Genomic DNA, 51435 nt, shown 5'->3' with positions numbered 1-51435 from the left:
ATTTCACGTTTCCTACTTCCATTCAACCTAATTAACTCTTGATATGATTTCAATAATCATGCATGCATATCATAATACTAGTTGAAAATACATACAATCTGCGATTGAGAAATATCAAATATTAAAAAAAAAAAAAAACACACACACACACACACACACAAAAGGTAAAATCACATGATTGAAATGAATTTTGAAAAGCACACAAATCTTATAACTATTACAAAATAAAAATTTTCTTTTTGATAATTAGAAAGATTATTATCTCGCATAATTTTTTTAAATGCATTAAACTTAGTAGATATTGTATTTCAAAATGATTACATTTTTAGCAAATGCAAATAGTTTTGCTTTGATAGTTTTTTTTTATGTTTTGATTAGAGTTTTAAAATTGATACAATAATAAATTAAAAAAATTTAAATTTTAAAAAGTTAAAATAAATAAAAGTTAAATATTCAAATGAGAAATTGTATTAAAAAATATGTGTATTATTTATTGATTCAAATTATAATTAACTTAAACTATAAAAAATTGCATACATATATGTATGTGCATGCTTGCATTTTACATGTTTACCCCCCCAAAAAAATTGCATTTTACATAGGAAGGGTGAAATTGACAAAAACGGAAAAATTGAAGTTATAATTGGTAATAAATTAATAATATAAATGTACAACATGAAAAACACTAAAGAAAAGTATTTAATGGCACCATACCGCAAACTTTAAAAAAAAAAAAAAAAAAATTCTAGTCAAGGACTAAAGTTAAATAAAAGGTCAAATGAGAAAATGTGAAGGATAAAATTGAAAAAAAAAATATGACTATACAACACAAATAACACTAAAAACAAATATTTAATGCAACTTAGAATTTATATTATCAACACAATTTTTATTCCAATTAAGAACTAACATTATTGACTTTTATTATATTTTATTATTATTAGTTTTACACGTGTATTGCGCGAGTGAGTTAATGCTCAATTTTTATAATTAAATAAATATTTGAAAGTATATCAAATGCAAGATTATATATCAGAAGTTCATACATAAGTAATTAATGTTAAATTTCTTTATTTAAAAATGCAACTCATAGTATATAAATACAATGTAATATAGGAGATTCATTATAATTGTTACTGAACTTTTTTTTAAATACTAATCAAGTATTTTTGTTGCAAAGGGTTCTAATATATTTAATGAATGCACATATATACAAGATCAATGAATGAATAAACGATACCGGTCCTTTAGGGTGTTTTGCTCAATTTTCATTTAGTTCAACCATTATTGTTGAGTTAATTATTATGGATAAAAAAATTCATAATTTAAGTGATTTAAATGAAGTAATAAAAATTTAAAATTTTTAATTATAATCAGTGTTGCAAATATCGTGCCTAAGCGCTAGGCGCCACCCGGCCGCGGACGATTCGGCCGGAATCGGCCTCTTCCGCGGCCGGGCGGCAAGGCAGCCGCCTAGCCGGCTGAACCAGCCGAACAATTTCTTTTTTTTTTTTTTTTTGTGTTGAAAAATGTAAAAACTTTGGCAAGGCATAACTTTTGACTCGGTTGTCCGTTTTGGACAAAAAAAATTTCAAATGGCGTATTTTTTCGAGATCTATACACTGCCAAAGGCGGTTTAGCTCTCTAATTTCTCCAAAAAAAATGCTTCTTTTGCTCTTAATTTTAATTTTTTATGTATTTAGATGGTTTCAACAATATTTAAAACGATTTTACAACCACTTACGTAAATAATTTGTAAGAAAAAACTAGAGAAACCTTATGTTTTACTATTGAATTTTAAAATTTTTAGTTTAATTTTTTTAAAAATAAAATAAAATAAAATAAAATAAAATAAAATAAAAATCGACGCCTAGAGGACGCCTAACGTTTTTTTGCAACCTTGATTATAATGTAACCCAAAGATATTGAACGATTGGTAAATATGATGTAACCTAAAGATCAAAATGCTAAAGAAAATGTTTGGTTATTCAACAGTTTGAAGCAACAATTTGTTCCACGCCACTGAAAATAGTCAAAATACAAACATTACAATTTACAATATTTTCACTTAGCATTTTTTAGATTGATTTTCCCAAAACACCTCTATATTAAAAAAGAAATATTAAAACTGTAGAGTCATTTCGACTCCTTGACTAACAAGAGAGTCAGTTTCACTGGCTCACTAATGGGCAAGCTTATTCTTAAATTGGAGTCTTAAGGCTCCTTGAGCCTCAAGGCTCCCATGCCAGTGGGAAAAGTGGCAAAACTAAGGGGAGCCGAACGTTTGGCTCCCCATATGTTTTTTTTTTTTTTTAAATTTTATTTCTTTTATTAAATTACTATTATTTTTATTTTTATTTTTTAAAACAATTATTATTATTATTATTATGAAATATATGTATACTCTTAGGTCATTTTACAAGTTAATTTAAATAGCTAATTTTTTTCAAATATTTTTTTGCCAACCGTTGATATAATTCGCTGATCAAATCCGCTAACGCTAACCGCTAGCTGTTGATTGTCAAACAAGGACATTGCGAGATAGTTTCCCACTTCAATTTGTTTTGTAATTTGAATACTTTCTTTGTCAACAAATCTCTCAAGTAGTTAATATAATTGACTTAATTATATATTTTTAATTTTTTCATGGTATTAATAAAATACTTGGTAAATAAATATATAGCATTATTTTGTATTATAACTTTGATATTTAGTTCACAAAAAAAAAAAAAAAAAAAAAAGATAATAGACAATGTAGTGAATATAATCAATTGATGAATTTGAATGTAAAGAATATTTACATTGGAGAAAAATAAAGATAATATACCTAATGAAATTATTTCTCTTAATTAATCTATTGATAATGAATATTTTTTTTTGAATAAAGACATTGTAGGGACAATGTAGCGAATATAATCAAATTGATGAATTTGAATGTAAAGAATTTTTATATTGGAAAAAAATAAAGACAATATAACTAATGAAATTATTTCTCTTATTTAATTTATTGATAATGAATAAAATTTTCTTTTTGAATAAAGGCATTGTAGACACATAATTCTAAATTAAAGAAATGCATATTTATATATTATTTAATAAGAGTAAAATAGAGTACTAATTATGCCAACTTTGATTAGGATGAAGTTTGAACCTAAGACCTTTCTTATTGAAATCAATGAGTAAGTTAACTGTGAACTAATTAACGACAACGATAATATTTAACAGAAAAGTTAACGGATAATCTTATAATTAAAGATAAATTAGAAAATCTCAATGAACAATTAAAATCTGATCAATCTGAGTCATTCATTAGATTAAAAAATTTGTCCATTTTTTCTATCCATTATAGGTCGAACTCTCTTTGGCTCTTATTAGTATAGTAGATAGATAGATAGATATTTATTTATTTATTAGATATTTTGATAGGCCGGCTAATGTACTAATGTGATAGCTAATTAATTAGTTCATCAATTTCATGTTTCTTGCTTCTGTTCAACCTAATTAATTCCTGATATCACAAATCATGCATGCATATCATAATATATTTTGCCAAGCACTTGGTACTCAAATGACATGTAGTAGTGTATATTTGAACAGATACTACAATGTAATATAGTTACTAGTATTCAAAAAAAAAATCATAATATACTTTGATAGACAACTGGCTATATAATGTGATAGCTAATTAATTAGATCATCAATTCCTTATTTTCGTTCAACCTAATTATTTCCTGTTTCCATTCAACTTAGCTTCCAATGTTACAATTCGTGCATATTATAATACTAGCGCGAAGCACAAAAATTTATGTCTAATATTAAAACATTGATAAATATAAATAATTAAAAATTACAATTCAATTTATATACATGTGAATAATATATGTATTATATATACACATACATATGATTTATCATTCATAAAAATTTAATTAAAATATAATTAATAATTAAATTAATTATATAATGATTTTAATAAAGTGATAATAATTAAATAATAGGAAAATGATATGATAGATATAAGTGTATGGTAATAATGATGGAGACATCAATGTTAGAATTAAATAGTAACGAAGTTATAACTGTGTAAGGGTAGTTTTGTCTAACGACAATATAGTAGAGACAATTATGTCCAATAAAATTGAAGTGTACAAGATTTAAAGTAAAATGTATATCTTTATTTATTAGCATACAAAAAAAATAAAAAATAAAAAACACGGACATAAATCAAAGATATAACTTGAATTGAGACTTAATATATTTTTAAATATTTTAATAGACTGACTAACTAATATGATAGTTAATTATTTGGATTATCAATTCCTCGTTTCCTGCTTATGTTCAACCTAATTAATGCATGATCATTCTTCCAAGGTTGAACTCCAATCCTAATGACTTCCCATATCCCGGCCCGACAGACCATACGGTGACTGCATATAGTATTGTAATATATTTTGATACGGTGACTGCTAATTAATTAGGTCATCAATTCCCTGTTTCATGTTTCCGCTCAATCTAATTAACTCATGATATCACAAATCATACATGCGTATCATAATATATTTTGATAGAACAACTAACTAATTAACGTGACACTAATTAATTAGACCGCCAATTCCTTATTTTTCATTTTCATTCGACCTAACTCCCGGCATCACAAATCATGCCTATATCATCAATCTCAAAAAAAAAAAAAAAAAAAAAAAAAAAAAAAGGTAGGGTTGTAGCATATCGCGTAGATTTACAAATTGCAACGTGGGAATTGACTGATTGACTGCGCCCCTCAACTTTGTTTAGCAGACATGAATATGTTCCAAACTTGGAGGTTTCTCCCTACTTTCTACAATTAAGGATGTCGGAGTGAAAGTGATGCGCCATTATAAATTATATAAATGGGATAATACTATATTAATCTCAGTTGGGATGTTAGGAAAGAGGTCTTGTCAAGGCAGAATCAGGGCCAAGATTTGTTGGTGCGAGTTTAATATTAATTTGAGAGAGAATAATGATAAATTGAGAATAATTACACTTCATAACTTAATGGTAAAATTTTTCTACCAACTTGCAAACGTCATTAATTCTGAATGATATACGCATCTCTTTTGGATCTAACGATGAACTGAGAATAATTAACTCCATTATTTTATCATCAAACACATTACTCAACTCTTGTAACTAAGAATTAATCACAGCATTAAAAATATCAAATTTGTAATGATGTTCAATTGTTAATTCATCTTGTTGATCGATGCCTAGACCTTCTCTTCTTGCGATATATTGAGTATCAAAATTCGGGACAATTATGTTGACAATTTCACAAAAAGACTTCACAGTTGCAACTAATTTATCCTATCCACTATCTCTTAAATTTTGAATAAGCAACTTAGTAGATGACACAAGATGCATTGCAATCAATAATAAAATTGTTCATTATTATGAATATATAGTTCAAAAATTTTGAACATATAATTGTGAACATAATTATGAACATATAATTTTGTAATTATGAATATATAGATTCAATAATTGTGAATATGAAGTTCAAAAATTATGAAATATAGCTTTATAATTATGAACATATAATTCAGTAATTATGAACATAGAGTTCTGTAATTGTGAATATAGAGTTCAATAGTTATGAATATAAAGTTCAAAAATTATGAATATATAGTTTTATAATTATGAACATATAGTTCAGTAATTATGAACATAGAACTGTGTCTACCTTACAAAATGGACACGGTTCTACAGCATAACGATTGATACTTTGGTAAAGGGGGCCAAAAAAATAATAATATACTATTAATATTTTGTTGGGGAAGGGGGGCCAAGGGCCCAAGACGCCCAGTTAATAAATCCGGCAAATTATATCGTGCACCGTGCATCAAAATGACGTCGTTTTATTTAATGAAAAGAAACAGAATCTGTTTTGCGCCGTTTCGTAAAAAATTACTCTGTTCTTCAGTTTCATTTTGTATACACTACAGTTTCAGTTCAACACAACTACAGGTTCATTTCAATATAACTACAGTTTCATTCAATATTTATACACTCAAATATGTCAAAATGTTATTTTATTTTATTTTACTAGTTTTTTACGCGCATTGCGCGATTGGGATAATGCCCAATGTTTTTTTTTAAATAAGTACTTTAAAGTATATTAAGACAGGATTATATTGAAATTGTTCATGCATAGATAATTGAAGGTTGAATTTGCGTATTTAAATAGGTAATTCTTCTCCTAGAGGTTGAGTCCCCAACCCCAAGGGCCCCCCACACTCAGACCTGACAGAGCATTGTGGGAAGTTGTAAATCACGGTGACTCAATGGTTCAGCAGACAGGGCCAAATGCTGATACGCACAAGGAATCTGCCCACTTTGGACATAATTCCCGCACTGCCGCCGCCGAGGTTCAAACCTTCGTCTCTTTTCCCAAATACTACCCACTAAACCATTGAGCTAAGCCCGTGCGGGTTAAATAGGTAATTCTAAGTTTACAAATGCAAGATAATATAGTTAAAATTGATTATAATTGTCAATAAAATAATTGTATAGGTATCGTTAGAAACCAAATACGGGACATAAGGGAGAACAAATAAAAATTATGACATAAAATATTAAATATATACTAATATTGTCTGAGGAGATTCCGACATTAGGATTTGTGGTTAAGTTCTATTAAGACTTTAATATTAGAATTAGATTAATGATGTAGTTATAATTCTATATTAGACTTTAATATTAGAATTAGACTAACGGTGAATTAACGGAAAAGTTAAATGGATAATCATATAATTAAGGATAAATTAGAAAATCTTAAAAGAAAAAATTAAAACCTGAACAATATGAACCATTCATTTGATTTAATAATTTGGCGGTCATTTTTTCTATCCAATGTTAATAATTAAATAAATTCGCTGGTCAAATCCGCTAGTATAATCCGCTAACGTTAACCGCTAACTGCTGATTGTCAAACAAGGACATTGCGAGGTAGTTCTCACTTCAATTTGTTGTGTGATTTGAATACTCTCGTTGTCACAAAATCTCTCAAGTAGTTAATATGGTTGACTTTATTAATTATATTTTTTTAATTTTTTCATGGTATTAATAAAATACTTGGTAAATAAATATATATAACATTATTTTGTATTATAACTTTGATATTTAATTAGAAAAATAGTGCACAAAAAAGATAATAGATAATGTAGTGAATATAATCAATTGATGAATTTGAATGTAAAAATTTTTACATTTGAGAAAAATAAAGACAATATAACTAATGAAAATATTTCTTTTAATTAATTTATTGATAATTTAAATTTTTTTCACTGAATAAAGACATTGTAAGGATAATGTAGCGAATATAATCAATTAATAAATTTGAATATAAAGAATTTTTATATTGAAGAAAAATAAAGACAATATAACTAATAAAATTATTTCTCTTATTTAATTGATTGATAATGAATAATTTTTTTTTTTTTTGAATAAAGGCATTGTGGACACATAATTCTAAATTAAAGAAATGCATATGTATTATTTTTTGTTGTAACTACTAAATTATTATTTATATAATTTAATAAGAGTAAAATAGAGTACTAATTATGCCAACTTTGATTGGGATGAGGTTCGAACCTAAGACCATTTTTTATTGAAATCAATGAGTAAGTTAACGGTGAACTAACGACAATTCTTAAAATTTTAACGGAATTAGTAACGGTTGTGGGTATTTTAGGAAATTTTAGTGTAAAATTTAAATTTGATCAATCTTTTAGTGTAAAAGTATAAAATTTAGTATCGTAGATATACACTATAGTTTCATTAAAACGCAACTACATGATCATTTCAATATAATTACGGCTTCATTGTACAATATACACTCAAATATTTGAAATGTTATTCAGTTTCATTTTATATATATTGCAATTTCATTTCACCACAACTACAGTATCATTTTGATATAACTGCAGTTTCATTTGATAATATAAAAATAATACGTGAGGCAGTGTCGGTTTAGATACACTGTCACTCCGTTAACACTAACAGCGCGCTGTTTCTTTACTTAAAGAAACGACGTCGTTTTGATGCGCGGTGCATAATCGATTATGCACCGCGCATCAAAACGACGCCGTTTCTTTAAGTAAAGAGACGGAGCGCTGTTAGTCAATTATGCACCGCGCATCAAAACGATGCAGTTTCTTTAAGTAAAGAGGCGTTGTTAGTCGATTATGCACCGCGCATCAAAACGACACCGTTTCTATAAGTAAAGAGACCGCGCGTCGTTAGTGTTAACGGAGTGACACTACAGTATATGTATATCTAATTCGACACTGCCACACGACTGATAAATCCTCTAATAAATCCTCCACGGCTCCACCCATATTAGTATTATTAATTTATTTTTTGGGGGGGAGGGTGGAGGGGCAAGGCCCCTGCAGTAACAATGTGCCGCCCCTGGGCAGAATAATCAAAGGTTGAAAACCAGAAGCGAAGCAGACTGCACAGTATCACAGAAGCGTTAGATTTCGGAACATTCCAAGTGCAACTGGATCTTAGCTTGCTGGCATAATTGTCGTTTTTAATCACTTTGATTCTGGTAAGAATTAATTACAGTTGTAGATATTTAGTATGGATAGCTACGTTAAACGAGGAATATTGTTTGCCTTGTGAATCTAGGATTCCCCGAAGGTTATTATGAGGCCTGCAAAAACTTATCCAAACTAAACCAGGCATTTACTCATTAGTACCAACAATAAAATTGACAAATATATAACATCAAATAATTATTATTTTTTATAGTCAAATAGAGTATCAACTCAAAAGTGAAAATCAAAAATCATTTTCTAAATTTTTAAACACACCATTAAATTGATCGAGGAGCAGGATCACAGCCAGTATATCTCTTGTGAATAGATACGCGAATAACCCAAGATTGCATACTGTACATAATTATGTTTCGACAGGCTTATAAGCTACTCCTCCCATGCCTCTCATGTTTGATTCTTCAAATAAAATAAGATTATTTATTTATTCAAGAATCAAGATAACACTAAACTATAGTTATCCAGTAGTACTAGATGACACTAGCAGCAGATCGCCTTTGATTTTTCTTTATTTGCAAATTGCAACGTGGGAGTTGATCGATCGACCGCGTGCACGCCCCTCAACTTTGTTCAGCAGAGATGAATATGTTCCAAATTAAATTTGGAGGTTTCTACCTACTTTCTAGTATTAAGGATGTCTGAATGAAAGTGATGCGCCATTAAATTATATAAATGGTATAATACTATATTACTCGCAATTGGAGTGGTAGGAAAAAGGTCTTGTCATGGTAGAATCAAAGGTTGAAAACCAGAATTGAAGCAGACTGCACAGTATCACAGAAGCGTTATATTTCGGAACATTCCAAGTGCAGCTGGATCTTAGCTTGCTGGGATCATGAAATGACTCTCCCAAATGAGCCCTAGTGGAGACGGTATTAACTCTTTGTGTTTCAGTAGGTTGAGAAAGTAACTATAAACAGATACTACATTGTAACAGAGTCGGTAGTATTCAAAAACAAAGCATGTATAATGCTTAATATTTAAAATAAAAAGATCTTGATAAGATTTATGTGATTGTAAAATAATAATGAATCATAAGGGCCAAGTGGGGACCTTGAAAAGTGACCCATTCTTGATCCCTACTTTGGCATTATAGCAATAAGGTGCAATCAGTGGACTAGTAGATTGTTTTGGGCCTGTTGGATTGAAAATCGAATAGTGACAGAACTCTTCTGTAGCATATGAAACAGGCTGGAAACATGAAAACAAACAATATAGGCATATAACATAGGCAGAGAACTTGTTTTTATTGATTCCAAGATTGTATAAAACAGAAACTGGCGAGAGCAGATGCAAGGTGCCAAGTTAGATGCAGAACTGTACATAACATAAGGAAAATTTAGAACACTAAATGGAAGAGAAAACCTGAGAACCTTGGTGAGAACCCAAGTGCCTCTACAGGTATCTTTCGACGCAGGCAGTTAGAGTGGTCTTAGGTACAGCGCCAATTATTGCATCCTTCTTTTTACCGTCGAGGAAGATCATTACCGTTGGGATGCTTCTGATTCCATATTGGCTTGCAACTGAAGGACTATCGTCTGTGTTCAGTTTGAAGCACTTCACCCTTCCGGAATATTGCTTTGACAGTTCATTCATTACCGGATGGAACATGCGACAAGGTCCACACCATGATGCCCAAAACTCAACCACCACGGGTCCACTTGATTGGAGAACAAGTGATTCCCATGTGTCCTTTGTTACAGAAGGAACTGAAAACAAGAAGAGTGAAGCAAAGGAAGGATCAGGATCGGAGGAGTTCCAAAGAGAAACTAGGAAATATGAGCATAACCATTAGAGATGCACATTAGAAATTTGTGAAGATGCCCTTCCATTTGCAATGATTAAGTCCTTTTTTCCTGCTTAATCATTGCATCCTTTCCTCACTAGTCTACATAACACTTGTGAAGTAATGGGGTTGAGATTGAAAGGTGAAGAGTTGAAGCTTTGTTTGTAATGGAGCCGCATAACAGTGCAAAAAGGAAGAACTAGAACTTTGATTCTTGACTGATACTTAATTAAGGAAAATAGAAACACACAACATGACACGTTTTACTTTATATTAGCAAAATAAACAGCATGAGTGACCAATAATTATCCAAATATATACTAGTGCAACATAATAGTGGGTGTTGTAATTGTAAAACAAGTTACTTTTTAAAAAATCACAAACAAGTGATTAAAGTTGACAAGCTGGCCCATACTCTTATCATGGAAAAAGTTTGCTGGAGAAATTATTCTGGGCATTGAAAAGATTCATCTAATAGAAGGGCATCCCATATTCTGATAGTGACATGACACCAAGAACCTAAGTAAACATCTTAGCAACCAAATCTTTAGTTACCAAGTTCCTTATCAAACCTCCTTTCCATCTTTCTGTTCAATTTTGCATTTTACATTTCCTAGCATCTCTCTTCTACCTCTTTTTGTCTAAACTAGTTACTGACCCCTCATATCATGTTTTGACAAACTTCAGGTGATCTGCAGCTAAATCAAAAATACAAACAAGATAGATAATCAAAGTGAAAAAAAAAAATCCTAAATTTTGGATTTTGAAGTGACCAAAAATTGAAACTCTTATGTCTCTTCTTTAATAAATTTGAATATTTCATCATCTTTGGTATCAGCTATAGCATTAGCTAATGAACTTTGAAAATAAATTCTGGCATGCACATATCTCAGAAAGAAACAATTTTACAAATAATGAACTCGACTCTGTTGCTAATAATGAAGACACTTGATCAAATTAGACTGAAAGGTTTCGGTTTCCTTGACATATTTTCTCATCTCAGTATGATGAAGTATAATGAAGCCATCAAATAACTTCTCAAACTTATGCACATAAATTCTTTACCCTAATACAATACCCCCCCTGGAAACCAATAAATAATCATGTAATGAAATCACACAGAAAATGTACAAAATGCTTAAACTTCAGATTAATCATAGTCTTTCTTATTCATGTCTACTTACCTCCTTGAAAGTTCAGACTCCCTTGGACTCAATGAAGAACATCAGGATGCTATTAAAAGGCTTAAACTCGCCATGATAAATTAAAATATGTCCAAACTCTTTAGCCAGCTCATAAGAAATCTATATATTTTCTCATTCATATAGGTTCATCACTGACACTGATACATTATTTACAAATTTTTCTACAAGTACAGCCAACAAAAATTTTTTTAAAAAAAATCTATTATTATTATTATTATTTCAAAATCGAGTATTTGGTAGTATAACATAATAAACCTGACCGGAAAAGAACGCATCACAAATTACCTCCGCTTTGAAGCATTAAATTTACATTTTCATTTAGAAATAAGAAAATCCAGATTTTATTGTGGTTACGATTGTAAATAAGCCTAAAAATGAGGGAAGGGGGTTATGTAACCTTCGAAGGCGATATCGGAAGCTTCGCAAACAATACTTCCTGCGCGGCGAGAAATTTTTGAGTTGGCGGAAAGCTTGAAAGCGGATACGTTTGGTAGAGAACGGCGGTGCAATAGAGCTGACGACGGCGGCGAGAGGCGGAGAGCAGCACGAGGTTTAGTTGAAAAACAAGTGGCAAAGGCGGTGGAATCGATAGCTGTCGCCATTAAAGAAAGAAACTGAAGCTTACCTAGTACGGGCTGTCGGGCTGACTACTCACTTTTTCCTGATTTAGTAGGGAAATGAAAATGAAAATATATGTATATTGCAGTATTGCACTAACTTCACCATAATAAGTCATAATTACAAAATGAGACCTCTAAATTTATGTTTATTACAAAGGAAGGGAGATCTTGAAACCTAGACCTCTCACATAAGAGCATCCACATTTGTTGGGGAGAATTGGGGGATAATGTAAGAGTGATTAGGAAAGAGAAGATGGGTGGGGAGAGAAAAAAAAAGAAAAAAAAAGGGAAATTAAATTTTTAAAATAAAAAAAAAAAAAAAATAAGAATGTCAGGCGCGCTATGGTGACAGCCACGCGTGGCGCGTGGCTGTTACCTGTGATGGTTTATTTTAATTTTTTGGTGGGACTCACCATTGTCTGAAATCTCCCTTCATTTGCATGAGAATTATCTCTCAAATAATTCTTCCCCACATTAGCTATTATCTTGAGTGGGGAGAATTAATGTCTAAAATATCTCCAAATAATCCACAAATGTGGATGCTCTAAGGGAGCAATCCGATACCAGTGGACTATAAACCACTTGGTTATTTATTTATTTATTATTATTTGGGTTAGTAAGAGAATAATTGAACTTGGGGACTTTATTCGTGACAATGGATCGATCAATATGAAAATGTAATTTTTATGTTGAAAAATTATTTGTTACTTATAAGAAAAATTGTAATATTTTTAAAGAAAAATGTAATACTTTTAAATTAAAATAAAATATTTAGAGATTAAATAATTATTTATAAAAAAAAATTGTAATACTAACCCAGATCAATTGATTGATTACTACTTATGAAGAAAAATATGACTTTTGATGAAAATGTACCCCGAAATAATTTTAAATCAAAATGTAATCTTATGGGCTGAAGAATTAATTATCTTTAAAATTATAGTACTTATGAATGGAAGTGTAATACTTATGAAAAAAATCGTGAAAATTTGTTAGATGATTTCACAAAAAATTTTGGCCCTATTTGGTAGATGGTTGTTAGCAGATAACTGTTAGCTGTTAGTTGATTAGATTGATTAAAGGGTATAACTAGTTGATAACATTAGCTGATTGTAAAAATGTGTTTGGTAAATTAGCTATTAGCGGTTAGCTGATAGTTGTTTGACATAATTTATTTTCTCAAAAAAACTAATTGAAGTTGCTTTGAGTAGATTTTTGAATTTTAGCATTTTGGAGTACAAAAAACTAATTAACCAAATACTTATATTAATTTTTAAACAATGTCAAACAACTAATAATGATCAAATAAGCCAAAATTGACTTATAAACTAACTATTTTATTAACCATATCCTTTACCTTAAAGTTAAGCCAAACAAAATGTGATTATACTACTCAGTATCATCCGATGTTATGATGGTCACACGTTCATGGGAATGAATTTTTGTGTCAAGCACCTTGTGTTCATATAACATGTAGTGACTTTTCTCATGTGGGGGTCATGAGATCAAGCCTCATATGACATGTAGTGACTTTTCTCATGTGGGAGGTCATGAGATCAAGTCTCAATGGAGGCGTAAGAATGTGTTGTGCTTCATTAGATTGAGAAAATATGTTTTAATAGGTACTACAATGTAATAAAGCATTACAAAAAAAAAGAGATTTATGAGACGATCTCACAAGAAACCACTAATTTTAAAAATTGAAATTATTTATAGCTCTCAAATTTAATTTTTTTTTGGATATAAAGAAAATCCTACAACCCTTTTAAGTATAGACAAATTTCACTCTGTGATCTAGTCAGTAAATATAAAATCATAATTTTGAAATTGAACCGTGTTCATTTCCACGAGGAATATTGAATTAACAATATACATAATTTAGTTTTCAAAAAAAAAAACAAAAAACAATATGCATATTTTACTTGATATTGGAAGAAAAAGGAAAAATAAAAAAGAAAAAAGAAGAAGAGGTCAAGTATTACAAATTCTTAGATGGCACTTTTCTCCCGAAAATTAGATATTCACCCACACAAGAATGCTCATCTTTACCTCTAAAGCCCTCTTCAGCTTCGAGGGCTCTGTCCTCTTTCACCTGCGTCCCCGGAACGCTAGATTCATGGAGGCGACGCGCTTGTCCACCGCCTCTCTTTCCCCTTTCGCGACAGGAGCTCACAGGGTGAGCGGTAGTGAAGCCTCCGTTAGCCTTGAGGAATGGCAGGGTTGGGGAAGCACCTCCCCTGTACCCGCGATGGTTGTAGAGGTCATTGAAGACTTGAAGTTACTGGAGAAAAACATTGATGCCCACATGGATTTCGGAGGCAATCATGGAAAACTTGTGGTAAAAATAACATTTTTCCTTTCTCCCACCATTCTTTTTGTATGAATATTCTAGGTAATTGTTTTCCAACTGTAAACGAATGCGAAATGAGATGATTTTGTTTTTTTACATTTATTTCTTTGAATGTTATCTTTGGACTGTGCTTCCTGGTTAAAGTGTTCGTTTTTAAAGAAATTTGTATATTTTGGGTGCAATGGTGGTAGATTGTATTTACTATGGACTTGTATAAACCCATGTTTTAAGGAATTTGTGGTCATATTGATGGTTAAATTAAGATTGGATGTAGGTTCTGTCGTTCTATTCTTGGCTGCTAAGGTATTGACTTAAAAATATCCATTTTTGAGAAGATTCTATTTAAGTCTAGTGTGCTGAAACTCAAATGCCTCTTGAAGGGAATTATGTATAGCAATTCTAAGGATTTGATAATTTCCTAAATAAGCATTATACATACACATGTCCCCCTCCCCCACTCTCAAAGAAAGAAAAAAACAATCTTTTCTATAATCAGTTCTCTGAATCATTGTTCAGTTATCTGTTCTGATCATCAGGGAGACTTCAAGGTGCATGAAGATAAGAAACATAGAGAAAAGTTCAAGTCCTTAGGAGATTCTGAAAAGAAGCTTCAGTTCTTTTCAGCTCGACAAATTGCATGCCGCGTACTTGGAAGTAGAGATTACCTTTGTCAGAAGGTATATGCATTATCTATATTTATGATGATAGCTTCAATTCTGTTGTTCTATGTTAGTAGTCTGTACAATCTGTTTGATTCTTAGTCCTTAACTGTAGAAAACGCCCATGCGACATTGCTTTTCTTTTATGGAGCCATGTGTTTATTGGTTTTAAAACTCTATTTCCTCACTTTAAAATTCTGCAGTGCTGGCTTTCCAAGGAAGACTGCATGTGTTCAAGAGTCATACCCTATCATCCTTGGCACCATATAAGGTTTTGGTTGTATATGCATCCCAAGGTCTGTCCTTTTATTGTTCTTTTCTTTAGATTGTAACATATTAAATGGATCTATTAAAGACAATGATCCTTTTTTTTGCAGGATTTCTTGCGCCAAAATAATACAGGAAAACTATTATGGCAAGTATTTGGTGTTCAGGCTGCTACTTTGTGCTTATTTGGCATTTCGGAACACGAAGAAATGTTGTGGAATGCATTAAAACTTGCAGGTTCTCATCAGTTTTTTTTTTTTTTTTTAACATGTTAGTAAAGCTTGTCCCGGTTGATCTAATGTTATTCTTTTCTTATTGGATTTTGTATATTGTCAGGGAAGGATAAGGTTTGGTGTCTTTATCCTAATAAGAATGCTGCACCAAGTTCTGTTAAGGATATCTTTTACCAAAATCCTTTGGAAGATCGAGATTGCCAACCAAAAATGGTATATGTTTTTATTTATCTACTCATATACATATAGGGGATATGAGTATATGATGCTATATTAAGAGGACCAGTATATAGCTACCGACTATTCAGTAATATCTAACATGTCTATCAGCAAATCTTATGCACCAAAAAATCAGCATTTGTTGCTTACGCTCTCATAATAACTGAATTTGAAATCATGAGGTCGTGCTTGCTGACAATAATAATGCTTCTACTGGCCCGCATGGGCAGCTCAGTTGGTTTCTAGGTGGTAGATTTTGGGCAAGGACACAGGATCGAACCCTGGCAGCCACAATGTAGGAGTTACATCCAATGTGGTGGGCTCCTTGTGGCCTCAAGCACTGGTCCTCCCACCTAATGGGCTGTTGAGTCACTGTGATTTACCCCTCCACTATCCTGTCAGGCCGGGGTGTGGGGCCCTGAGGGCGATGGAATTTCACCTTTTGTGGGCAATAATAATGCCCCTATTAGAATATTTAGTTTATTCAATCTTTATTCTCCTACAGAATTGGGTTGTTTGAAAATCTTACTCCTGTCAGTGACAGTCATGAATGTAATAGTTAGAAAGCATCCATTTGCCACCAATGAAAATGTTCTTGTAAATCTCTCTGTTTGCTGGAGCGGCTATATGAGTTGATTTGACCTTGATATATCTTAGTTTTTATTTTATGGGGTAATTATGTTCTATACTGCTGTATTGTAGGCAAATTATGATGATGTGTTGAACTTTATTCTGCTGGATGGCACTTGGAGCAATTCTAATGCAATGTTCAACCGTTTGAAGGTATTCCAGCAGAAAACTCAAATATCGTTTCATATTATTAATAGCTATGAAGTATCAATAGGTGAGAAAAACATAGTTGGAATTCTTTTTCTCGAAAAATAATAGTTATTGGTCTGAAACGGCTTGTGCACAGGAACGAGCCATGTCAATTTGGGGCGAGGAGCTTCCCTGTATATCACTAAACACAGGCGTATCCATGATGCATAGACTGAGGTAAGAGATACTAGTAAACCATCTTCTACCTAAACATGTTACGATATTCCTCGAGTATGTTATATCCAGTGTAGCAAAAATCGGGCCTAGGCTCCGATTAATCGGCGCTAGGCGATCGGCCACCTAGGTGCCCTAGGCGCTCTAGGTGCCGATTAATCGCCCTAGGCGGTCCCCAGGCGCCTAGCGATTTTTTCAACCTTGGTTATATCTTGATGTTGTGATTTAGCGCAGACCCCAACCATCCTGGGATCGTACGTGCACAGCGGCTGCAGCAATTGGGCTCCTGTATGAGCTCCACCTTCTCCCCGCGTTTAATTCATACAGGCTAGATAAGCAGGCTGATGCGATTGAAGATGCTTTGGAGGTCCTCTTAGAAGCTCTAACCACAAGGCGCCTTCGGATGGGAAGATCCATCACTCGTAAAGAAAGACACAATAGCAACATCATGACCCTTTAGATCAACAAGATTGTCCAACAACCATTTTCAATGATTCTTGCTGACATCTAACCAGCACGCCGTAATTTTCATGCCATATATATAGAGCCTAAAACCCGACGACTCCATACACTTCATAGATCTTTGAGGACAGATTTCAGGATTGCACATGTGCATCTCTTTTTAAGGATGCTCATCTTTATCCTTAGATAAATTTTGAGTGAACAAGGTGGTGAACATCTCAGTGATTATTATGAGAATCAAAGATCTTATGAACTCCATGTATGTTTGTTTTATGTGTTTTATATGAGATGAGCCGGATTTACCCATCCACTATTATGTCAGGCCAAATTACTTATTTTAAATGTAGACTACTTTTTTTTTTTTTTTAAATTTGTTTACTAATATGTTTTGCAGTTTCATTTATGAGTTATTAGTATTAAGAATAAAAGAATCCACTTAAATCTTGATTTTTTTTTTTTTTAAAGGGAAACTTGAATCCGTTTTCCAAGAAGGTGCAATGATATTTAATGAATGATTGTTTAATTAGTTATAATAATTTTTTTAACGTGTAAACTTAGCCATAATTTTATTACTGACGATTGTAAGTGTTAGAATTTTTTTTAGCAATTAAGATAGTGAAAAATATATTGTGTAATTGCAGGCATGATTTCTAATTTAATAAATGTATAAACATTTATTAAAAGAAATGTACTTGAAATTGTTTATAAAAAGAAATTATATGACATTTTCAAAGTATTAAAATGTGTCATTGACAAATGTAAATACATTTATCAATAAATATATTAATATTTATATTATTTTTGTTGTTTTAAAATATAATATTATTTCAAAAAGGCTGAACCCCAACCTTAAGGGTCCCCCACACCCCGGCCCGACAGAGCATTTTGGGAGGATGTAAATCATGGTGACTCAACTAAACATGAACCATAGAGGCTAGACCGGTGCTCAGTGTGCACAAGGAGCCCCCCTCACTTTGAGAGGTTGCTCCCACACTGCCGCTGGTGAGACTCGATCCCTGGTCATTATTCCAAAGTTTCACCTCTATGACCAGTTTTAAAATATAATATTAAGTTAGTATATTGTAGCGTTCGAGTCTCTTTCCTACGCATTTTCAATGTTAGCTATATCGTTCTAGAGGTTTTCTACAGTTGTACATTGTTTCTCCAAGTTTGTAGAATTTTCCAGAACCATGTAATGTAGAGATTCATAGAATCTTCTAGAATATTGTAGAACTCAAGATTTTAGAGGTAGAACCATAACCGTAGGTTCAAGTATATATCCACCGTCCATTGAGGGGTAGGATGTGTATAAATACCATTGAATAGAAAACATGAATGAAAAATTGATTTTAAATTTAAAAAAAAATAAAAATAACAGCAACAAAACTAGTACTGTAATTTGTAGCTGTATAAATTCTATAAAATATTATTTTTACCATTACACAAGTAATTGGTCATTTTTTTTTTGAAATAAGGAAATTCATTAATTATAAATAGGAACGATTACATCAAAGCTTGATAGAGAGGTACAATCAGACATAGAAGCAAATTTCCTAGCTAAGCTATAAAAAACTTGATTCGCAGAATGTTTTACAAATTGGAAGTTATGATCATTGAAGGAACATAAATTAAAGCTTCGATAGAATCATTAATGATCTGGCCAAACAATGACAAGACTAGTTGGGAGTCTTGCACACCACCTGGGTCTTCATTTTCATTCTTCTATTCATTGACAATGAACCCATCTGAAAATAAACACTCAGTCTTAAACCAGTGACTTTGATCGGTTTATCAAAGGGCCGCCTACCGAACAAGCTGAAGAGCATATCATGATTCGGAGAGGCATTTTTATTGTCATCTTCGATGCCCAGGATGAGTTTTGCATACACCAAAATCATTTTAAACATATCACGCTCCATTTAAACCTGGTCAGAAAAAGTAATTGGTCATAGTGCTTCTAGATACATTTAAATATATGGGTCAAATAAACTTTAAGCTTTAAGCTAATTTTAGGGTAGCCCTCCAATGGATGTAAAAAATATATGGGTCAGAAAAATGTCAAAAATAATTTTGGTATATAAATATAATTAGGAGGTTGAAATTGCTTAATTTTTCTCAGCTACAATTTCTCCTTGTCTTCCTCATATCTTTATGGAGTCTACCCTATTAATTTGAGATTGAATAAATAAGAGGGGCCTTGCCATTTTGGAATGAGAAAGGGCCACCCAAGAAAGCATTTCATTTTTGGGATAAAAGAAAGAAAAGAGTAATAAAGAAGGAAGGAAATGGGGTTGAGAATATGTTTCATTTTGCTTCTCTTCTTCCTTCTTCTTGGCATTGCCACTCCCTCATTCATGGATTGTATGTAATATCTCTCTTATTCATTAATTTGCATTTATGTTTAACAACCGGCCTTTGAAACATTTTTCTCTATTTTTTATGCATGAATGTACAGATGATAGGGTGGAGAAAGGGCGTTCCCTTCTATCTCGCGCTCCTAGTAAGTAGCTTTCAATTCGTTTCAAACCCAAAAAAAAAAATGTAAAATGCAAATCAATCAATCCATTACTATTTCTGCAAGGATAATTTTGATCATTTTCGGCCTACAGATAATACAGATTGTCCATTTGACGTGTCGAAGATGAACTACACAATAGTTACGAGCCAGTGTAAAGGAGAACCCGAATACACCGTCAAGCTATGCTGCCCACCATTTAAGGAATTAACTTGCAAATACAGAGATGATCTTAATGCAGTAGATAAGAACACCTGCGCCGTCCAAATGTGGAACCATCTTCATAACCATGGCTATCCTTCTGGCCTTTTCGAAGGCCTCTGTAAGGAAGGCAAGCAAGGCCTTGACTGCCTTGGATATTAATACATATATAAGAAAGTAAGGCCCGGAAAAAGCAGGCGTTGAATACTCTTCAGGGGAAGCGTTAGGTTATTCCGTTCCTAGAGGCCTATACAAAATTGGGAATGTATAGATGTCTGCCCAAGATTTGGATTGCATGCTCATAATGAATAAAATATATGTTATTCAAGAATTAAGATTACAGTTTTGTTTTTTTTTTTTTTAAATAGAATTAAGATAATATTAATGGATGATACTTGTTCACAGTATAGTAACTTAGTAAGTCATATCAATAAGTCTAGTCTAGATATATAAAATCATAAAGTCATATCCATAACTTTATTGTTGGAACTATATAAATTAATAATCAAGTTTTTAAGAAAAAAAAAATGTAATACTCAATTTTTTTTTAATGTCACATATTTTCTTTGCACTCACCCATTACAAAATATTTTGTAACTTTTTAATAATAATAATAATAATAATAATAATAATAATAACAACAACAACATAGAACATATATTTACCTTATAAAAAATCATGAGTATTTCAAAATAATAAGGGGAAAAAAAAGATCAAATTGACCCTTGAACTTTACTCGAACTGTAATTAGGTTAATGAACTTTTAAAAAATGCAATTAAACACTCAAACTCGTCATTTTGATGCATCTAACCCCAGTTCCGGTGACAATTCCGACAACTAGAAAATTTCGGCAACTGTGGCCAATCGTCTTCTTCACTGGATAAAGCGACCAGATTGGTCGCCTTATACAAGACAACCAGATCGATTGTCTTCTGTCACTTTCTCAAGAGAAGATGATCAAATCTAGTCGCCGACCGCCGCCTTCTCTCTAGTGGAGAAAGCGAAAGCCACTTGTAATTTAATTGCGGTTTGTTAACTAGTAAACTTGACTTATTTAACTTATTTTGACAAATTCGAGTATTTAATCACATGTTTTTAAAATTCAGGGTCTAATTACACTTTTGAGTAATATTCAAGGGCCTATTTGACTCTTTTTCTCTAATAACAACAACAACAATGTGCATTTCTTTTTTTTATATTATTATTATAACAATTAAATTAGGGTACACCAAATGAAACTTGTGTATTTTTTAAAAAAATTTCGAACTCACAACCTTCCAAATAGAAATCCAACCCGGATACCATTAAACCACATAGTTTTGGTTAATAAAATTTACTTAATTTGATTGTTTCTTTCAACTATATATATATTTTTTAAGTGAAATCTATTATATATTTTTTGAATCTCCACCCTAAAACAATATGAATGTCATATTATAATTATTGTAGAATATATTGTCTTCACTTTACTGAAATGAGACCTTATTTATTGTAGCAGAACTTTTAATTTTCTATTTCAAATCTATATTGTTTTAATTAAAATGTACATTTTATTACAAATCAGTCTACTATATATACGTGACAATTTCTCTATATTTTAAGAATTTAAATACAAAAAATTCATTATCTAGTCAACCATATAGGGAAACTAATAATAATAATAATAATAATAATAATAATAATAATAATAATAATAATAATTTAAAATATCAATAGAAATTTACAAGATGAATAGTTCACATATAACAATGATTGAGGTTTCAATCATATACACACAAAAAAACTTATAAATTCATATGCTATAACCTAATTACATCTCTTAAATTATTATTAAACAACACCAGTAAGCATATTATAATCATGTCACTTTTAACAAAAAATAAGTTAAGTTTTACCAACTAATCAATATAGTATTAAAAATTTTAATTTATTTTAGTATAAAAAGTGTCAGGACATCATTTTTATTTTCTTGATAATAACTATTTGAAGCAATACTCGATCATCTTTACAACTACTTTTATTACAAGTTAAACTAAATATTTGTTTAGTTTAATTTTTGCGTTGGATATTAATTTAATAATGCCAAGCACGGATTATAACTAATATTTTTATAAAACTATAGGATAAAAAATTCTCACCCACATCATAAAAAAATCAAATACAGATTTTATATATATATATATATATATATATATATATATATATATATATATATATATATATAACATATCAAATGCGGTAATAGGCTTCAGGTAAAAGATGTGGTTTAATCTCAACCCTTGATCTCAGCAATTTTATGTTAACTACTAGTCTTTTCTACACCGTGCATGAAAATAAATGTTTAATATTATTACTCAATAGTATAATCATACTTGTATTGAAATAATTTTTTAGAAAAGAATAGTATCTAAGTTAAAAAAAAAAAATCATAAAATTTAAATCATAATTGTAAAATTAGAGCTATCAAAACATGCATGTCAGTCCGTCACGAATTGATATAAATTGAGTTGTACATGACTCGGCTCATTTTTAAATACGGGCCGGGTAAAGAAATTGAGCTAGTCTAAATTCAACAATTATTATTTTATTTTATTTTTTTCCAATTTTGAATCGTTACTAGAATTGTTCCTACTGTTTTGGTTCGGTTGCTACAATGTGTGGTTAGGTTCGAACCGAACCATGGTCATCCATACATATAAGCAATAATTGGTTGGAGAAGAAAAATAAATGATATACTTATTTTTAAGGGTAAAAATACTCATCTAACATACAAGGGAAAAAAACCGTCACTTTTAATATAATTTAAAGGTCAAATGTGAATATATGAATAACTTAGAAAGAAAAATATTACAAGTATATACCTGAGGACGAAAAAAGTGTAATTTTTCCATTTATATAATGCCAAAATGAGTTTGGTATGTAAATATAATTATGGGGGGCCGGGGGATTAATTTTTCCCAACCATGTCTTTCTCCGTGTCTTTCTCATATGTTGATGGTAGTTTGAAACCTCCCCTGTCTCTCTCCAACAAAAGCAGAGAGAGGGTTCAGAGGAGGGCGGTTGCCATTGTTTGAATGAGAAAAGGCAACCCAAGAAATCATTTCATTTCCGGGATAAAAGAGATAAAAGAGTAATAAAAAGAGAAGAGAATGGGGTTGAGAATATGCTTCCTTTTGCTTCTCTTCTCCCTTCTTCTTGGCTTCGCCACCCCCACATACATTAAATGTAACATTTCATTTGCTTTACGTTTCTGCATATCTATCATGTTCAACAATCCAATCCATGCAAATTTGAAACTTTTTTTTTTTTGGTTACGTTTTTTTATGCACAGATGAGGTGCTACAGAATCCAGGACGAACAGGGCGTTCCCTTCTTCAGCAGAAACGTGGTAAGTATAGTAGCTTTTTTTTTTTCCCGGGAAAATTCTGAAAGTGATCTTAAATCAAGTCTTGTTCCGACCACTTTTGGTATCCGGAAAAACCCTTGTTGCTATTTTCGACCACTTTGTGCTTTCAACTTGATTTAAGATCACTTTCAAGTGGTCAGTAGTGAAATTAAACGAATAATGTAGTGTTTGTGCAGATTGTCCATTGGACATGGAGAACATGAACTATACAATAGTTACGAGCCAATGCAAAGGACCACATTACACGGCCAAGGTATGCTGCAGAGCCTTTAAGGAATTAAGCTGCCAATACAGGGATGTACTTAACACCGATACCAACAACTGCCCCGTCATCATGTTCAACTATCTCCATCTCTACGGCAAGTATCCTCCTGGTCTTTTCAGCAACCTCTGCAAGGAAGGCAAGCACGGCCTCGACTGTAAAGATATAGATGTTGCGCAACAATCGGTGGTTGACAAACCTGTTAATGCTACCGGAGAAGCCCTTCAACCCTGCCGCCCCGCCTTCCTCGTACCTCTTTTTCTGGGGTGGCTGTTGTTACTCCAAAATTGAAACTTTAAATGGATTAATTCATTTCATTCTTCTTGTGTGAATGCGTGCTTTAAGCTAAGGTTACATACATTAATTGTGTAATTAAGCCATTTAACACCTCTTTGCATTCCATATCAATATAAAACATTTATCAAATACTACATGTGTACGTATAAGATCAGAGAAATTAAAATCAAATAAGATGAATACTGGCTTGCACGTAACAAAAGCCTCTCCAATAATTTCTTTTTAGTTTTTTTTTTTTTTTTTTTTTTTTTTTTTTTTTTTTTTTTTTTGTTACAAGGAAACCACAACTACTGTCCCGAGGGCGTGCAAGGGTTGTGACCCTAATCGGATCACAAGAAAATAAATTAATTTAAATTGTCAATAACTAATCGACTCGAACTAAGAAAGACATACAATGAGTCTCTCCAATTTCTTTTTAGAGTAACAATCATAAAAATGTAAACTAATTTAGGATTGTTCATATATATCTAATCAGCTCAAAATAAGAAAATCAATAAATAACTCTAACTAAAAGTTGAATTTGTAACTTTGTGATTATTAAACAAACCGTCTTATCAACTTAAATTGGTTGTGTTGACTCTTTTTTTAGTTTTGTTTGATGCATATTCTGGGTCAGCTTTTTAATTTGTTCTCCAGTTATTGGAAATTTCAACTTTCAACTTTCAAAGGTACTTTTATTCATCCAAGCACTTGTAGCCACGAGTAATAGTTTAAGAGTTCTACTACATATTAAGCATTAAACTGACTATTTTAAGTACACAACACATGCACATTATATACATAAACAAAACACCTTAAGAATACAAACTCACGCACAAGTACAAAACTCATGCACCTTAAGCACAAAATTCACGCACCTTAAACACAAAACACACGCACCTTAAGTTTCAACAACTACACACATTAAGTACAAAACTCACGCACACGCACCTTAAACACAAGACTCACGCACACGCACCTTAAGTATAAAACTCACACACCTTAAACACATACTCTGTCTAAATTTGTACTAAAATGTGTTGCATCATTAATTTAATTCTTTTAGGTTTTTTGTTCACCTGGCTCTTCCCTCTAATTGATACCATTCATTCTTTTCCGATTTAATTATCGTCAGTTTCCAGATCAAAGTTTCTGCTATTTTTCATCCTTGCATTTGGTGGTGTTGTCTCATGGGAGGGAGGAGAGAGGCAGATGTTCTACCGCAGTGGGTTTATAGTTCGTAATGGACCATTGTATATAAGTTTCAACAACTACTCACATTAAGTACATAGTCACGTACCTTAAGCACAAAATTCGCGTACCTTAAATACAAAACTCATGCACATTGCTCGCACGGAAGTAGGAGTGTAAACAAATCGAATCGAGTCAAATATCTCACTATTCGATTCGAATTCGACTATATATTCAAATATTCGTATTCGTTTAATATTCGAATCTCAAATTTGATTCATATTCGATTCGACCAGTTTATTCGAATATATTCGATTCGACTCGAATATTCGAATCTCAAATTTGATTAATATCCGATTCGACTCGAATATTCGAATTCAAAATGCCTAACTTAATTTTTTACAAAATTCTCTGATTAATTAAGATAAAATGTAATAAAAATTTATATTTAAATAGCATAAAATATTTGAATACTATTTGAATCGAATACACTATAATTTGTAATCGTATTCGGAAAATATTCGAATCGAAAAAAAGTATTCGAATCGAATTCGTATTCGAAATATTCGAATTCAAATCAACATATTCGAATTCGAATTAGAATATAAATTTTTTTAGGAAAAATTGTAAAAAATGCCCCTCTATAATATGTCCCTGAGTAGTATAAATGTTGCCCCTCAAGGTGCACATATAGCTCCTCCCGTAACGGACCTATAGTTCCCTACCGCTGTCTTCGAATCGAGGGAGGGAATTCCAACTTAACGGTGTCGTACACTAACGGCGAACCACATGTGGAGGAGTTATATGTGCACAGTTTTAATAATTAATGGGCAACATTTACACCACTCATAATTCAAAGGTGACATTGATAATTGACATATTACAATTTTTTTTTTTGATTTGTTTACACCCCTACACATAGGCAACCGCACGGTAACTTAATTTTATATATATATATATATATATATATATATATATATATATATATATATATATATGTGTGTGTGTGTGTGTGTGTGTGTGTTTGGTCAACCCTATGCCGTAGTAAGGATTTTGGCGAATGAGGCGATGGTCAAAAAGGTTTAGCCCACTGCACCCTAACACAGTGGCATAGGCTAATATTCTTTTAATCTTTTTTTAATTTTTTTTATCTAAATAAAAAAAATTAAAAAGTGGTGTCAACATCAACGACACGGGTGCCATAGCAGAGAGCTGAGGACTCATCATAAATATAAATTTTATATGATTATAAACAAATTTTCCCACAAGAAAAATGCTTATTATACTATACGAAAAATGTTACTAATCTGGAATGATCAAAGATGAATACAAAGAAACAATATCACGCCCAGTATATGGAGTTACATACTGGAAATTGACTACTACACGCTAAAATTAAGAGAACATGCCTCTGATCTGAATATATGGAGGCACAGTTTCAGCTGACGCAATTAAAAAAAAAAAAAACCAACAATAAACAAACAAAAAAAAAAAAAGAAGATGTGGATGTTATCAATCTTCTATTCAAAACTAGTTTGCTCTCAACTGAATTACGTACGGCTTTAATCATCGGTGAGCGGTTACCAGCGTCTCTATGAACCTCAATCCATCAAACTTTGGTGCGAATTTCTCGGAAGATGATGGCGCCGCCGTCGCCGCCGATGACTTCCTCGAGAACGGCGACTTCGCGGAGTGCTTCCCGGAGCTATCATCCTATATAATTGCAAACCGGAAGAAATTATTCATCAAAAAAATCAAACAAACGGAGAAAATAAAATACGCGCGGAATAATTTTTATTTTTTATTTTTAGGTTTCGTACCTGATGATTCGCAACAATGTTGCTACTTCATTATGAGATACTAGATCATGATTATGCTAATAGTTTTATTTCAAAACGTTAATTTTTTTTAAAGACAAAATGTTAAATTTTAATATGTAAACAAACTAACTTAAATTTTATGAAGATGTCCTTTTTAGTCTTTTTACATTTATCAGCTTGTCAAAAAGCTAATTTTATCAAACACTTTCAATCATAACAGCTAGCTTAACAGCTCTTAAGTTTTCAGCTCCGAGCTTATAGCTTTTCAGTTTTCAGCTCATTTTCAGCTTTCAGCTTCTAGCTTATAGCTTTTCAGCTAGGTTTGCCAAACAGAGCCCATGTATGAAGGAAATAACTTCAATTCTTTTTTGAGTTTTTGGTCAAAAAGGCGTAGAACCAAAAGCATATATGCATGGATGATATAATAATATGATATAATATATATATATAAGCTGCAAAATTATTGAAAATTTAAAAATGAAAGGAAATAGTAAAATAGAGAGTAAGAAGTGAGAGTACATGAAGTATTTTTAAAAAGTTATACTACATGAATTCTCAAATTTTACTTTTTAAATGTTATTCTATAATTTTTGACGGACACTGATAAGCTTTATTTTTTAATGTGGGTTTCAATATAAATGTTTATATCAAGATTTTGTTTGTGTATATAGTATTTTGCTTTTTGAAAACTTAACATTGCTCTTGCAACTTGCAAGTTGCGACTTGGAATACAAATAATGTGAGACTATGACAGCCTCGTAGCCTACTTGTTCAGTCAGACGTCAGTCACCATTCTTGTTTTACGGAGATAATAATGTCAGAGACTCAGAGTGCCCATTTCCATTTGTCAATCTTTTTTTTTTTTTTTTTGAAACTATCAATCTTAGCTTGTTAGATAAGATACTTGCCTACCTATTGCCTCAAATCTTCTCCAATAAGTTTTACAATGGTTATGCTGTGCATGGATTTAGGGGTGGGCGTAATTCGTATTATCCGAACTAATATCTGAAATTTGAATAGAATTTTAAATTTTGGGTGAACCCAAATAGTTATCGGTTTGGATATTTTAAATTTCTGTATATTCGAATATAAATTCGGTTTGTATATCGGGTGTTAAAAATTCTATCCACACCCGATTCGAAACCTGAACTAACCGATTTTTTATTATAAATATAATAATATAATATATATTAAGTTTTAAATGTATTTCATAATTAATAATATATTAATTTTTAAAATTCTATTGGTTAATTATTAGTATTTGTCTTATTTTTAGTTTGATATTATATGAAAAAATATAAATAATAAAATAATAAAATCATTAAAAAAATTCAAAATTGATAAAATAATATTTTGGGTATATCCAAACTAATTCGAAATAAAGCTGAAATAATTTCACCCAAATCGAACATATCCGAATTAAATTTGATTTGGATATCGGGTGTCAAAGATCACCCGAAATTTTCGGATATCCGCAATAAAATTCGGGTATCACCCGAACCGAACCGACGCCCACCCCTATGCATGGTGTACACTGTTGCAAAACGACGTCGTTTCATTAAAAGAAAAAATTCGTTCGGATTGCCGTTAACAGTGTTAGGCGGTTTCCTTTCGTATTCAAACAGTAAGATATATTCATAACTTCATAACTATATATCCAGAATTACATAACTATATATTCATAATTATATATTCATAATTTGACAATAGTACATTCAAAAATTAATAATACACATTCATAATTGACCTTATCGGTTCTAAATATATAGTTCATTCATTCTGAATATATAGTTAATTCATTATGAAAATATAGTTCATTCATTATGGATATATAGTTCACTAATTCTGGATATATAGTTCATTAATTCTGGATATATAATTCAAATTATGCATGGCATAACACCATTAACGGCATCTATTTTTTTTTCTTTTTAGTTGAACGCGTAATTTTAAATTAAAACGACGCCGTTTTACAACCGTGTGCACCATACATGGTGCATACGGTTGCACGACATAATTTGCGTAAGTTTTAGGCTTGGGCCCTGTTCATTGGGCTATATAATCCCATCATATATTATTATTATTATTATTATTATTATTATTATTATATTAAATCAAGTTTAGTGAGTTAGTTATTTTAATTAGTGGGATTAATTGTTTAGTGGGGTAGTGGTATTTGATAATGGGGTTATAGTCATTAGTGGTTAGTTTTATTTGATTTTAGCTATAATTAGTTTTGTCATTCACTATAAATAGGCTTATGTGACTTCCTCAATTTATAGCCTTCAGGGTTTCATTCTTGCAACTTACATATCAGAAAATCATAAGAATTGAAAATGCCTTCAGGTCCAAAGAAGAGAGCGGCTAGGAAAAAGCAAGCAGAAGCCCAACTTATTCCCAGCACAGATGGTATATATTATCAGTTAGTGCAGCTTAATTACCCAAAACAAGGTTAATTATATTGTTTTCTTCACTACCACTATATATATATGTTCTCTTGTTTATTTTTTGATTTGTAGGAGTGAGTGGCAGCTGCTGCATTGTTAAAGATGAAAAGAAGCCTAATGAAAATGAAACTCCTGAACAAGTCCCAGTTATCAGGAGAACAGGGAGAGCTCGGCAACAGCCTTCTTATTTGCAGGATTACCATTGCCACTTACCCAGCAAAACACTTGGCGACCTGTCCGAGGTTCTTGTCTGTGATACTGGCAATGCTGTTCTCCATTTGGTTCCTAATAAGGAAGATGAGACAGACGATATTGAATCAAGTGGCGGCGTGTTTGTGAACCCATCTGAATACCCTTTAGAACTGAATAATAATAATGCGATTGAGGCATATGGTGGTGGTGTTGGAGATGAAGTTGAAGTTTACAAGGTGGTGGAAATGTTGGAGCAGATTGAGTGTTTAGTGCAGGAGGTGAAAGGTCTTGTAACTAAGCACCAACAATAAATGTAAACAACCTTCTAGCTGGCTTACTAGTTGCTACGTAGTACTATGCTGCTTGCTTAAAATATTTTGGTATGTATTAAATTAAAGCCCCCTGGCTAGTAAGGTTTAGTTTTGGTATGGTAGTTCTGTTTATGTGCATGAAGCAATATAATGCTATCAACTTTCTATTGAAACGTAAGCTTTCTTGGTTCCTGCCTTGTTGAAAAGTTGAGTCCAACTTAAATAAGTTTCAAATGCTCAACAAAACTTGCAAAAAACATAAGTAAAATTAGACCATTTGCAAAATACTTGTTTACAAAAAGCGAAATTCTCTTACCCATTAGGAGACATACCACGGCCAAACAAGATTGATTATATATAGGTAAATTACGGTGACTCGGTGATCCATTAGACTATGACAGGATTAATGCATGTAAATATTAGGGTATGTTAGTGTGGCATTTGCATTGTTATTATTTGTAATTTAAATGATTATTTGATTTGATGTATTAATTAATTAATTTGTCTCAATCTTGTTAGATATGATCTTGATTAGGAAAAAATGAGTGACAAATTGTAATTTAATGTTAATTAAGATTAATAATTTTAGGCAGCGCAGCATGCATTAATGATGGAATGAGCGGAACCTTTCCAGTTCTCCATTTTCATGGGGAACGCGGAAGGAAGGAAGTGCAATTGATCATCCTCAACTCGGGACTCATCAGATCACCCCCATAATAATTTAATTAATTAATTTCCTCTTCTATATAAAGCATGCATATATACATTCGATCAAATCACTTCAGGCAATAATCTATTCTAACAAGAAACCACTCCATCAGACGTTGCATTCTAACAAGAAAGCATAGCAGAAAATGCCTTCAGGTCCAAAGAAAAGGAGAGCTTCTAGGAGAAAGCATGCAGAAGCGGAACTTGTTTTGAGCACAGCCGGTGCGTTATTTTGTTTACTAGCTTTCTCTGGTTTAATTTATTGTTTACTGCTCAGATAGATCATCAGTATTTATGTTTTGATGTTTAGGAGCCACTGAGAGCTGCTGCGTTGGATCGATGGAAACAGATGTTGCTGCAGAGGTGTCAAATGATGCAGTTCAACTGTCTCAGCAAGTTGAAGAACATGTCTCCAATACGCTTCTGGAACCTAAGGGTAATATTGGTGGAGATATGACAGTACCTGAGGTGGTGTCCGATGTTGTTGTCTGTGGAACTTGTCTCTCTGAGGTGGCTGTTGAGAATGAAATTGGATCAAATGTTGCTGTTCATCTGGTTCGGCAAGAACATGTCATTGATGTGGTGCCTTCAACAGAGTCTCCAGCTTTGAAGAAGCTTTATAATTTTGTTCAAGTGGATCGGCAAGTTGAAGAACATGGTTTGCAGTCTGAGGTGGCTGTTAAGAATGAAATTGGATCAATGGAAACTGATATTGCTGCAGAGGTGTCAAATGTTGCTGTTCATCTGGTTCAGCAAGAACATGTCATTGATGTGGCGCCTTCAACAGAGTCTCCAGCTTTAAAGAAGCTTTGTGATGTTGTTCAGGTGGATCAGGAAGTTGAAGAACATGGTTTGCAGTCTGATATTATGGGATTGGTTGATGGTGAAGATGGAAATGTGCCCAAAGAAATTGACAGCACCAAGTCCGATGAAGGTGTTGTAGTATCTGAGTTGGAGGAAGCTGTTGAGAGTGATGGCATTGTCGTTGGAGATGCTCAATTGGCTTCTAAGAAGGATAATAAAGACATTGAATCCTTTACTAGAGAAGGAACCTTACCTTCACTGAATGGAGGCTGCATGTCTGTGGAAAAAGCTGATAATTCTCAGGATGTTGGACTGAATGTGATGTTACTGTCTCAGGAAAATCAAGAAGATGTCTTTGATGTGATGCCTTTGAAGAAGCTTAACGATGCTGTTAAATTGTCTCAGCAGGTGGACTCTGTGGTTATGGAATTGCTTAATGGTAATGATGGAAATATGCAGAATGAGAATTGCTTTTGCAATGGTGGCTTTTCTGTACCTGGCGTTGAAGAATTGACTGTTGAAACTGCTATTAAATTGGCTTCTAAGAAAGATGAGAAACACGGTGAATCTGTTGGTGATGACAGTGCATTATCTCGAAACTTGGACAAACTGTTGCATTTGGTTGAGCAGATTGAGCTTTTAGTGCAGGAAGCTAAAGGTCTTATTATAGCTCAGCAAAAGGAACAAATTAAATGTGATGAGTAATCTGATTATGTTAGTTGAACTTTTGGTATGTATTTAGCATGCTGGTTAGTATGCTTACTTTTGGTATTTCTATGTCTGGGTATGAACTTTTTGGTGTTTTACATCTTTTTTCATGTATTGTGGAAGTAGTTTCATGATCAGGAAACAATATAATGCAATGTTATTTAGAAAGTTAAGTTGTTGCTCTTTTGCAAAGTCCTCTCATGAGTTATGAAGAAGATTTTTGTTTGGGTCTCTGATCTCTATCTGGCATTTTTCATCTTTTCATGTAGTGTCTCTATATCCATTGTAAGCATCCTTGGGGAAATTGCCATTGACATGAGTTCTTGTATGAGAAGCTTGCATGCATATGGAATGTAGACCTGCATGGAAATTTTTAAAGTTGAGAAATGGAAAGTTGTTGATAAGAGGAGGAGATTTGTATGATGTTGTGTTTTACCTGAATGATATCTGTTTTGTTGCTGCAGCCTCTACATTCGAAAGAGTTTTTCTTGAGGTTAGCGAGTGCAATTATACCGCAGTGTCTGCATACATGAACTCTGTAAGCATCACTCTGGTCGAACAACCTCTCTTTCAGAAAGTGTGCTGCTCCATGTGCTATCATGCAGTCGCGCTCCATTTCCCCAAAGCGCAGCCCTCCATCCCGAGACCTCCCTTCTGCGGGCTGCCTGGTGAGAATCTGGACAGGACCCCGGCCACGAGAATGGATCTTGTCATCCACCATGTGCTTCAGTCTCTGGTAATACGTCGGTCCCAGGAATATCATTGCGCTCATCAATCGCCCTGTGTGACCATTGTACATTCTCTCGAACCCACGCATCTGATACCCACATTTGTGAAGAGCTTTGCTGATGTTATCCACCTGAAAGCAAAGCAAAGCAAGCATTGTCCTAGTGTTTGTTGAAGGAGTCTGTCATTCAAGCAACCAATCTATCTAAGGAATCTGCAGGTAACTTTTCTTTGGAGTGAGTGTAGTTCTACACTTGTACTTACAGTAACATCAGTAAAAGGGGTGGCATCTCCTTCCTTTCCCATGTGAGCTGCAACTTTTCCCATGACACACTCGACAAGCTGACCGATAGTCATACGAGAGGGAATAGCGTGCGGGTTGACAATGATGTCAGGAGTGACGCCTTCAAGTGTCCATGGCATGTCATCTTGAGTATAAGTCATTCCAATCGTTCCCTTCTGCCCATGTCGGCTGCTGAATTTGTCTCCAATTTGAGGTATCCGCACAGATCTCATCCTTATTTTCACAAATCTCAAACCATCTGCATTTGTGGTCATCAGAACCTACAACACAACACAACAAGAAGACTCATTGAAAATTGAAAAATACAAATCTGAACTCGATCGATAAAATATAATCACAAGAGAAGAGATTGTGTATGTATGTATCCTGAACCTGATCCACGATTCCTGTTTCACTATGGCGTAGACTAGTACTATGGTCGCGTTTTGTATATCTGGCAGGTTGTCCTTGAGCATCATCCTGAGAAATGGGAGTGGTCTTTCCAATAATCACATCATCACCAGAAACTCTTGTTCCCTGGGATCAGTCAGAATTTCAAGTTCACAACTAACATGATAAAAATTTTAGTCACCCCTCTAACAGTATATACTGTGGTGTTTTTGCACTTACAGGAGGCGCAAACCCATCATCATCCAATTTATCATAGCATCCATGTCTCATTCCCTACAAAATTTATCACCTTCATCATTATTAATCTTATAAACAACAAATTTTCCATTTTGGGATTGGAATAGCAGACAGACAAACCATGGTATTCTCCCGATCAGGTTTCCGAAATTCCTCTTTCACAAGTGTTCCCATCTTCTTTTCTTCATCCCTATAAAATGAAAATGAACTTTGAGAAACCACAATCAGGAATGGAATGGAATGAGAATAGGTGCAATAAGCAATACCTGTATGAGCGGAAAAAGAGAGATCGGAAGAAGCCACGGTCAATTGAAGATTGGTTCATGATGACAGAATCTTCTTGGTTGTATCCAGAATAACAGGAAATTGCAACAATAGCGTTCTTTACAAAACCACCACAAAAAGGTCAAGCAGTGTAGAAGTAAGTTAAAGTCAACTAACCACAAATGCTAACAACAATAGAGTCCTTACAATGCCAGCTGGGAGTTGTCTAAAATGCAAATGTTCCATTGCACGGGTAGTGACAAGAGGCTTCTGAGGATAGTAAAGAACATAAGCCAATGTATCCTGCACAACAATATATCAGTCAGAAAAGCAGAAAAAGTGTTCTGAACAATGAAGATCAGATTGCAGCACTGATGTTAAATACCATTCGAAACTGGTAATTTGTAACATAAATTCCCATTGCTTGCTTTCCCATGGCTGATTGGTAAGTATTACGAGGGGACTGCATTATATTGTCTGACATTAGCCCTAACAGGAAAGCATTGGGTAAAACAGTAGTAGATATAGCTAAATTGTATGGAAAACTGACCTGGTTGTGATCTGGAAAAGGTATAATTGATGCGCAAACCCCCAATATAAGCGATGGATGAATTTCACAGTGTGTGTAAGGCTGTAAGTCCTCTAGATTTCTCCTTGAATTTGCAAGGTCCTGAATTATTAAATGGGAACGTCAGATAAAAATGATCTATGAACTGCTAAAGTGTTTTCATTAAATATGATACCATAGTTAGATTAAGAAGCATTCGGGGCTAACATTTATTGTCATCGCTATCATTGTAGTCTCCTCTTCTTCTGTATCAATATACTCGATAAATCCTTTTGCCACAAGATCATGCCAGCCACATTCCTCAGGGGACTCCTGAAGGAAAAAAAAAAAAAGAAAAAAGAAAAAAGAAAAAAACCTATAAGATTAGTACCATAGAAAAGTTAATAGACAGTGACAAACTGAGGAGCCTACATACTCTTTCCTGCAGCATCATAATATCTTTCTTCTTGATCAGTAGTCTTTTTTTATCCACAATAAATAACGGACGACTACAACGGCCATAGTCCGTGTATAAGCGGAGTTCTCTCAATGGTATGTCACGAACCACTCCAACTTCAGTGTTGACATCTACCTGTAACAGATAAATGGGAGGACTTAAGTTCATTAACAAATTGTAATGACAATACATTCGAGGAAATCAGGAACTAGATTTTTTTTTTTTAATTGAGAAAATTATGTACTGATGAAAGCAAATATTAGACAACAATGGAGTTCACAGACCTGTCTCCTCAACTGTCTCAGTGTCTTCACTAACAAGTCAGGGTTACGATGAATGCCAACCCAGGAGCCATTTACAAAAATCTTGGTAGCTTCAAGGATAACTGCAGGAGATATTTCCTGAAGAAAAATATCATCATGCCTGTGAACATACGGTAACTCAATCCTCAAGCAACTTCTGTTGATTGTGTACCTCAAAATTTTCTGTGCTCCATTCCTCCAAAAACTCTAGTATGGGATTTGCCGCTGATCCAACAGTTATGTAGACCATAAGTGCAAGGTTCTTTACCAGTCCACAGGCCTGTTAAAACAGCAGCACGTGTAAATATGTAGAACACGATATTAGTTTAGTACATAAATATCACCATGCATTGTATTACTTGTCCTTCAGGTGTTTCTGCTGGACACATCATTCCCCAATGAGAATTGTGTAATTGTCGAGGTTTTGCTAATTTACCTAAAGTTGCAAAAGTGTAAAATTATGATGAGAAACAAGCACTAGGAAAAAAAAACAAACAAGATTAGTAAACTGAGTGATAGATAAGAATTTTACCCTCACGCCCGATGGGTGAGTTCAATCTGCGCAAATGGGAAAGGGTTGAGGCGAATGTCAAGCGATTCAAAACCTGCTTTGAATTATCTGGTAAATTATATGTAGACAAGTGAATAGAATAGTAATATCAGCTTAGGAAAGTAAAATCATCAGAACCTGAGAAACTCCTGCCCTTGTACCAGCTGCATTTGCTTGCCCCCAGTTCCCAGTTGCAAGAGAGTACTTGAGCCCACTTGTAATAGTTTTTGCTTTAATGGCAAATTGCAAATTTACATCCTTCCCACTGTCAACACACTGGCTCATCAAAGGATAAGGCTTACTTTCAAATTACAAACAGGTTCAAATGATACCCAAAAAAAAAAGGAAGTATCAGAACATGCCAGATGCAAACCTTTTGAACATATGATCTCACATCTCTGGTTAGCTTTCTGAATAACTGTGCCAGTGTTCAAATTTATTAGGTACAACCATGGATTCCCTTCACATTGGCAATAGAAGTAAATAAATAATAAATAAATAAAATGAAGATATTGCAGACCATTCGGAATAAGCCTGCCAACAAAGGACCAGCAAGGTCCAGCCTCTTATTTGCCATGTGATCCCTGTCATCTTCTGGCCTTCGGCCAAGTGCACATCGTAAAAGCCGATTGATGATGTATCTGAGGAAATAATAAAAATGTGAATCTTCCAATGGAACAAGTATTTAACACTGTTGTGGATAGGGAAATATGGCTCACCCAAAATAGTAGGCCTTTTTAGTCTCACAATACTCTCTAGTACCAACATGTGGAAGCATTTCCCTTTGCAGAATCTCTTTAGCATACCTGTGGAATATGGAGGTTGGTTTTCCTTGGCAAAATAAAAGTTTGGTAACACTGAAGTTATTAACTGAGTTCCTTACTTGATCCTTTTCTCTTTGGTGACCCCAACTGTTGATCCTCTTTTCCCAATATAGTCAAGAGCAACCTAGAAAAGTTGACAAATTATGTACACAAAATAGCTTTTCTAATCATCACATGACTAAAAGACAGAAATTGTTACAGAAAAAAAAATCGATAATGCTATAATAGTATAATACCGACCTGCTGGTTTTGAATCAAGAATGCCTCTTCCAAAGATGGGCGAAGCAGTTCCATCATTGGAGGATCGCTAAAGTGATAGCATATATGCTCTAATATATCTTTATCTGCTACGAAACCTAATGCTCGAAAGACAATTATAATAGGCACTTCAGTCCTTATGTAAGGAAGAGTAGCATATATATATTGTCCTGAGGATCCCTGGAATGAAGAACATAAATGTTCATAAGCTTTTACATTCACAAAACATGCTGGTCAGTGAAAAAAAATAAAGTAAAAAATTAAAGAAAATAACACCCAGATACCCCTTTGGTAGTTGCTTTGGAAAGCATCCTGACAAACATGCTGCTAGGCGACTTGTTTTGGCCCTCGGCAATAGACCGGACTTCAGCTACATATGAATATTTGTTTGGCTGTCGTTTCTTGAACACATAGACATGGTTGGTGCTCATCTTTTCCTGAGCAATCAGAACCTTTTCACTACCATTAACTATGAAGTATCCACCTTGATCATAAGGACACTCTCCCAACTCTGTTAAGTCTTTCTCAGATAGGTTATACAAGCTGCAATAACTCGACCTAAGCATTATAGGAATCTGCAAACACAAAAATTAAACAATAATCAAAAAATCCCAATTCAATTCACTGTCAAACCTATACCAGACCTTTAATTTAATTTGTACCTTCCCAATGAAAACCTTGGTAAATTCCTGACTCTCTGTGACTTCTTCATAGTCATGGCCCCTCTTTATCACTTCCTTTTCGACATCTACGTACAATGGTGATGAGTATGTGAGGTTCCTCAACCTCGCAGCCTTTGGGAATAAGGTATTAGTCTCCCCATCAGACTCTGTCATCATAGGCCTACTCAGGTATATCTGAGTAAACTTGATCCTATAAATTGTCTGCACAGAAGCGAGTAATCAAGAAAAATGAACAAAGACATTGCAGTTATTATATATGCTTAGGTTTCTGCAACAGAGAATTTCGATTATTCATTAAGCTTGACATGCAGTAACAATGTTCAAAAAATCTAGGAATCATAATCGAAACTTTAACGGGAAATTGAAAGATTAAGAAACCTCAACAAAGTCGGATTGACGGCCGGGATTATGCTGAGCCTCAGGGCGGATCTCAATGTAAGAAGCCTCGTCGACGATTTCTTGCATAGTGTTCTGTATGAACTCATCGAAGGAGTCGAGCTGCTGCCTCACCAGACCTTTCTCCTCAAAATATGCACTGATCACCGCCCATGCATCCTCTTGCCCGATTTCGGCACCTTCATCGTCCTCCTCGTATTCTGCTTCTTCGTCTCTTTCAATATTCCTCTCTAAAGGTTCATCCGCGTATTCATTCTCCTCATACATTTTTCCACCCCAGAAACCAAAACCCCACTGCTTCTCGATCGCTGTCAATAATCTGGGTTTAATTTGTGTACTGCTATGAATCCGCAAGATTAGTTATTGATTACGTACAGTATTTAATTTACGTTGAGTCACTTGCATGACTGTTCACCTTAGCTTTACTACTAACATTTTATGCACAATGCCTAGGCAATTTATATCCTGCACCACGACGCGCGTTGAATTGTGCGTCCAGATGCAAAACGACGTCGTTTCAATTTTTTATTTTTTTTTAAATTTCGCTACTCAGTGTTTGGCAGTTGATTTTCTTTAAAAAAAATCTCATGTTCAAAAATGTACATAATGTTATACTAGAATACACATAATTGTATACATAAATATACATAATTATATAACAAAATACACATATTTTTTTAAAAAAGATAATACACATAATCTAACATAATACATAATAAACATAAACTTTTAACATAATACACATCAACTCTTAACATAATACACAAAAATTTCCTGATTCGGATGTATATAATTGTATAAAAAAATGCATAATTGTATAAAAAATATACATAATTGTATAAACAAATATACATAATCATGTCAATTTCCTACCGCGCCTCCCAAAACGACGTCGTTTTGAGAGGCGCGGGGCGCACAGTGCACTGTGCGCCGTGGTGCAGGGTGTAACGATTGCAATGCCTAACATTTTTTGAAAGCCAAGCAACTTGGTATATTAATGAATGAACATAGTAATAGAGTCAGGAGGGACTATGTCCCAACACATAGGATGGTCCTAATCGAAAGCTAACGAAGTTAAAGTATGAGCATGCATATTGACAGCCCTAAAAATATAATTTAAAGAACAATATGTAAATAACGACATAGATGTCCTGCACTGGTCAACAATGACCCCAACATAAGATCGAGTAGTCGTACTTCTTGAGTGTATCAGGTTTCGCAGCTCCATGCAATCCGTAAGTAGGTCGACTATCAATATATCGCGCCCTTTATGCCATGAGAGGGCTTCCTTGCACGCAAGTGCCTCCGCCATAAGAGGTGAAAAAGCACCAGGGAGGGTGTCGGCCGTGGCCGCCACGAAAGCACCATCGTGATTGAGAAGCACAACTCCATATGTTGCATCTCCTATGTGCTGCCTGTAGCTGGCGTCGAAAAAGCACCTTAGTCGATGTTGCGTGTCGTCTACTGGCTCCACCGTGGCAGCGGGTTGTCGCATGGTGTGATTTAGCTTGCTGTATGCGTCCTCGGCCCTCACCGCCCTCCTCACCGTGGATCCAGGCTGTGGCAGTGCCTTCTCCCATACTGCCGAATTCCGAGCATTCCATAGATAGTATAGAACACCTACGACCAGTCTCAATTGTTCCTCCGTCAACGAGTTCAGCACGCCTAGGAGCCATGATGGGAACAAATTGGTTAGAATATTCGTGACAGGTAATCCCGAAATATTCCAAACCATTTTAGAATAATCACATAGAATCAGTGCATGCATAATATTCTCATGTACGTGGCCACACATCGGGCATATAAGATCCACCTCTACTCTTTTAATAATCAAATTATCAATGGTGAGAAGTATGCCAGAAACAGCTCTCCACAAAAAGATTTTCCATTTAGGTGATTGCAATGCCTAACATTAAAACATAATTAACAATAATATATTATCATCATTAAATATACTTTATCCGTCTCGTTTTATGTGTCTGATTTAATTAATGAGACTTAAGTGAAGTTATTTTTAATACAATTTTTTATAATATTAAGTTTACTATTTGTATGCATAATTTATATATTTAAAAATTACACTAAAAGTACAATTAAATAAAAAATTGAATTTAAAAAATATTAACAAATATAAACAAAGAAGAAATGATTATTTTGACCATTGAATAATAAATATGATAGATAAAATATAATGAGACAGAGAGAGTACAATTCTTTTAGCATAAAAAAACAACAATATTTAGGAATATATAAATAAGTAAATAAATATATTAAAAATTGTAAAAAATGAATAATAAAAGGATAAATTTTGTTTGGGCTGATATATTTTACTTATCCAATATGGCAATTCAAACTGGTGGTCAAATTGAAGACTTCTGGAATACTATGTAGCAGTAATTCATTAATAATTAACAAATTTAAAGTATCTATATCATGTACGAGCTTGATCCTTACCCATATATACAAGTCAAGCCTTTAACTAATTTTCATTCAAATGTAAGTACTTATTAGTCAGGGTGACTAAGTAATTCCAACATGATTCTTGTACATGAATGTTTTGAATTTGATTTTTATTAATACTTCTTTTTATCAAATTCACATCGTATAAGATTTTTTTAAAATAAATTAGAGTGATTTGACGTAGAATTGTGTATTTATTTTTAGGATAAACGTAACTTGCTTCCAACGAAACTTTTGGTCTTTGTCCTTGCTCAACCAAGCTTTTTATTTTTCCTATCTATTTTCAAAAATTAAATATCAAAATCTAAGATCATTATTATAATTATTATTATATTAGCTCAATGTCAAATCACCTAAAAAGGTACATGTTACTTAAGAACAACTCCAAAATAGTGTGAGATTTTTTTTTTTTTTTTGAATTGTTATTTATTTCTTTTCAATCCACGTATAGTAGGAATAATGAAAAGGAAATAGAAATGAATAAAAGGAAAAAAAAAATAGTTAGGGTGGTCGTTAATTGGTGACCACCATAACGCGCTTGCTAGGGGTTGTTGGTGTGTGAGACATGCAACAGCTAGCTGTGTGTGTGTGTGTTTTTTTTTTTTTTAACATGTGGTGATGCCCATAAAAAAATAAATATTCCAACAACATATTCACTTTTCTCTCTCTTATCCCCTCTCCCCTCCACCCCCAAAAAAAAAAAAAAAAAAAAAAAAAAAAAAAAAAAAAAAAAAAAACCTATTGGGGTTACACTAATGGCAACCTGCTCAAAGTATGGTAGTGCTAATTATTGCACATTTTTTTTACAAGTTTAAGGGTTGAATTGTAATCTAATTGAAGGGTTTTTATTTAGAGATCTAATTGCATTGTTACTACTAATTTGATGTCTTATTTAATAATTTTCATTGCAAATTAAATACCACTCGCTTTGATTATTATTAAAGCTCAAATTATCACATGGACAATATGAATAATAATTCACGTACAATTTATTGTAAGTAGGCATTCCTTTTGTCTCTTCGTTGCATCAATTTATAATATATTAAGATGTTGATGATCGAATTAATACTTTAATTTTGTACGTGTACGTTGATTAGTTTTCTGTTATTCACTCATTCGGCGTGAAGAAATTGATGGAGTCATTGTGTATTGAATGACTATTGAAAGCAAATAGAGAGCTAAGAAAGTGCCACAAGCTATGAATTACTCATCAAATTGTTGCTTTGCAGCTACAAACAAAATAATTGAGTGGATGAAACAATAATTTTTATATCAAAATGTCATGAAACATTTAATTATTGTCAATACACTTTAATTTCAATTGAACAGATTGCTCTCAATTCAGTCTATCACACAATGTTTTATTAGTGTGATTTATCACTTTTATACGCAGTTGACAAGAAACAGGGTTATAATTCCCGTATATATAATAGCAATGAAGTTAGCCATTCAAACATAAATAAAAGCATGAATTCTCATTTGACCATTGTAAATGGTTTTGAATACTACGTACTGACACTCAACCAAAAATAAGAATATAATATAATGCTCATTTCAGTCGTGGATAGATCTACAGTAAAGGGAGCTCAAGCAATCCTGGCAGTCAAAACCAACATTCAACCACCATGAGTTTATCAAGTATTGTCTTGTCCCTATAGCTAGGAAAATTAAAGAAGTTAAAGACTTCAAAACAATACTCATCAGATCATACAAGAGCTATTGGGCAGATAGATCAGAGGGTAAAATATAGGTAAGACTACCACAAACTAACACGTACGTACTCTTAGCTTGCTTATAAGCAAGCCCCCCTTTCCTATCCGACACTTCCAGTTTCTCAAGTAATATATATGATCCTTAAACCTATTAAACTCCCATAATCATGCCTTACAGATTTCATTAATTCATTATTTTATTTGGTGTTCCGATCCATGGAGGCTGCAAAGACGACGAAGCGGCTAAGGATTCTTTATGTCTCACTAAGGCTTCTGGCCTTGGGCGCCACGGTTTCGGCAGCCTTCGTGATGGCCACTAGCCATCAGAAAATCTACCTGTTTTCTGCTCCTTTTGAAGCCAAGTATAGCCACACCACCGCCTTCAAGTAAGTTTCTTTCGATTACCCCGCCGGCCTGGCCTGTAATTATATTCGATCGACTTTGCGTTTTAATGTTGTTGCATATATGTTTCTGTTAAGGTATTTCCTTATTGCCAACGCTGTTGGAAGCGTGTATGGGATCCTCAGGCTTTTCCCACCTCCCAAGAATTTCCTCTGGCGGTTAGCTCTAGTCTCAGATGTGGTAATGACGATGCTGTTGACGTCAAGCGTGTCGGCAGCTCTGGCCATTGCTCACGTGGGAAAGGAAGGCAACTCTTACGCGGGGTGGCTGCCGATTTGCGACAAGTTTCACAAATACTGCGACCAAGTCGCCGGAGCTTTGATCGCCGCCTTCCTTGGTGTCATACTGTATATCTTGCTCCTTCTCTATACCATCCACACTATCCCTCGCTAAGTATTTTTACTTATAATTATATATGTCTGCCATATCTACTTGTAGTATACACCCAAAAGGTGAATACTAAGTTGTAAATTCAATGAGCTGAGTGAGATCGAGATCATGATCACAAGCTAGCTTCTTTCTGCTCGATCGTAATTTCAATGGAGAACTGATCTGATTGGGATTATTATGAGATCATAAATTAATTTATTATCATTATATTATTTTATTATTAAGAGAATTAGAAATGTCAACCCTCTTCGTGTTGAGGTGTGCAATCCAACTATCAATTTGAGCTTTTAGTTGAGATTGAACACATGCTTCAATTCTGGGTCTAGGGTTGTTGGATTTATCAGTTATGCCCATCAAATTATTTTACTTTATTTTATTTTTGGTGGAGTTGGCTCTAACCCTAAACTTCAGGGCAGGCTGAACAGCTAAACTAAAATTGAAAAATGAGAGTGGGTACATACATTCGGTGGAGCTGAATGAGTTTTGAAAAAATATTCCCACAACTTTGACAGATTGAGATTTACTTCATAACATGTAAATGATTCAAGTCACCTTATAAATTCACTACAGAACATGTAAATATATAATGTTATCGGTAGGGATATATGTCAATCGGATTAATCCGTTTGGTTTCGATTTCACGCTAGCCTTAGGATTTCGCGATGTCAGAATTATCGGTTCAGGCTAATCATGAACTTATCGGTCAAGCTCAACTAAAACTAAAATTAAATAACACATTTACACTAATAAATATAAACTTATATATCATTTACTCGATCAATCTAAACCACTATTTCTAAATTCTAAGTAACAATAATTAATATACTTACACTATAATATAATAATATTTAAAGTAATTTTAATTTCTCATTATTTATTATTATAAAAAATATTTTAGTTTATAATATATTTATAAAAATGTTATTTAAAATTTTAATAAAAAAATTTATAAAGATGAGCTCTCCTATATCTTCATGTATGTTATGTTCAATTATATAACAAATCCTTATACAATGAACCAGAGTTTACAGTGCACTATGGACTTTTGTATGTATAACGTCGTTTTCAAACGAGAATTTATTTAATTTTGAGGGTGTCCGTTTATCCATCCAATTCACATTACAGTTTTTTTTTTTTAATATAAAACTTTTCTTATAAAAATAGTAATTCAATGATCCAATATCATCCAGACACTTGTTAATGAAATACAAGGTTGCAGTATCCCAACCATAGAGTACAATGGACAAAGATAAATGGTACGGTTATTACACACTACGCCAAGGGAAGGGAGTGGGGCATGTAGAGTAAGCAAAAATTGTAAGCACGAAGGTGTAGCAGCCACATAGTCGTATGTGAACTAAGCTATAGATTTGTACCCTGCATTCTGCAACATCAAGCCACATTTTCTCCTCTCAATAATTATAACTAGAGTACAAAATATACGAAATATATGTATAAAAGTGACAATTTATATATTTTAAGAGACTTATTCTACTCTAAACAATAAAATGATACGTTTCCTTCTTTGAGATTGTAAATGAGGGACTATTTCTTCTCCTTCTCAACGAAGACTTCTCCCCTTTTCCCGCACTACAAATAATAGCATAACAACTACCTTAAAGGAAGCTGGGTTTCATTTCATTTATTTTAACTCCATTTTCTTTAAGATAAGCTACTATAATGACTTCTATAAAGTCTCACTATGTATATGTAATATCACAAAAAGAAAAAAAAATACATAAAACCTTTTTAGCTTGGCACAGTAAAAAAAAACTCTCATAATTTTTTTCTTTTAAATTTCAATTCACATAAAAAAACTAATATTCTATTTTATCACTTAAATTTTACCATACTTTATCCATTATTAATGCATTATTATTATCGGCCCAGTAGCTAGCACGTACTTATCACGGATTCCATGGATCAATATGTATCATTATTGTATGGACCATGGTCTACGTACACAAGTTGTATGGCCCATATTTTATTTACTGTAAAATAATGTACATTCAGTATAAAAATAATGTACATTATATTTAAGAAATGTACATTATTTTTTTTTAAATATACATTATATTGTATAATGTATATTCAATACAAAATAATATATATTTAATATATTAAAAATGTACTTTTTGTTAGGGTCCTTATAACATTACGTCGACCATAATTTACCTACTTCAATAGTGACTGAAGAATTCAAAGATTGAATAAACCATTATAATATAACTCAACCGTAGAAATGTCATTAATTTTTGTTTGTTTTTTAAGGAGACACAGAAGCGACCAAATAATTATGGTCGGTCAGGGTTAATCCTTATCCTGCCTTTCTTCAGTACCAAACCTCGAAGTCTAACCGCCATGATTTTCACGTTGGTTCATCAAAAACGCTTCAGTACTGTACACCCCGAAATTCATGTGTCCACACACACCTGCTTCTACACTTCTACTTCGATACCTTTCTTCCCCTCTCTCTGCATATAATCTTTAGAAATATTCGCAGCTTCAGCAAAAGTGTTAGATTTCTCTGTTCGCGGTTATGGCATCTGGATCCTCAGCTCCGGCCAACAATTCGGTCTCCAAAGGGTTTGACTTCGCCGCCTCCGATGATATTCTTTGCTCCTACGAAGATTACTCCAATCACGCCAGTTCTAATGGCACCCTCCACTCCGATCCCGCGGCTGCGTCCACTTCTGCAAAGGTTATTCTTTTTCTCATGGTGTTTGATTCTTGCGGTTTTAGCTAGGGCTTTGGTGATTACTGGTGAAAGTTGGAGTCTTTACTGTTCAACTTTGCTGTAAATTGCTGAATCTGAAAGTTTTGGAATATGGGTTTCAGTTTTAATCTTTGTATACAACAGTTTGTTTAGCCTGCTCAAAAATTTTCTGAGAAGGGAACTCATTGGTCACTGGGGTGTTTGTTAAAGCTTATTCCGTATTTAATTAGATTATTGGGATTATATCTTAAATAATCCTTATAACATGTTTAGCAAAGATTATGTTGCAAGCTTTTAGCTTATTTACTCTGATAATCCATACACATGTCTGTAAAACTTAAGCTGTTTAATGGTATTGAATATTGATACTAAGAAGAAGTAAGAACCAGATGAAATGAGAGTTTATTAACTATATAATATGAAGGGGGTGACGATTGAAGTTCTTTTCTTTGTGGGAAATTGCAATGTTGAGTTTGCTATTGCTTTTAAGAAAGTTGTTTGAAGGTAAAATATGTACTAATAGGAGATACCTAATCAATTTGATCTCAGTTTCTGCTGCTTACCTGGAATGTGTCTCTTGTATTGAGCAGGAGTTCCAAAAAAACAGAATGACGAGATCATCTATGTTTACTGCTCCGCCTTATAGGCTTCCTGAAGAATCGTCATTTAATGAAGATGTTATGGTTACTGTTGACATGACCATGAAGAAGTATGCTGACAATCTGATGCGTTTCCTTGAGGGAATTAGTTCACGGCTGTCTCAGTTGGAATTATATTGTTACAATCTTGATAAATCGATTGGAGAAGTACAGTCTCATATGATTCGTGATCATGGAGCAGCGGATACCAAGCTCAATTCACTTGAAAAGAATCTTCAAGAGGTATGTATATTAGCATATTTCTCTTAGTCTGTGCGTAATTCTGAGTGTGCTATTGATTGGTTTGGTTCTGTAATCTGTACTATTCTGGTTGCAGGTTCACAGGTCAGTACAGGTTCTGAGAGATAAGCAAGAACTTGCCGAAGCTCAGAAGGAGCTGGCCAAGATTCGGCTTGCACAGAAAGAATCAAATTCAGGTAACAACTCTCAGCAGAATGAAGAGAGAAATGCCCAACATATTTCTGATACCAAAATGAGTGGAAATTCTTTGGAAGTTAACGGGCTGCAACTGGCACTTGCACTACCACACCAGGTAGCACCACGACCAGTGGAACATCATCAACTGCCGCCTGTCCCAGCTCCCCCGCCAATTTCATCACAAGCTATTTCGCAACCACAGGGATACTATTTACCTCCAACTCAGTTGTCTCACGGTCCATACATACTACCTGTTCCTCAATTCCAAACTTCCCAAGCACAAGAACATACTAGGTTGCAACCACAATCTGTACAACCTCAATTGAACTTGACCCCACGGGTTCAGGCTACAGCTAACTATCAGCAGCAGCAGCCACCTGCCGTTTTCCCTCCTTACCTGCTCAGTCAACCAAATCCTACCCCCGATATGCCTATGTCTCGACCAGTTGCAAGCAGCCCCGAGGGGGGAATCCGTTATGGGTATGCTGGTGCTGGGAAGCCAGTTCAGCCAGAAACTCCAGTTCAGCATCTCAAACCCACTCTTCGGGCACCTGGGGAGGGGTATGGACTCGGCACAGCCCATCCCTCCATTTCACAAGGTAATGGTTACGTGATCTATGATGGGGAAGGGGCAAGGAGTCATTCAACCCCACATCCTCACTTCCCACAAGGTGGCTATCCTCCATCAAGCTTCACTGCCCAGAACCCACAGCCAGCTCCTACTCCTCCTAGCACAACTAATGCAATGGCTCGTCCACCACAGTTGATCCGCAACCATCCCTACAATGAATTAACCGAGAAATTCATGCACATGGGTTACAGGGGCGATCATGTCATAAATGTGATCCAAAAGCTGGAGGAGACCGGTCAGCCTGTTGATTTCAACACCGTGCTTGATCGATTGAATGGCCATTCTTCTGGTGCCCCCTATAGAGGATGGTAAGTAACCTTGAATCTTTCTAGCTGTCACGTTTCTGTGTTCTGAAAGACCATGGTTAAGGCAAACAACCATCTCGGTCTGTATCATTACGCCACATTCACCCGGTGGTTTTGTCTACTATATATGCCTTGCGTTCAATAAAACTTGATACGATAGCATGGGAATTTGGTATGTATAAAATCAAGAGGTGCACTATATTATTTGTTGTGGCCTCTTCCCTGCTTTCTTATACATTGTAAGGTTATGTTCTTTGATATATATATTTCAATGACGACATATAATCCAATACACATCTTTGGTACGATGTTTTTACAAAATCATTGTTTCTTCATGATTCGAGTTACTTTGTTGAGTTTGTTCCAATCTTTGTCTTGCTTTTACTCTCACTAAAACTGTAGTGATGGGTTATAGGTAGTTGCACCTTCTCGTTGTGCATATACTAATCGGTGAATTTAAAAGTGTATCTCAAGCATTTAAACAAAAACGAAAACAAAATCTTCACGTTTTATATAAACGTGCCAAATTAGAGCGCGCACTTTTTGACTTTTTGTGTGGAAATTAGATCTATATGTTCACATCAAGACATCGAGTACTGATGGGGGGGAATTAAAGATCAAACGTGGTAATAAAGTGAAATGTATTCTTTTAAGACATGTTTAGAAAAGAGTGAATTTTGTATTGATTGGATGGTAATTCATCATAACTTATATCATTCAATACGACGTGTTGTTGAAAATCTCTCATATAAACTATGAGTGTGTGGTAAATAGCTATTAGCTGATTGAATTTGTTGATTGTAGAAAAGTATTTGATAAATTAACTGTTAGTTGATAACTGATTACATGCAAAATGATTTTTTTAAAAAACATATTGAAAAAATTATTTTGAGAAGCTTTTTGAATTTTAGCATTTAGAACACTAAGTTGTTACAAAAAGTTAATTAATCAAACACTCATATTAATTATTTAATCAAAGTCAAACAGCTAATAGTAATCAAATAAGTTAAAATTAACTGATATGCTAACTACCAAAGGCTTTAATTAGTTGATATTTTGTTGATGCAATAGATGTTTCACTTCATTTTCTATAAATTTTTTATTTTTTAAAAATTAGGTACTAACAGGGCGTTTGGTTGGAGGGATTTTAAATTTCTTTCCCACTTAATTCCCACCTAATTCCAAAGGCCATTAAATTCCGTAGTTTGGTTGGAGGGAATTGCAATTTCATGGAATTGCAATTCCCCCATTTTCATGGAATTAAAATCCCATGTCCCCCCCTGGTATTTTAATTCCTGGGAAAAAAAAGATAGTGATGAATCAAAATTACCCCTTCCTTTTTTAACCTAAAATTAATGTCTAACAACAATAATGGACATTTTTGACTTTATACTACTTATTTCCTTTCAATTCCCATGTATACCAAACATTGGAATTGAAATTCCCAGTAATTCTATTCCTATCAACCAAACACTGAAATTTAAATTTCCACTTTATTCCCAGTAATTCAACTCCCATGGAATTACAATTCTTTTCCCACATAATTCCCCCCCCCCCCCCCCCCCTCTCCAACCAAACGCCCTCCCCCCCCCCCCCCTCTCCAACCAAACGCCCTGTAAAAGAATGAGTTTCTGTTATCTTTTTACATGAGGTGTACTTGGTGATCAACAACTCACTTTAAGTATCATTTACTTAAAAGAGATTATTGGGTAAGAGTTCTATTACATAGACTCCCAAAATTTTACTCCTTCATTTATACTTCCTGAGGTGACAAATCAGGATTGATTATTTTCATCATGTGGATCCACAGAAAAGTGTCTACATCAAGAATATGTGAGAGGGAGTACAAGTTGAGAGTTTAAAATAGAAGTACACCAAGTATTTTTCATTGGGTAGAGTAATACCCCCTCTTGCCATGTGGTCTAACTTGCTATGAACATTACTTGGGTGGGGAGTTAGACAATATGCTGAAATTGACCTCCTTTTGCTATGAAAATTACCTTGCTTTTATAGTGAGGAAGGAACCTTTGTACTCAGCAAATAACAACAAATGCACTTCGTATAAGATGATGACAAAGGAACTTTTGAAAAAAAAAGAAAAAAAAAAACAATTGGATGCATGAGGGCATTTGAGAATGCAATACTCATGTTTAATTTAACTAGTCAAATTAGTACAAGAGAATGACAATAGGACTTCTAAAAAAGCAATACTTGTATGTAACAACTGACCAATTTAGTACAAAAGAATGACAATAAAACTTTTGATAAACCAACCGTTGCCCTCAATATATACAATGTACACAAGGATGACAAGAAGATTTTTGCGAAGGCAATACCAATACGCAACAACTAGCCAAATTAGTACAAATGAATAACAAAGAAACATTTGGTAAAACAACAATTGCACTCGATCAATATACATTTAGGGGCTGTTTAATTGGTTCATGGGATCTTTTGTTTTTTGTACTTTTAAAATCTTTATTTCTATTATAGGGTCATACTAACCAAACATCAATATTGGTAATCATTCCAATTCTATCATACTACCAAACATGCAAAATACTTTTACCAAAATTTATATCATTACCAAGTATTTGATTTTCATTCCGATTTCGATTCTGATTCCCATGTACGAACCAAACACGTCCTTAGTCAACTTCACATGAAGATAACAAGAGAACTTTCAAAAAGGTAATACTTGCATTTAACAATTATTATACAACTTAGTATAAGAGTATGACCGAAACTTTTTTGAGAATAAAATATTTACTTAACACTCAATGTTTACAACCTTTTCAAATTTAAAACACCAAGATAGAATTTCTTTCCTACTTTATCCATAGCAAGACAAATTATAGTGTTTGGTTGGAGGGATTACGATTACATAGAATTTCAATTTCTTTCTTTTGTTAAATTGTAATTCATGGAGTGAATTGCAAAAAAGGGAAGAAATGACAAAAATATCTTTGGTGGTGGTTGTTGTTATTGTTATTACACAATGACATTTTAGTCTTTATATTACTTATTTCATTCTCATTTTCAATAATTCTATTCCTCCCTACCAAACAATATAATTTTGAGTTAATTTCCAAAATGGTCATCCGACTATGACCTTTTCTCAAATTGGTCCCTTGACTTTTAATTTTCCCAAAGTAATCCTCCGACTTTTGAATTTTAAGCCAAAATGGTCCCCCATTAGCTTTGGCGTTAAGTTGGTGTTAAAATGAAGAGTAAAACTGGAAATTTAGATTTTGCACTCCAATTTAAAGCAACCTGCGCACATATTTGTTCAAATTAAGTTTTTGCTATACTAAATCTGTAATAAAAATGTGGGATAATCAACTAGAAGGCCATAAATCTTTGCCTTTGGGAAGTTTGTGGATGAGGTTGAATGCATGAAAATCACAAATTGATGAGTATAATTGCTATTTTTTAAAGTTCAGAGACTTAATTGAGTTATCGTATAAAGTTGAACTTATTTGATATTTTTCTTTATTATTTTACTAGTATTTGCGTCTGTGCGTTGCACGAAATGAAATTGTTATAATATTTTAAAAATATTTAGATCA

The 51435-nt window shown here is 33.5% G+C and overlaps 7 protein-coding genes across 10 annotated transcripts; 5 read left to right on the top strand and 2 right to left on the bottom strand.

The window, feature by feature from the left end:
- Nucleotides 1-9823: 9823 nt before the first annotated feature.
- On the bottom strand, nt 9824-12278 carry LOC109188351 (thioredoxin-1). Its single transcript, XM_019338988.1, has 2 exons — nt 11989-12278; nt 9824-10309 (listed from the first exon to the last, which is right to left on the bottom strand). The coding sequence occupies exons 1-2, from the start codon at nt 12191-12193 to the stop codon at nt 9996-9998; spliced, it is 519 nt and encodes a 172-aa protein (XP_019194533.1). The 5' UTR covers nt 12194-12278; the 3' UTR covers nt 9824-9995.
- A 1900-nt stretch (nt 12279-14178) lies between these two features.
- LOC109188350 lies at nt 14179-17679 on the top strand. Of its 3 annotated transcripts, none has more exons than XM_019338986.1 (8): nt 14179-14549; nt 15098-15238; nt 15424-15516; nt 15598-15724; nt 15824-15933; nt 16642-16722; nt 16856-16935; nt 17162-17381. In XM_019338986.1, exons 1-8 carry the CDS (start codon nt 14247-14249, stop codon nt 17262-17264), a joined length of 1038 nt encoding a protein of 345 aa, XP_019194531.1. In that variant the 5' UTR covers nt 14179-14246; the 3' UTR covers nt 17265-17381. The 3 variants fall into 3 exon arrangements, with proteins under 3 accessions (XP_019194531.1, XP_019194532.1, XP_019194530.1); XM_019338985.1 differs by having other exon boundaries at nt 14182-14549; nt 17167-17679; XM_019338987.1 differs by lacking the exon at nt 17162-17381 and having other exon boundaries at nt 16828-16920.
- A 1935-nt stretch (nt 17680-19614) lies between these two features.
- On the top strand, nt 19615-24098 carry LOC109187238 (GPI-anchored protein LLG2-like). Of its 2 annotated transcripts, none has more exons than XM_019337390.1 (3): nt 19615-19755; nt 19850-19894; nt 20004-20441. In XM_019337390.1, exons 1-3 carry the CDS (start codon nt 19680-19682, stop codon nt 20270-20272), a joined length of 390 nt encoding a protein of 129 aa, XP_019192935.1. In that variant the 5' UTR covers nt 19615-19679; the 3' UTR covers nt 20273-20441. The 2 variants fall into 2 exon arrangements, with proteins under 2 accessions (XP_019192935.1, XP_019192934.1); XM_019337389.1 differs by lacking the exons at nt 19615-19755; nt 19850-19894; nt 20004-20441 and adding exons at nt 23021-23336; nt 23443-23499; nt 23694-24098.
- Nucleotides 24099-29370: 5272 nt separating this feature from the next.
- Nucleotides 29371-30129, top strand: LOC109187239. Its single transcript, XM_019337391.1, has 2 exons — nt 29371-29475; nt 29586-30129. The coding sequence occupies exons 1-2, from the start codon at nt 29403-29405 to the stop codon at nt 30014-30016; spliced, it is 504 nt and encodes a 167-aa protein (XP_019192936.1). The 5' UTR covers nt 29371-29402; the 3' UTR covers nt 30017-30129.
- A 2103-nt stretch (nt 30130-32232) lies between these two features.
- On the bottom strand, nt 32233-38441 carry LOC109187240 (DNA-directed RNA polymerase II subunit RPB2-like). Its single transcript, XM_019337392.1, has 25 exons — nt 38157-38441; nt 37758-37979; nt 37380-37670; nt 37078-37275; nt 36897-36961; nt 36733-36819; nt 36534-36654; nt 36387-36431; nt 36152-36289; nt 35996-36068; nt 35823-35899; nt 35636-35743; nt 35446-35562; nt 35141-35296; nt 34933-35037; nt 34708-34827; nt 34543-34620; nt 34365-34460; nt 34160-34275; nt 34014-34083; nt 33876-33929; nt 33639-33782; nt 33227-33526; nt 32673-33095; nt 32233-32595 (listed from the first exon to the last, which is right to left on the bottom strand). Exons 1-25 carry the CDS (start codon nt 38439-38441, stop codon nt 32476-32478), a joined length of 3609 nt encoding a protein of 1202 aa, XP_019192937.1. The 3' UTR covers nt 32233-32475.
- Nucleotides 38442-42538: 4097 nt separating this feature from the next.
- Nucleotides 42539-43319, top strand: LOC109187555 (CASP-like protein 1C2). The gene is made up of 2 exons (XM_019337782.1): nt 42539-42732; nt 42826-43319. Exons 1-2 carry the CDS (start codon nt 42563-42565, stop codon nt 43139-43141), a joined length of 486 nt encoding a protein of 161 aa, XP_019193327.1. The 5' UTR covers nt 42539-42562; the 3' UTR covers nt 43142-43319.
- A 2091-nt stretch (nt 43320-45410) lies between these two features.
- On the top strand, nt 45411-48176 carry LOC109188390 (mediator of RNA polymerase II transcription subunit 15-like). The gene is made up of 3 exons (XM_019339041.1): nt 45411-45839; nt 46445-46735; nt 46830-48176. The coding sequence occupies exons 1-3, from the start codon at nt 45678-45680 to the stop codon at nt 47871-47873; spliced, it is 1497 nt and encodes a 498-aa protein (XP_019194586.1). The 5' UTR covers nt 45411-45677; the 3' UTR covers nt 47874-48176.
- Nucleotides 48177-51435: the final 3259 nt, after the last annotated feature.

This window comes from Ipomoea nil, unplaced genomic scaffold (genome assembly GCF_001879475.1).
Source record: "Ipomoea nil cultivar Tokyo-kokei standard unplaced genomic scaffold, Asagao_1.1 scaffold1421, whole genome shotgun sequence".
Lineage (NCBI taxonomy): Eukaryota > Viridiplantae > Streptophyta > Magnoliopsida > Solanales > Convolvulaceae > Ipomoea > Ipomoea nil.
This window is presented reverse-complemented; position numbering and strand designations above follow the sequence as displayed.

What these genes read in the sequence shown, in the direction of transcription:
- LOC109188351 (XM_019338988.1), bottom strand. Translation starts at nt 12,193, where the DNA reads ATGGCGACAGCTATCGATTCCACCGCCTTTGCCACTTGTTTTTCAACT. An exon ending in TTCCGATATCGCCTTCGAAG is followed by an intron (nt 10,310 to 11,988) that starts GTTACATAACCC and finishes TCTTGTTTTCAG; the next exon opens with TTCCTTCTGTAACAAAGGAC.
- LOC109188350 (XM_019338985.1), top strand. Translation starts at nt 14,247, where the DNA reads ATGCTCATCTTTACCTCTAAAGCCCTCTTCAGCTTCGAGGGCTCTGTC. An exon ending in GGTTGTATATGCATCCCAAG is followed by an intron (nt 15,517 to 15,597) that starts GTCTGTCCTTTT and finishes TTTTTTTTGCAG; the next exon opens with GATTTCTTGCGCCAAAATAA. An exon ending in GAATGCATTAAAACTTGCAG is followed by an intron (nt 15,725 to 15,823) that starts GTTCTCATCAGT and finishes GTATATTGTCAG; the next exon opens with GGAAGGATAAGGTTTGGTGT.
- LOC109187238 (XM_019337389.1), top strand. Translation starts at nt 23,261, where the DNA reads ATGGGGTTGAGAATATGCTTCCTTTTGCTTCTCTTCTCCCTTCTTCTT. An exon ending in CACCCCCACATACATTAAAT is followed by an intron (nt 23,337 to 23,442) that starts GTAACATTTCAT and finishes TTTTATGCACAG; the next exon opens with ATGAGGTGCTACAGAATCCA. An exon ending in CCTTCTTCAGCAGAAACGTG is followed by an intron (nt 23,500 to 23,693) that starts GTAAGTATAGTA and finishes GTGTTTGTGCAG; the next exon opens with ATTGTCCATTGGACATGGAG.
- LOC109187239 (XM_019337391.1), top strand. Translation starts at nt 29,403, where the DNA reads ATGCCTTCAGGTCCAAAGAAGAGAGCGGCTAGGAAAAAGCAAGCAGAA. An exon ending in ACTTATTCCCAGCACAGATG is followed by an intron (nt 29,476 to 29,585) that starts GTATATATTATC and finishes TTTGATTTGTAG; the next exon opens with GAGTGAGTGGCAGCTGCTGC.
- LOC109187240 (XM_019337392.1), bottom strand. Translation starts at nt 38,441, where the DNA reads ATGTATGAGGAGAATGAATACGCGGATGAACCTTTAGAGAGGAATATT. An exon ending in TGGCAGGCTTATTCCGAATG is followed by an intron (nt 36,432 to 36,533) that starts GTCTGCAATATC and finishes ACACTGGCACAG; the next exon opens with TTATTCAGAAAGCTAACCAG. An exon ending in CTTTTCCAGATCACAACCAG is followed by an intron (nt 34,621 to 34,707) that starts GTCAGTTTTCCA and finishes AATATAATGCAG; the next exon opens with TCCCCTCGTAATACTTACCA.
- LOC109187555 (XM_019337782.1), top strand. Translation starts at nt 42,563, where the DNA reads ATGGAGGCTGCAAAGACGACGAAGCGGCTAAGGATTCTTTATGTCTCA. An exon ending in AGCCACACCACCGCCTTCAA is followed by an intron (nt 42,733 to 42,825) that starts GTAAGTTTCTTT and finishes GTTTCTGTTAAG; the next exon opens with GTATTTCCTTATTGCCAACG.
- LOC109188390 (XM_019339041.1), top strand. Translation starts at nt 45,678, where the DNA reads ATGGCATCTGGATCCTCAGCTCCGGCCAACAATTCGGTCTCCAAAGGG. An exon ending in CTGCGTCCACTTCTGCAAAG is followed by an intron (nt 45,840 to 46,444) that starts GTTATTCTTTTT and finishes TGTATTGAGCAG; the next exon opens with GAGTTCCAAAAAAACAGAAT. An exon ending in TTGAAAAGAATCTTCAAGAG is followed by an intron (nt 46,736 to 46,829) that starts GTATGTATATTA and finishes TTCTGGTTGCAG; the next exon opens with GTTCACAGGTCAGTACAGGT.